We start from the raw sequence: 72089 nt of genomic DNA, 5'->3' as shown, positions 1-72089 counted from the left end.
GGACCCTGAATGATGAGCAGTGGCCAGCCATTGGTGCAGGGAAGACAGGAAAATGATATTATGGGTGAGCCGCAGTCTGCCTAAGGGCAGAAAAGTAGAGAATGGGGCTTTTGTGAGTCACAGAGGGCTCCAAAATGTCGAAGGTGTGTAAAACACGAGAAAAGGAAAAGTGGAAAATCAATTTGGAATGACATTTCCTCATTTATCAGGAACTGGGAAATGATTCTTGGAGAAGTACGTAGTTCTGAAAGATTTTGCTGAAAGTCAAAAATCAGTTTCTTCAAGGGGTTGAGTTCTATAGTAGTTGAAAAATTAACAGGTGGCACTGGTGACAAGAGTCCCTTTGGCAGCAAAATGCTGTAAGATGATGAAGCAAAATGTATTCACCTATTACCTGAGCACTGATTTAAGAACAGCTGGGCATCCTATGGCCGCAGGGAGCGTCTTATGTGCTGAGCGCGGAGTTGCGAATGGAACAGTCACCGACCCCACCACTCCAGGATTTCCCACAGTAGATTGAGAAAGCCTACAGACCAGAAGTTGACAGCAAAACAAACTAACTAACAGATCCTATAATAGGCAGAGTGAGAGCCTACCAAGGGCAAAATTCCTAGAATCTATGAATATGTTGCCTTATGTGGTAAAACAGATTTTGAAGAAATGATAAAGTTGAGGATCATGATTATTATTGATTACATAGGTGGACGCAGTGTAAAGACTTTTATAAGGGAAAGAGGGAGGCAGGGTGTCTAAGCTGTAAAACTATAGGCTACTAGATGTGTGTTGGTTCAAGCCACTGTGCTTATGGTCATTTGTGAGAGTCCATGGCTGTAATGTAGATAGTGAAGTAAGAAAGACAGTAAACACAGAAAATCCATACTATGTTTCGATGGTGACCCGCATGTTCTAGAATGAAGACGACATTTTGAAGGATAATTTGATAGTGAAATACTGAAAGAGGCCTAACCTAACATAAATGTGCACAATTGCCTGAGCCATGTCCTCACAATTGTCTGACTCATTTCCTTGGAGTAAATATGTACGCATGCACGCGTGCACACACCCAGACACACACACTTCATTTGCTTTACTTCTCTAGGGAGTACAGACTAAGACAATATGCGTGTGTATATGAACAAACTAAGCAGACTAGGAGAATTAAAAGTAATTCCTCACCTTTCAAGAAAAAATATCAATAGATAAGTTAAAATAATTTTTTTAAAGAGCGGTGGTGAAGAAATCAGGCAGTGCCTGCCTCTCAGACAGGCTGCCATCTGGAGTTTTGAACGCTGGTCTTAAAACCAGCAGTCATCTCATTGAGGTATCAGTAAGTGCAGACTGAAGAGACAGAGCAGCCCATGTGATCCAAGGATTGTCAATAATAAACCACAAGACCAGAGAAGGGAACTAGATCAGCGTTTAATTAAATACTAAAAATTACCCTACCTCCCTGGTCTTCTAATGCTTTAACATCTGAAGTAGGAAGCTTTATAGAATGCTATCCTCTACCCAAATTGTTGGAAGATCATTTTGCTTGTTCTAATTTTGTTTCAAGATCCAACTGAACATTGGGTATCTTTCTTAGTATTCAGGCTTGTGAATTCTTCGGGGTGGCTTTTGTAGCTCACCGAACAACTTTCCCCAGATGGTGCTGGGTAAGAAAGCATGGGAAGACACTGATTGTACGATATGATTCAGCCGTCAGTGGTTGCCACCCTAACTAAGGACCTACATGAGCTGTAGCAGCAGCAGGAAAGGGATTTCACTACCAGCAAGAACTGGGAGTGTGACATGTCCTGTGGCCCCAGAGGTCCAGAAGAGAGCTTTGCCATCAGAAGTATGATAGATGGACCACAGCAGCAGAACCAAAAGTCAGAGCATTCGACAGAGGAGTGGATTCCCTGACCCACAGAGTAAACAAAGCTGGTCCTTTGGGACAGGTGGCCAGTTTTTCAAAATCAAATTGAGGCTTGCTAGTGGAACGCAAGCCTTTGGTTACTTCAGGGTCCTGGGTTTGCTGACCTAGGAAGCTGGTGCTAAGTACCTTCGAATTGAGGTCCTTTATAAATTCATTAGCAGCCCTAGAAGAGTTTTGTGAACCGCCCTGACTGAACAATTGTATTCTGAGCATTTCTCACTGGAATTCTAGACTTTTAACTTCCATAATAATCTCGTATATTTGTGAGCGTTGTCTTTGAGTTGCTGTGTGACTATTGCAATTACTGAACCAAGAAGAAGAATAGTGTTGTGGGAGATGGGGAAGACAAGGCAGAGGGCTGTGTGAGACAGAACATGCTTTAAAAAAAGAAATAAAAGAAAGGAAGAAATCAATTTCCTACCAAACTCAGCCCAAGAAATGTCAGTACTTTCAGGTCCTTTGTCTGAGGAGGGATTTATAGATGATGAATGTCTTCTATGTTGTGCCCAAGGTGAGAAGAGCATTGGTTGAAACCATTTACCTCTGACATGTTTTCCTATTTCCAATCATGCATTCTCTCGCGCTCTCTCTCACATACATACACATAGATTGCTTTTTTTGTCCCAAGTGTATACAATAATAATAGTTCTAAAACATAAGAATGAATTAGGGAAATGAAATTTCTTTGCTGAAAATCAGGTTAGTCCACAGAAGCAATTTCTGAAGGTCATTTGACTGAATAATTTTCAGATTAATTTAACCAAGAGACCCATGTGTAGATTCTGCTCTGTGTACTGACTGTGGATGACTATTTTTCCAACCCTTAAATTGAAATCCTGATAATCATACGGGAACAAAGATGAATCTTTTAAAGTATTTTATCTGCTCACACACCACCTCTTGCAGTAGGCACCTCCTGAACTGTGACCCCTGAATCTATCTTCTCTCCACAAAATTTGTCGCATTGCTCCGTGACTAAACTTCTTGGAATATTACTCTGTTTGAAAATCATTTCCCTGATCATAAATAATTTTAACTTTTTAATGATCCATGAAGTAATTTATAAATTCCTCATTAAAAATAAGAGTTCTTTGAGAGAAAAATCTGTGTCTTCTTTCTATTTCCCTGGTACTCAGAGAAAGACCTGGCACATAACTTAGAAATGTTGATTCAAAATATATTAAACCAACTTAGAATGAAAGACCGTCCTTGGTTTAAACCTATTTTACTTTCCTAGTAGTCTGTCTTATGATTACTTGTACATGACTCTTCCCTGTTTAATTCCAACTACCTACTCTTCTTGCTTCACGTTTTGCACTTGTTAAAAAACAAACAAACAAAAACCCAGCACAGTCCTTTCAAAAATACTTTGAGTTGGAGGTGTGGTTGCAGGAGAATGCTTAAAGCACCTTATTTGCCTTAAACTTTGGTCATTTCTGGTAGTTTCCTAAGGTTACTTAACAGGAACCCTAGTGGGATAACTCGATAAGCATTATAATACCCATCACCCTGCCCGAGGATTCTCTGGAGCCCCGTGGCCTGACATAGTCAACTGCATGTTGGGCTGCTAGCAGTTTGAAACCACCAGCTCCGCCAAGGGGAAAAAACGAGACTCTCTATGGTTGTAAAGACTTACCGTCTTGGAAACCCACAGGGCCAGTTCTACCCTGTCCTATCGGGAAACTCGGAGTCAGAATTGACTGGATGGCAGTGAGTTTGGAGTTTGAAGCTGTCTCCACAGCTGCTCGGCCGGAGAAAGATGAGGCTGTCTGCCTTGGTAGTGAGGTCCGGATTCGTCCGAATCGACTTGATGGTAGTAAGGTAGAGCTGTAACAAACTAGCACAGAGTGGCTGGTTTTAAATAACAGTTTTACTCCTTCACAACTCTGGAGGAGAGACGTGTGGATTCATGATGTGGTTGGGCCATTGTGTCTCTCCCGAGAAAAATGCTTCCTTGTCTCCCAACTTGTGGTAGCCGCAAATCCTTCCTTCTCTCAGGCAGCTGGCCTGCAGGTTTTGCTTCCATCCACACACAGCTACATCTCCCTGTGATTTCCCTTCCATAAGATGAGGACTCATGTTCATTTTGGATCCTCCTTTCTCCATTATGACCTTAAGGTAACTCACCCACTTTCCACTACAAAGACTTTATTTCCAAATAAGCTCCCATTCACAGTACTGGGGTTCAGGACCTTAAAATATGTCATTTGGGGGCAAACAATTCAATTGTTGACATTACTTATCCAATACGTGTAAGTTGTCACCTATGAAGGTGCTCCTTAGAGACAAGGATGGCGAGACTTGGTCTCACACACTTTGGACATGTGGTCAGGAGAGTCCAGTCTCTGAAAAAGGGTATCAGCTTGGTAAAGCAGAGGGGTAGTGGAAGAGATGAAAATCCTCAAGGAGATGGATGGACACAGTGGCTGCAACACTGGGCTCCGGCACAGGAACGATGGTGAGGATGGCCCAGGGCCAGGCAGTGTCTCATTATGAGGTTTGCTGGGGGTCGGAACCAACTCAAGAGCACCTGACAAGCACCACCTATCAAGATGCTCTGTTACAGATGAATCAGAATGGGCTTAAGTGACTCAACAATTTAAAAAGGTATTTTAGTTAACGAACGGCTTTCAGGTGTGGTTTGATCAGGTCTCTGACCCTGACTCTGCAATGAATGACTAAAGGGGGTGGGGGGGCAGTCAATATCCAGATGGTGCAATGAATGGACTGAGATACATTAATATCTGCCCAGGATGGTTCTCATAGCAATATTACGGTTTTACTTTTATGTCAATTCTGACTCATAGAGACCCTATAGGATACCCTATAGAGTAGATTTGCCCCATAAAGTTTGTAAGCCAATAAATCAGGTGAAAGCAGACGTCCCCATCTTTCTCCCTCTCAGCAGCTAGTGGGTTCCTATCACGAGCCTTTCCGCTAATAAGCACACACTTAACGATTGCACTACGAGGTCGCCTTCCTAACCACATTAGATGCTAATATGACAACCCCGACACAGGCACAAACAGTGGGTAGGAGGCAGTACACTTTTTTAGCCCCTATCTTCAGTTTCTTATGTCTACTGGGGGTAGGGGGAAAGCTGATAACATCAAACCCAAACCAAAGACCCCACTGTCCTCAAGCGGATTCTGACTTATAGCATCCTTATTGGGTAGAGAGGGCTGTTCCCTTTGGGTTTCCAAGGCTGTAGAGCACCAAGGTTATCAGTTCAACCTGTAACTCACTATATCACCAAGACACCTCGGCAGGTAATATTACGGCATTTAAAACATGTTGACAGCCTGACTTTCAAATAACTTCCGTCTGTTTTAGGTTGGCCTTTTCACAGTGCTGTCATTTAACCATTGAGCTGCTAACTTTGAGTCTGCAGTTCAAACCCACAAGCCAATCGATGGGTGAAGGATGTGGCTTCTGTTCCCATGGAGACTGCCAGCATCAGACACCCTCTGGAGCGGGGCTGAGTCAGAAAGCAACTGGATGGCCAGGAGGGGTTTAACACAAAGAAATCTTTTTCTCTACTTGCCACAAGAGGGCAGCAGTTAGAAAATAGTTGTCAGCATCTTTTGTTTTTTAAAAATCTTTTTGTTTTCATTGTTTTTATTATTGTTGAGATTGGTTTTGTTTATCCTAAACAATTCAGGGCTGATAGGAGTCAGAATCAACTCAAAGGCAATGAGTTTTTAATTGAGATAATGTGAGTAATTTTACATTAGTTAGTCTTCATTTTAACATAGTTTCACAGAGTTTGTCCTATCGACAAACTAAGTATTTAGATGTTTGGACATTTTTGTTCCAAATATTCTAAAGTGGAAATCCTTGATCCTCTGTCTCTTGATTGTGAATGCAGCTTAGAAAATACAAGCAGTGCTGGGTTAGGAATGCCTAGACTTACAGACAACTCCTACTTGACCTTTAATGAAATGCACATTTGCCCTCACTTTGAAATGATTCAATCAGCCCTTATTTACAACAGATTCCTCATCACAGTCATCTCCACTCACTCCCTGTGCAGCTTTTGGCTGCACCAGTGAAAGGGCACCAAAGGTTAAATAAGAATTTTATGAACCTGTTCTACTGACCAACAGATCCTTAAAGAGGCTGTTAGGAACAGCCAAGTGAGAGATTTCAATCATGTTAGATGTCGTCTCTCAAAGAGGACAAATTCTATAATCTTGACTGACTTCAGGTCTGGTATCCAGAGAAGGAGAATCACCAATCCTGAATCATGAAAGCAAAACTGGATGTCCCAAGGACCCCATAGGACCCAAATATCTCAATTAGATATGGTTTGATCATGCCAGGTTATTTATTGTCACTACATCTATCCATTTCCCTGCAAAAAAACCTGCAGTCCTGGTGATATTTGCATTGCTCTTCTTCATATTAAAGTATGTTTGTATTTTTTTAGCCAAATTATATACAGTGTATAGAATTCAAAATCAGACAAAATTTTATGGCACTGAAAGCTTATCATTTAATCTCTATTCATATTACAATTTGGGTTTATCCAAGATACAATAGTGAGAAGTGAATAAGAGCAGAGAGAAATATTTGAAATAGGTAGAAATCTTTATAACATTAAAAAAATACAGAGTAGCTACACAAGACATACATTACGTACATGCAAATTTGAGGGTTAAAAATAGACTTACAATACCAATGTGCATCACTTTAAAATTTTCTTCTTTCAATGTTTTAATCATCTCACAGAGAACACAAAAGACAGTTAATGGTAGGCCTCTAAATACAGCACTACAGAGGATTGGGTTATGTACACAGACGTAGCGTTCAGGACAAACTAAATTATGTCTTCTATCTCTGACCCTTAAGAAACTGCATAATGATTATTTCTTGGAAATGCCTCTGGGGCTAACACTGCAGAGTATAGTCAAACAAAAGCCAAACTAAAATCTCTCCACTTAAAAACCCTTGATTAGAAGAAAACTCACAGATGATCCTTAGAGCTTACTTGTATAGCCTAAATTTAAAAGAAGGGTGTAATTATTAGAATGAATGTTGACTTAGGAATTCAAAGTCAAATAAAGCCATACTGGCAAAAAACCTTTTAAAGGCAATTTTTTAATCACTTTAGGAATGTTCACTGTATTTGTCTGTTACAAAAAGTGAGAAAACTGTCTTTAGTTAATTGGGAGGAATGGGGCTGTAATTTTCCTGGAATTCAGATTCCTCGATTCAAACTATCAACCAGAGATCATCTTTGAGCCTTAAAAAGTTAGAAATTGGTCTCCTCAAAGTAGCCTTTTAAGTGAAATAGTAGCCTAACTTAATTTCTAAAGAACATTCGTCCAGACATTGTCCTATTTTTTTCTTTAAGAATTATCTGTGTGTGGTCATTTTTAACAAAAAGAAACTAAAAACTTCAGTCTGGAAGTTTTGCCTTAGGGCCAATAAGTCTCCTCTCCCCACCCCTTTCCTGTGTTAGGCAGGATTCTCTAGAGAAACAAAACAGGACATTTATGAATACATAGATGGAGACAGAGACAGATGTTACATAGGCTTATACAGCAAGAGAAGGAATTTAACAGCTAATTAGTCCACAGAGCAGTACAGAGGGTTCAGTTCAACTCACATCCATGGAACTATGAATATACTGGAAGTCCTTCAACTCTTGGGGTCCAAGGTCAAGGAAGCAGACAGTGGAGTCTTCCCTCAGACAAGGCAAGCAGAGTCTGCTTAAGGCAGCAAACAGCAGGGTGGGTCACCAACAGTCAGTATTTAAGGAGCTTAGGGAAGCAAGATAGGATGGGATATCAAACGCAAACAATGCAAGGTTTCCACCAGCCTCAAGCTCATGTGATGTACACAGCAGCAGCGTGTTAAAGTAGGTCGCAAAGGAGCCTCAAGTTCTAGTGACATGATCCATGGGTTGGTTTGATCCACAGGTAATGTAGCTCACTACCTGGTCAAGCATGCTGCTCCGATAACCAGAGAGAACAGGGCGGGCTTTGCAGAGCCATTTATCTCTTTGCTTCCAACCAAACTGCGACCTGATTAATCCCACATGTTCCTATTGGCCAGGTTGGCACAATAAACCTAACTATCACACCCGCAAAGACAATGCTAGGAAATTGTATAACAACAGCTGTTTTCTCACCTTAATCATTGTTTAGAACGACGCTACCTGAAATCCCGAATAACCACAGCCACTTTATCAATTTTATTCTGGTCTTTTTCTGTAGCAATATAGAATTACTAGTCATAAAATGACATATAACGAGAAATGAAAAATTATTTCTTCTTTGGAATATTTTGATTTGTCAGAATTATTTTCTGGTTTTCAAATCAAGTATTACAAACTTCAGATCAATTTCTAAAATTGGCTTACAAAGTTTATTTTAACACCAGAGAAATGGAGCAATACTAGACTGGGTCCTTCTTCTCCCGCGATCAGTCAGAATAGTGTCTGGAGCTTTAAAGGCTTGTTCTCAAGCAAGCAGCCATATAAGCCAGGAGTCAACTAAATCCACACAGAAGAAGCACACCAGCTTGTGTGGTCCAAAGATGACAATTACAAAATTCGAAGATGGTGAAGAGAAAAGTATCAGAGCTGAAAATATGAACACGCAATTTGGAGAAGGCTAATAGCGGACAGTGGGAGCCCAAAACCCATCTGCAGAGCATCTAGTCAGCCCAAGCCACTGAAGGCAAGAGTCCTGAAGAGCCTTGCTTTCCGAGACCATTGCGGTCTTGATTATGTGGGACTGCACTGGCTACCGGGACAGTTGTCCTCCCCACAGACAAAATCTGAATCAGTACTGGGTGCAAGTATCTCTTGGATATCCCATGACACAAATCTCTACCCTGGTGTTTGGAACGTCGACGGGGGTCTTCTCCCCCTTACTCATCGTTGTATTTTTGCCTTCCTGCTAATATGATCCTGTCCTTACCAGCTGAGTGCAATGTGTCTTGATCTGTTTTCTGTTGGGTTGCCCAGCTGTGAAGCACAGGAGGAATGGATGTGTGATGGTAATAACTGATACAGGGTGTTGTAGGGAATGCAGGGGTGGTGGTGGATGAGGAGAAGGGAAGGGGGGTTTCTGGAGTGAACAGTGAGGGAGGGGGGTCAGGGAGCACTAGAACAAATGATGATTGCGCAGTTCAGTTGGAAGGTGATGTACCCGTGGGAAGCAGGGTTGGGGTTGGGGTGAGAAGAGCTCTAACGTAAATGCGGTGGTGATTGTAGACCTTCACCTTGATGTGAATGAACGGTTCAACCGTATGATATGTCGTTCTGTGCCAATAAAACTGCTGGGGAAAAATAGGAAAGAGTTAGTCTCCAAAAGACCCAAGGGCAGTTTCTTTGCTGCCCTACAGGGTTGCAATCCACTGGAATCCACTAGGTGGCAGTGGTTTTTTGGTTGTTTTTGTTTTTTCAAAACCATAAAAAAAAAAAAAACCATTTTGATGGGAGCTAATACAGACATCGCATCATTCCATAGTTGAACCACACCAAGAAGTATTGTACAATTACTACCAAAATCAGTTTCAAAACATTCTCTTCCTTTTTGAACTCCTTGATATCAGCTCCCCTTTATCCTCACTCCCCCCCCCCGCCGCCACACACACACACACACACACACACATACACACACTGTACCCCCAAGGGACTTTTTTATTTGTTTGAGTTTTTGTGCATTTCATTGGTTATGTTTGTTTTATTTTATTATTTTTTAATCATTTTATTAGGGGCTCATACAGCTCTTATCACAATCCATACATACTTCAATTGTGTAAAGCACATTTGTACATTCATTGCCCTCATCACTCTCAAAACATTTGCTTTCCACTTAAGCCTCTGGAATCAGCTCCTCATTTTCTCCTCCCTCTCTGCTCTCCCCTCCATCATGCACCCTTGATAATTTATAAATTATTATTTTGTCATATCTTGCCCTGTCCGACATCTCCCTTCACCCACTTTTCTGTTGTCCGTCCCCCAGGGAGGAGGTCACATGTAGATCCTTGTAATCAGGTCCCCCTTTCCAACCCACCCTCCCTACACCTTCCCAGTATCACCACTCACACTGCTGGTCCTGAAGGGATTATCCGCTCTGGATTTCCCGTGTTTCCAGTTCCTATCTGTATCAGTATACATCCTCTTGTCTAGCCAGACTTGCAAGGTAGAATTGGGATCATGATACTGGGGAGATGGGGTAGGAAGCATTAGGAACTAGAGGAAAATTTTTGTTTCATTGTTGCTACATCACACCCTGACTGGCTCATCTCCTCCCTGAGACCCCTCTGCAAGGGGATCACCAGTGGCATACAAATGGGCTTTGGGTCTCCACTCCGCACTCCCCTTCATTCACTATGGTAAGATTTTTTTTTTGGTCTGATGATGCCTGATACCTAACTCCTTCAACAACTCATGATCACACAGACTGGTGTGCTTCGTCCATGTGGGCTTTGTTGCTTCTAAGCTAGATGGCCGTTTGTTTACCTTCAAGCCTTTAAGACCCCAGATGCTATATCTTTTGATAGCTGGGCACCATCAACTTTCTTCGCCACATTTTCTTATGCACCCATTTGTCTTCAGCGATCATATCCTGGAGGTGAGCACACAATGATATGATTTTTTGTTCTTTGATGCCTGTTAACTGATCCCTTCGGCACCTCGTGATCACACAGGCTGGTGTGCTTCTTCCATGTGGGCATTGTTGCTTCTGAGCTAGATGGTCGCTTGTTTACCTTCAAGTCTTTAAGACCCCAGATGCTATATCTTTTGATAGCCAGGCACCATCAGCTTGCTGATGCACCCACTTTATCTTCAGTGGTTGTGTTGGGAAGGTGAGCATCATAGAATGTCAATTTAACAGAAGAAAGTATTCATACACTGAGGGAGTACTTGAGTGGAGGCCCAATGTCCTTCTGCTATCTTAATACTAAACCTATACATATATGCACATAGATCTATTTCCCTATCCTCATATATAAATATATTTGCCTATATACATGTCTATATCTAGACCTCTATAAAGGCCCTTTGCCTCCCAGCTCTTTCCTCTATTCCCCCCCCCCCCAGGGACTTTTATTCTACTTGATATCTATGTAGGTTTATCAGTCCTCAGTTTCATATAAAAAAAAAAACAACCCAAAAAAGAGAAACATAACAAAAACTCTAGAGGGCTACCCCTAGTGACAAAATACAACAAAGATAAATACAACATGGGGTGGGGGACCCCAGAAAAATGTTGAAAACCAGATCAGGCCCAACTTGTATCAGAGGGGGGTCTGTGGTCAAGGTTTTAATCATTCAAGGCACGTTTATCATTTTTATTGCACTCTGTGGTAAGCAGTTTATTCCCATCGCTTCATTACAGCTAGAGGGAAAACACTGGAGGCTTATTTCCGATGTAGGTCTCACAAATATATTTGGCCTTCCCCTGTCATCCATCTCCTTCTCAGAACTAGACCTTTGGATTACCAATTTAACCACTCACTCACTCACTGCCCTCTAGTGGATAGATATACCTGCTCACAGAGACCCTGAAGGACGCATAGAACTAGCTTGATGAGCTGCTGCGATATTGAACTTGACCAAGCTTGGGCATTGTAGCCCAACATGTAACCACCAGGACTCTTTACTGCACCTTTAAAGTTCCTAAATTAAAACAATAATAAAGTTCCTAAATTTTAATTTAAAAACCCTAAACAAAATTAAAATCATTGCCTTTCAGTTGATGCGGACTCCTGGCGACCCTATAGCACAGGGTAGAACTGCTCCTATGGGTTTCTGAGACTGAAACTCTTACAGGTGTAGAAAGCCCCATCTTTCCTCCTTAATTTAGAAAGGAGAAGGAAAATAAAAGAAAAATATTAGATTTTGTAAAAATAATTTTATTGGGGGCTCATACAGTCTTATCACAATCCATACCACAATCCATACATACATCAATTGTGTCGAGCACATTTGTACATTCGTTGCCCTCATCACTCAAAACATTTGCTCACCACTTCAATTAAGGGTCATAATTCTTTCTAAATATTAACTTATCCTTCCACTAGAGGGCAACATTTACAAGACATTTAAATGATCCCTTACAATTGAAAAGTTATTTCCTCACACAGGGACACAAATAATTGCATACCTAGTCAACCTGGTCTTGAGTAGAATATTATGTAGATTTCAAATAACACTATGAATAGAAAAAAATGAGGGTTTATTAATACAATTATTTAAACATGCATAAATGAAATGCAATATCAACTCATTGCAACAAAACAAAGAGGGGGAAATTTGACTGTTAAATACACAAGAAGTTGAGAAAACAAGCATGTTTCTATACATCTCTAGCATTTTCTTTTCAGCGCATTGCTAGTCATTTGGTGTAAGAATAGTGTAAAAATCTTAGGATGAAGGGAAACAGAAAAAGTGGTATCAATGTGTAATTAATTTTAAAAATCAGATACTTTTATAATTGGAAGAAATAATACAGATCACTGTGATAAGCCTTTACTTATACAAATGAAAAAGCTGTGTTTTATTAAAGTTAAGTGACTAATTCAAACTTCTGGGATGATCTTTAGCAGAATCAATCCAAGCTTGGGTCACCTGATTCTCTGTACCCTATGCCAAGGTCATGACTATTCAAAACCATGTTGTCTCTTGACAAGGAGCCCTGAAAACAGCATGGCTCCATCTTCAACTCCCCGGACCTACTGCATAAGAGTCTGCATTCTAACAAGATGCAAACTCATGAGAAATATGCTCTAATCCTTGGTGCTTCCTTGTCACTGGTTCATTGGCTTCAAACAATGCTTTTTAAAGCTTATTTTCCTCCTCAATGCAATAGGAATAAAACTACTTTGGCTTAAAGAACAATTAAGAAGAATATATGCTAATGAGATTGTGTGGCACTATGTTAAACAGATTCATTAAATCCAATGAAACTCTCCTTTAGTTAATAATTCCCCTACAGGAAGAGTTACCGCATGCTGCAGTTTTGTTGTTATTGTTATTGATCTTGAGTTAGCCCCATCTCAAGGAGACCCCATGTATAACAGATTCACTGTTGCCCATGCAATGCCGTCTTCACCCATGTTCAAGTCTTGTATTGCAGCCACTGTGTATTTTGAATGTCTCCCAATCCGTGGGAGTCACGCTGTGATCTAAGAGGTCAGCAGTTCATAACCACCTCCCATTCCTCTGGATATTCCTGTAAAGATATTCAGCCTCAGAAACTCACTGGGGCAGTTCTACCCTGTCCTATAGGGTCACTATGAGTTGCCGTTGACACGATGGCAGTGAGGCTTTTTTTGGGGGGAAGGGCTGCTGTCCAACCAGGGGAGTTAATCTTCCACACAATCTTGAATAACATTAAGTTGCAATGCATAGGGTTTTTAGTTAAATGTTTTCAGGAATAACTCACTGGGTCTTTCTCCCTGGTCTGCCTCAGGCTGCAGGTTCCACTCAGACACCACGGTGACCTTGGAAGTGGGTTGGGATAGCTTCCAGTATCATAACTGTACACGAGGTAGCAAAGTATGACAAACTGACAGGATGCAATTTTAGCCACTGTTAAAATCGGATGAAAGATAATTTTTAATAATAAATGTTGGCCAGAGAGGGACAATGACCTTAACTCCCTAGAATAATACCATATTTACTTCTACTAGTATCTCTTTGTATAAAGATCAACCTGATTAATTGAGGATCAAAAACAGTAGCTTGACCAATGTCTGGATTGTGGTACAAGTGTGTGAGTGTAGATCTTCTGTATTAGGGAGCCTTGGTGGTATTGTGGGTGTCTTGGAGAGCTGCTAACCACAAGGTCAGTAGTTCAAGTCGACCAGCAGCTTTGGCGGGAGATAGAGGTGGTTTCTGTTCCTATAAAAATTTGCCTTGGAAACCCAAAGGAGAAGTTACACTCTGTTCTACTTTTATCTTAAAGGTCACGATTGGTCACTATTAGTTGGAAAGAATTGAATAGCAATGGATTTGTTTAGGTTTTACATTTGGGAGTAGCTGTTAGTTTAAGGCATTCTTCAATATTCAGTGACCTTGTAACAATTCTTATAATTTTCCACATAAACCTTTGTCCTCCTTGTTAAATGACTTTTCTGTAAATGTTCCCTCTGGTTAGGATGCTTCTAACCCAATTCCTTTTGGGCTGGAATTATCTATATTGGGCTGTTTCTTTTAAATTTTTTTAGGGTGCCTTCTGGGTAGAGGGCTCAAAAAATTGTGTATCTCTTTCCCTGAAAGTGCCTACTAAAAAGGAGGGTTTTACACAACAAAAAAATCGAGGAGCACTCTTTTAAATTATTAAGGCCAAATAGGACACATCACTTCCTAAAAATTCTTTTCCTCCCAGGTTGGGTTATTTAAGTTTTTTTATTTCACCCATAAGCATTTCCAATTGTATTTATGTATCTATTTTCCAAGTAGCTTGTAAGATTGTTAAGCATGCACTTATAGAATTTAGTGCCATTCTTGGTATTTGATGAATAAACTTAGAATGAATAATTAAACATCGACATTTGATTCACTCACTGATACTGAGTCAATTCTGACTCATGGTGACCCTAAAGGACATGGGATTCTGAGACTGTCATTCTGTATGGGAGTGCTTTGCTTCATTATTCTCCCTTGGAGGGGGCTGGTGGTTTCAAACTGCTAACATTTTGCTTAGCAGCCTAACACACAACCCACTATTACTAACAGAGCTGCTATCCTGACTCGGACACTCACCTTATCGGCTATCAACAGAATATAGTAGCGCCGAATGACGCTTATAGCAATCAAGGTGAATGCACCTGCTTTACTCTAGAAACAATGCTCTGTGCTCCATTTATACTGCTTGGTGTCCCTTAAGTATGGAATGATCGTGCAGATTTGGCAATCAGGAATCCTGATGGTTTAGATCTCTAGTCATTTGGGATGAAACGTAAGCAGGAGTGCTTACCAGAATCATTAATATATCACCACGATCATAGCTTCACAGATCTTTATTACCGGTATTAATGCATTTGAAAATAGCTTTCCAGAATCTCTAAAGTTATGGATATTTCTAAGTGTATTAAATGAAATGAATGAAACACTATGTCCTTTGGTAAACACATAGAAGAATAAGGTTCTAATCAGCTTGAATGTTATGTGTGCAAGGAGATTCTTTTCTCAGAAGTGATCCCTTTGGTGAATAGATGTTATGTGGACCCATTCCAATATTTTAAAAAATCTAGTTCTCTTTTTACTGGTGACACACATTTTCATATATAGTTATCAAAATCAGAGAAAGACATCGCCCATGTCTTCTTTATCATAATCCAACATGGAATATGATTGGAGGACAATCAAGTTTAATAAAATTTAATAAAGGCAGATTGTTTTAGCTACTTTGAATGATTTCCTTAAGCTTTCCAGTCAGCTTATTCCTTGTTTCATTTGGCCAATTCGGGGATCATTCGTGAGTGATTCTGTGCTTAGATTCACACTTCTGAGATTCGGTTCCACAACCCTGAAGTAAAATCTCACCCCCTTATTGGTTTCAATGAAACCTAAAGGGAGTTGACCTTGAAAATGTGGTTCAAGGCCAATCTGTTTTATAAGCATTTGCCGGATTGCACTGAAGATGCTTGTGATTCATGTGAAGTCTGTTAATAATTAATAGCAAGCTGGCATGGTTTTCTCCTTTGTTTAATGAAATAGATCCATTGATACTGTAGTTATATCTATGGAACCAAATGTCCGAAGCAGACGCTTATCTAAGATGTTGCAGTAAGGAAAGATGGTGGAAAGAAAACCCATCAGCCATTCATTCATTTAAACTAAAATTTTGGAAATATAGTCAATGCCAATTTTCAGAAAAAGACAATTTGTTGATAAGGACAAGCCCAGACATAAATTTTATCATTATATTAATATTTCCGCAGTGTACTGTTGAGTGAAAAAAATGAACATTTTCAAGAAATTTATGCTAACTTCTCTCTCTCTCTCTCTCTCTTTCTCTCTCTCTCTCTCTCTCTCTCTCTCTCTCTCTCTCTCTCTCTCTCTTTCTCTCTCTCTTTCCCTCTCCCTCTCTCCCTCCCTCCTTTCCTGTCTGTCTGTCTCCTATTCTCCCCTTCCCCTTCTTTTATATATAGGGTTAAAATACAACACCTGAGCCACATTATGCATTTTCTCACAATTCAATCGTTGTATATTCAAGGGAGACCCTGGTGTCATTTAAGACAGAGGTAAACATAAGTCAAATACAGTGTAGTCTTCCTTCCCTGCAACGCGGTTAGAGCTGGAGACAGCATGCAGGGAGAGACGTGAGAAACGAAGTCGCTTCTCAATTTTTAATGAAGCCTTCTTCCTTTGTAGCGTCAAATGCACCATTCTCCCGGAAAACTCTAGACATGATGACATCTTGCCACTTGGTTTCCATAGCATCCATTCTTGAAGAGTCCCCGAATGTCCCTGGGTCAGGGCTATTCGCCCAATTCCCCTAGAAAGTTGGCAGCCGACAGCTAGAGCATCCTTCCGCCTTTCCTGAAACTCACTTCTGTCCTTGGTGCTGAACCATTTTGCCGAGACCCGCCCAGAAGGGCTCGGTCAGCGCGCTGGAAAAAAATTAAAATAAACAACAACAACAAAAATACCTTGGCGGCGGCTGCTAAAATCGGTGCATCTGTTGTTTACTCACGTTCTCAAAGAACAGCAAGCTTTCTCCATCTTAATTCGACTCTACTGCAGAGCAGAGGTGCGCCAGCGGGAAGCCCAGCGTGGCCAGAGAGAAGCACTAATAGCAGCTTAGGTCACCGGAGACCTGGCACGCTCCCATGAGTTTTGGAAGTGCTCTGGCTCCTTACAGCACAAACACCATTTTCAAAGTACTCTTCTGGAGACTCTGCCCGTACCCCAGGGCCTTGTGAGATTTCCATCCACTCCTTTTCAAAACCAGAAGATTCTGACAGTAATAAGCTCTTCAAAACTAGGAATTTACTTTCTTTTCCTTACAGGGGATTGATTTCCAGGACAAGGACTTGTCTGCACCCGCCCAAATACCATGGCACTGCGCGCGCCCTTTGCCACCGGATCCTCCCCTTCCAATGAGACTTTCTGATTGTGTCTACCAACTCTCCTATTAGGAAACCCGTGGGTTGCCGGCAGCTCTTCTCCTCTCGAATTCTCGTTCCCTTCTCACTCTCCCTCCCCTCTCTCGCTCGCTCTCTCCCGGAGGCACGACGTACCAGTTTGCTGAGAAGAAAAAGCCGACAACCACCTTAAGAGATTAAGACAACATGCAAACCCCTCGCTTTTCATAGTGAAAACTACTTAAATCTGGCTGCAGCTCTCACCAGTTTTTACCAGAATGGAGTCGGTAAAACAAAGGATTTTGACCCCGGGAAAAGAGGGGCTAAAGAATTTTGCTGGGAAATCCCTCGGCCAGATCTACAGGTAAGTGAGAAAGCAAAACCGTGCCTGCCTGGGGCTCAGCTTGAAAAACATCCGCAGAGCTGGTTCTGGAAAACCTTGGTTGCTTAGAGAGATTGTAATATGATCAGACAATCTTTTGTTGCTCATTGCTGAGCCAGGCTGCTCTGGAAACCTGTTTATTAATTCAAGAATGTTGCACTAAATGAACCTGTCTGCTGTGTGCATGTGTGAATTTTTTGTTGTGGTACCTGCAGATTCTTAGCCATTTCCACCCTGGGATGCTTTAAAATTGAGAAATGGCCAATGCCTGGTCAAAAAAAATGCTTCTTTTTATTATCCAGGGTTAAATTCCTTGAATGTTGATAAATGGAAGGACAAAAAGAGTCTCTAGAAATTAAGAATCCAAAGAGTAATGGCAAAAAAAAAAATTAAGCTCAGCTTTATGAAAGCCCTTGAATAGAAAATCCCCCAGTGGAAGCTTCCTTCCACACTAAGGGAAGGGGAATCGAAATATATCAATAATTGATACTTGAAGCAGTGCCTCTCTTTGAGCCTGACACAATGTGTATGCATTAGAATGGCTTGTCCTCTCCCACAGCCGTGTTTGGTTATATGGAAAATGCTACCATGGTGGTAACAAGCATAACCACCAAAATAGGTTTGAACTTAGCAGAGAGGAGGCAAAACCCAACAATTCAAAAACTCGTTTATCTTCTCTGCAGCCACAGTACTAATGTGCTATAAATGTATCAACTTTAAAAGCTTTTGTCTATGTTGCATAAAGACACTTTTTTCTTGAAACTGTACAAAAATCACAAAGAGGGGACAGAGAAGAAAGGACAGGTGGATTCCAAGAGGCCACTAATTGTCACATTTGGGAAACTGAAGCCTTGAAATGTGTACAGAATGCAAAGAGTGGACCACAGTGCCCTTCCGGTTTCAGACCTGTTTGGTCTGGGTGGGCTTCAGGTAGAGGAGAGCATGCTCCTATGCGGCAGTGGGTTCCGCAACGGCCCTGCAGTCCCGGCAGCTGCCCCAAAGGGACTGTTCTTTCCCAGCCGGACTGCTTTCAGGTGTGGAGTTTAGCTTTGTCTGTATGCGCATATGAAGTCAATGTCAAAGAAAAAGGGGGGCAAAGTCACATTCGTTTATTTTTCCCCTCCCCCCAAAATGCCAGTTTCTAACATCAGGGTTGGGATTTAGGAAAAAGAATGAAACTAACCTCAAATATCTTCCTAAACTCTTTTCCAGTGGGTAATTCGGAGAATTCGAAATTCAGGTATCCTCTTTTCCGTTGCGGGAAATTACCAGACCTCATATCCTGAACTCTACATTCTTGAAGTTGATCTAAATATTCCCTTGTGTGTGTGTGTGTGTGTGTTTAAACAACTGTGTGCACAGATCATTGAAATAAGCACATAAAATAAATAATATGGTTGGGAATACCTGCAAATTATCAACGGAAAGGTTCTTTGTTTAAATCCAGAGACTAGCAATTCTAGGTATCCACGGAGATGTTGCCTCTCATATTCTTTTTCAATAGAAATTTCAGGAGTATACTGTGAACTAGAAGACCACTATGACCTTTAAAGGAAACCATTCCAGCACTCGTTCCTCCTCTCCCTTCCCCCGAGGGCAAGGACCCAAAGGAATGGAAAGCCTCTGAAATACAACGCGAATTTTAACTAAGAACGTCTACCGAGATCTCCGACCGCAACGTGGACTGTGGGTCCAGAGTTGCAAATACAAAAGAGCGGCAATTTACGACTTTGGAAGTCGGCCTGGCATTTCTCTGTGTTTGTAGCAGAGAGTAATGACGCCAGAGAGGGAATAATTAATTATTCATGTTCCAGCAGTAGGAAGCTTAGGTGTCGGCCATATGTTGCGGAGGCCTTTGTTTCAAACTCGAGTTAAAAAATGAAAATCTTTTTTAACAGTAAGATTTGTAAGGAGAGCCAGCTTCGACCTGGCACCTGGGCCTGGAGGAAGGGGAGTGGTGTAGTACACAGAGCACCTTCGCAGACCTTCTCTGCGTGGGCGCCGGCCAGCGGAGGCCTTCCTCCCCCGGGACCCACGCTCAGCTGGGAGGCGGGATCCCGGCGGCTAGCGACAACCTGGGAAGCTTCTACCTGCGGGGAAAGGAACCCAGGGGCCGCGGGCGCCAGGCGGGGCTAGGTCCGCCCTCCAAGGGGCAGCGCGCCCCTGCCTGGGGAGCCCACCCACCACACCTACAATCCCGGGAGTTGATCGCTCCACTAGTCCTGGCTGGAGGCGTTTGCGCAGTCTTAGGAGCACTCACTATAGACTCCCCCGCCTACCCACCCCCTTCCAGGAAAGTTAGCCCCTGGCCTAGGGTCAAGTGTATGTAAATCAAGGTGGGGCTGGGCTGGTTTGAGTCCTGTGGAGGGGAGGGGGATCCGCAAAATGCCACCGAGCCTGGATGGCGTTTAAACCAAGTATCGACCCCCACCCTAATCCCCTCAAAGCGAGTGCTCTCTCCACCAGCGGACCCTTGACTGGGGGCGGCTGCGGGGTGGGGGTGGGCGCAGAAGGGGGCTAGCACTGGGTGCCAGACCCATGATATCCTTGCCTCCATCCCGCTCTGCCACACAGGGTGCTGGAGAAGAAGCAAGACACTGGGGAGACCATCGAGCTGACTGAGGATGGAAAGGCCCTGGAGGCGCCCGAGAAGAAGGCGCCACTGTGCGACTGCACTTGCTTCGGCCTGCCGAGGCGCTACATCATCGCCATCATGAGCGGCCTGGGCTTCTGCATTTCCTTCGGCATCCGCTGCAATCTGGGCGTGGCCATTGTGGACATGGTCAACAACAGCACCATCCACCGCGGAGGCAAAGTCATCAAGGAGGTGCGCAGCTCCTCAGATCGCTCCTGGCCCGCCACTGGGCCCCACAAAGCTATGTCAACCCCGTTTTCCCCAAGGCAAGGCTAAGGAAGGCCTGGGTGCTCCCCCAGTGCTCATTTAGTGGGGTACCGCCTGGATTCCCTGCGAGGTGATGGCCACCTCCCCCTCTGCTCCTGGAGCAAGTCTCTCTACTCTCGGCGCTCTCCTTTAGTCACTGGCAAAGGAGAGATCTGCAGAGGGTCCAGGTCATTCGATTGTTGTGAACTGCCGACTTCATTACCACTAGCCCGGCCATGGAATTGGTGCCTAATAACGGTCGCTAAATTATATTTTCCTTTTATTCCGGAAGGGGGCTGCATATTTTTTCCTTATCTCCTCCAATTCCTTGTCAAGGATGTTTAAAAACATGAAAACAGAAATCCAATCAATTGTGCTCAGGGCAGCTTTCTAGCTAAGAGACCTTTACAAAACGTCCGGTTAGTGGGCAGAGAAGCACCACAAGCCAAGCCACAGCGCCCCCCCCCCCCAGGGGGAATCCAGCCCTAGTAACCTGGAGGTGCAGGGAGAGGGTTGAGGCCTAGGGAGGGAGAGTCCTGTCAAGGTCAAAGAAGCCCAAGGGCTCCACTCTCAGTTTAGGGACCCACAAGACCATAAAACAGGCGCAGACAAGCTTGTTAGGGATGGTCCTGAAGAAGATTGCAGGCATCATTGGGCCCTAGGGAGATTGAAGACTTCGAATTAGGTTTAGTTTCAAAATTGCATTCGACAGGATGCAAAGTATCCCTAGGTCCTGGCACCTCTTCATCCCCTGAGGTGGATATTTTGCCCCAGTTCAATTTGAAGCTCAATACTTGGGTCAGGGTCAGAGTGAGGGACCTATTCCGTAACTGGTATTTGTTTCCCACAGAATGGACACCAGCTCCTTCCCCCTGTTTCACCGAATGGCAGCTCACACTCCCCCACCCCACCCCCACTCCAGTTACAAGGACACCCTAGCTACAATCTCAGCCCCCGCCCCCTTTCCCTAGGCATCTAGGATGTGGGCATCCAATGTTGGATTGCATTCTCCACGATTCCAGGTGTCTGCAGGCTCCCAGGCTCAGTGTGGGTTAAAGGGTCCTGGGGCCAGCTTGTCACTCCCTGCTGTATCAGGAAATCACTGGTTGGAATCCAAATGTCTGAGGTGGGGGTTGGGACCTTCTGAAACCAGGGATGGCAGATCTCTGGCTCAAAGTTCCTGCGGATTCCACACGCCGATCTCAGCTACCAGGAAGTCTTCACAGAAGTCTGGCTGGCTGGTGGTCCCAAAAATTAATGACAAAATATTTCGTTCGTGAGCACCCTGTTCCAGTTAAAAGAGGCATTTATTCTCCCTAAGAGGATATAGATTCGTTTTCTTAAGAAACAAAATTCAATCCACTTCGTGGATACAGGGAATGCTCCCCCCCCCCCCCCCCCCCCCCGCACTCCAGGTATGGGGGGATTGGGTAGAGGGCTTGATGAGGGAGCACGAGTGTCTATGCCAAGCAGCACTGATTTTCTCGCCCTGGCCGGTTTGTGTCTTCCTCTCCTAGAAAGCCAAATTCAACTGGGACCCAGAAACCGTGGGGATGATCCACGGCTCCTTCTTCTGGGGCTACATCATCACCCAGATTCCTGGTGGTTACATCGCTTCTCGGCTGGCGGCCAACAGGTAACTTAGGGTCTGGGCGAGGTTCAGACCTTCCTGGGGGCAGCGGAGGTGAGGCGGGATGATAATTCTGGGACAAGAGGGTTCTGCGGTGTGGTCTCCTAGTATTCTCCACCCACCAGCGGTGCCCTCTTCCCCAAAGAATTTCGGTTACGCCCTGCAGGGCGCCGGTTGTGGAATCTCGGCGGGGGCCCAAGCTTTTCGAGAAATGGTCCATGCACACTGGGACTCCTAGAAAACCGAAGCTGGAAGGGGCGTGGGCTCCGAGGGGGGGGGCAGGGAGCACCCAGAAAGCTAGACCACAAAGATATGAAGGGCATCTCCTGCTGCGCTCTCGGGGACCCTCAGACTCCCAGGGGCGCTGACCTCTGGGCCGTGGTTGTCCACAGCCAGCCCTGGGATCTCAGGCGCCTGGGGGTGATTCCACTTGTTAATGAGTCAGGGGAGGGGTAGGGGGAGGCGCTGAGTTTCGGGCTGCGGCCTCGGTATCTTTTGCCTGCACGCAGCTGAGGTCCTAGTGCCTGGACTACCAGCATCCCAGCTCCCGACCCATTGGCAACCCCATCAGCGCTGAGGGGGAGGGTGGAGGGTAGACGTTCAGCCTGGCCACCAGTAAGTGAAAGTCAACTTCGTTTTAATCAATGTCCGTATTTTGATGGACAAAACTGAATGCTCAAGAAGTCACAAATAAGACAAGTATACGTCCGTCCTACCCACCCCCGCCCTTAGTGCTCATCGTCCCTTCCTGCCTTTATTCAAACCTTGAACCTGTGACTTCATCCTCAATGCGCTTCCCGTTTTCCAAGGAAGAGTAGAACCAGACACCTCTCTGGTCACAGGCACATCTCTGCCTGGTTCACGGGACTCTCCCCACCTCTCTGAAACCCCCCAGGCTCCGGACCAAGGCTTTTTATCACCTCCAGCATCATTCACTAGAAAAACAAATGGTGTCTCCTCAGTCATTTCCAAGGCTTGGGGAGGGATTTTTGGAAATGGAGTTTGTTTGGGCTTTTGTAGTTGTGTTGTTGTTAGGAGGCCTGGCGTTAATTCCTACTCAGAGGAATTCTGTGTGTGACACCTTGAACACAAGGGTGCCCCAGCCTTCCTCATGATAGTTGCTGCTTGTGAGCCGCCCATTGTTGTAGCCACTGACAATCCCATTTCCTTGCCACCCTCCCTCTCCTCCTGCCCCAAGTGTGATGTCCTTCTCCAGGGACTTCCTCCCAAATCACATGGAAGGCATGTGATCCTTGGCAGCCTCCATTCTAAAACACATTCCAGCTATACATCTTCCAAGACAGATTTGTTCTTTAGAAAGGCCATTCATCTACTATTCCTACGATTCCACCACAAGTCAGAGGCATTGTTTCTTTTGTCTTTCTTAGCCACTGGCCAGAGTTTGCAGGTATGGAAGGTGATTGAAAATAGCTTAGCCCTGGTCTGGTGCACCCCATTATTATTATTAGGGAGGGGGTGTTTGCAGAGCCCGTCAAGAAATCAAGAGAAGAATGCAGGAGATTATGGAGAACTGTGACTTTGAATATTTCTCTTAGAACAGAGGTGATGGCCACTCAGCCTCAGCGAGTGATGGGATATAATTAATTTTTTTTAAAAAGGAATTGGATGAGGTTTATTTAGTATGTGGAGAAGGCAGTTTTGTGGGTGAGTAAAGCAACGAAAAATTTATATTAAAAATGTAAAGAAACATTCTTTTAAAAAATTAAAAAAATAAAGTGTGGGCATCAGAAAAATCACACATAAAAAAGAAACATTCTTACATGTTTTTGATAATGATGCGCATGCTACTTTTTTTGGATTTAACATACCTAATGCAGAGTGTCTTGAAGCTCATTCCTAATTCCAGAGAAAATGATTTTCTAAAACAAATAAATCTACTTCATGAAGATAACTCAAATTTACACTCATAAAACAACTGTATTTCAGGGGGAAACTTCACTCACAAGAACAAACAAACAAACAAATGACACAGGGAACCCAAGATGATATGAAATGAAAATGTAATGGCTGAACTACTTCAGTCTTGGCTGGCGCAGTGATACTAGAATTGATCCAAACTTACAAAATCTGGTGAAGCAGAATGATAACCAGAATGGGAAAAAAAAAAACGGGTTGAAGCTCTGTAGCAGAAGACTCAGAAGCAGAGGAATAAGGAGCCCTTTCACCAGCCTGATCTAGGAGACAGAATGCTTCCCTGGACTGTGTAGAGCAGACACATATTCCAAGTGGTGCACTTTCCCCACATCTTTGAGTAGGGCACTGTTGTATCAGACTCTGCCAGTCAAGAGATTGGGTGGCTGTGCAATGCATAGTTTTCCTTGTTTTCTGAGAGGGTGATTATGTTTCTACCTGGCTGTGGCCCTGTTCTTTTGCCCATTCCACTTAGCATTCTGCTTTACCCACATTTTACAAGTTCCAGTTTGTCCTCGTTTCACATCATGAGTCATGAATCAAGAAGAGCGGTTTCAAGCTCTGGTTCAGTCACAGTCAAAACCTTCAGCTTGCCAAATGTTAAAATGCTAACATTTTCCTGCCAGGGGAAAACACAGTGGGTGCCCAAGCTTTCCCTCAGTGTAACAGGAGGTGCTCAATAAACAGGTTTTCCTAGTTACAAAAAATAATAAAAAAAGGCAAGCTCATTTCTATAATTTGTGTTGGGATTAGTAATGAAAACACTGATCTTAAGGTTCTAATTATTTAATAGATTTCCCTTCAAGGAAAAACTTCTGATTTTAGAGTTATTTCTTATATTCAAATTCACCTTAACTTTAAATTGGTATTAAAGGAAAGATTAGTATTTCCCATATCTTATGTTTTACATGATTTAAGAAAATTAAGTGAAATTTTATTAACATATTAAAAATATTGAGCATAGCTTTATTGCATCTTAATATTTTAGCATATTTGTTTTTCCACACAATAATATATTACATAGTTCAACAAATATTTTAAAATTCGGCATCACATTAGCTTTTGTGGTTTAAAAGGATTACATAGTAAATGTACGTGAGAGGGCTATACCAATCTTAAAAAAGTTATCTAAAGACAATTGCTAACCCCAGAAAAGCTACTTCGAATTTTAACATAAAGTTTGAGCATTTTTCAGAATTAACTTGAAAGATGTAAATTTCCTATATTATTAAGGTAGTTTTCCAAAACATCACACGCAACACAGCAAGAACATTGTTTTTAATCTAAAAGCATAGTACTTCAAGCCTTGTACTCAAACGTGTTTCTTCCTATTGATCATCTAATAGTAGAACAAGATTTCCCTTGAGGGAAGCACTGGGGACTGAGTCCCTCCCCCCAGGAGTTAAAGAAGCTAAGAAGTTCAAATGTTTGCCCTGGAATCATTGTTGTGTGTGGAACTGGAGTAGAGGAACTGAGACGCATGGAGACTGTTTCTCCAGAGAGAAGGGCTCCTGGTTACACCTCCTGGCAAATTTCTGAATGAAAAACAAGCAAAATGATTTGACTTCTCTGTCTTATTGATTAAAGCAAAAAATAGCCTCACTCTTGGTCACAATACAAATTCCCAGTCCTTTTTCCTGGCCCCAATCTAAGTATTCTTGTTTTCCTGCACATGACAGGAGGAGCTAGGGGACCAAGGGAGGACATGGATTCTTTCCCAAAGGAGAGCCATTGCATCATTTCCACCCCATCCCCCTCTCCTTTGACCTTTTTAAAAAGAGCGCTTGCACACTGTGGCCAGGACTATTTCCTTCCTTACATGAAGAACCTTAGGATAGGAGGTCAACAGACTGCAGCGACGTTTGCTCTGTGCTGTTTCAGATGAAAACATAGTTAATATGGTAGCACAAAGGTGGTAGGGGCAGAGTAAGTTTTCCTTTAATAATACAGGGGATAGGATGGCTGGAAGATGCTTCAAAATAAAACTGCTAAGAAATAGGTTTATCCTAATTGAAAGAACTGTGACAAGGATGGGCAAATATCTAATGGAAGTAAACAACAGACAAAGGGCACATGAACAAATAAGGTCAGGTGTGTTAAAAAAAATTTGGACAATATTAAGGGCTTTTAATCATAAACCTGTAATCACAAAACTATTCATGCTGGTAGGTCCATGGAAATATCCTATTGAAAATGCTCACCCCCGCTGTCCTGATTTCCAGCCCTGCTTTAAGTTCTTGCATAGAACATATCATTAGTTCCTTTATCAATAGGGCACTGATTTATCTGCTTGCTTATTATCAGCCTTTCTCCAAGAAATTTTCAATCTAACGAAGGCTGGAAGTTTTGCCCATATATATTTGTTTTTCTATCCACTGCTATACCTCCAATATCTTCAAGAGCGCTATCTGTCAAATGTGCACGATAAACCCTACAGCACAGTGTTTGTGGCTTTTAAAAAGCAGTAAGGCAGAGTGGTTGTGCTGATGCCACACTGCCTGGGTCACTCCCGAGTGTGCTACTAAATAGCTGAATTATACAAACATTACCTAATCTCCCCGAGCCTCAATTTATACTTCTGGAAAAGGGGACTAATAAAGGCAACCACCTAATATGATAATATTACAACTAAATGTGATACGATATGGAAAGTGCTGTGAAGTACCTGGCAGTAAGCTACTGCTGGCTTTTATCATTTATTATGGATATGATCTTAAATTTAAAATATATATGCCCTGTAACTCTTCAGCATTACTTTAATTGAATTCTATCATAAGTATGTTAAATGTAAGTAGACTGCTGCAGTTGCATAAAAAATCCTTCCTCCCCTGTCACATTTCTATCCTTTAAAATTAATTTTCCATAGCTTTATGTGCCACTCAAATGAGTTCCATGGAAAATGTTACAAAACTGATGATTCGTTTTAGGAAAAAATATTTATACAGATTTCTCGATGTTGCTAACAATTCACTACATGCAACCTGCTATTTTCTTCCTGATGCTAAAAATGTACTTAGAAATGTCCAGTTAAGCTGGGCTTACTTCTTTGTGGAATGTTGCAGATTATTTACCAGTATCCGTATATTTCTGTGAAGAGAGGTCAGTTCCTGGTACAGCATTTTACCTGACCAAGTATTTCTTGAGTTTGGTACATGACCTTTCTTTCTTTTTTTTTTTTAACATTTTATTAGGGGCTCATACAACTCTTATCACAATCCATACATATACATACATCAATTGTATCAAGCACATCTGTACATTCTTTGCCCTAATCATTTTCTTTTTTTTTAAATTTTAACAATTTATTAGGGGCTCATACAATTCTTATCACAGTTCATACATATACATACATCAATTGTATAAAGCACATATGTACATTCTTTGCCCTAATCATTTTCTTTTTTTCTTTTTTTTAAATTTTAACAATTTATTAGGGGCTCATACAACTCTTATCACCATCCATACATATACATACATCAATTGTATAAAGCACATCCATACATTCCCTGCCCCAACCTTTCTTAATGGTATCAATGCCTATATTTGAATAAAGGGTTGAGGTTGTCACATGTAGTTGTAACTCTTGGTGAATGCTTTATAACACAACATAACAAAACATATTCTATGTGGACAGGACAGGGCTCGTCTAATCAAATCCTCCTATTTTACCGATGAGAAAACAAGATAGGGAGATGATTATGTCCCCAAGGTCACAAAAAGATGGAGAATAGATCTCAGGTGTCCAGTATTCCGTCACCACAAATACTGCCATGCTGAAGTTTAGCATCTTGGCCTGATAGTTTGTGCTACGTTGAGAAGCAGTAGGTTGAACCATCTGTTCTCTGGAGAAACTACAATCTATCTATCTTGTCCCAAAGCCAGGGTAGAAATCCACGAATTAGAGAGGGGAGTCTTTAGCAGACCCAAGGGATCCCTAGATTTTGTGTCAGGAAGAACATACAGTATTGGTGTCTTTGTACTGACTGTTCAGCTATTTGGCCCAAGCACAGGTAATTGTTAGTTTCTCTGCTGAAGGCAAAACCAAAATCTTATGCTGATTTTGGAAAATCACGTGATTTTCTATACTTGAAAACATGTACTTTGGAGCTTCTCCCCACAGCCCTGTACCTTGGCAATGTCGACATCTAGAAAACTGCAGACATTTGAGCCTGACTAGGGGTAAGGTGAACCTGTTGTCAGCTAAGAGAGAGAGAGAGAGAGAGCCATCTGTCACTGGGATTTTGACACAATTGGGTCCGACTTGACACATACTACAGATCAGTTGAATTAGAGAAAAATTCACCTTTAAAATGAGCAAATCGCATGGATTTTAAAACTATTTGCTAATGTGGGTTTGCACTGATAGAAATGAAAAGATCATGTAATCTGACATGGCTTGCCTGATTAGGAAATATCCTCTTCTGAGAATAATTTGAAGAAAGAGGAACAAAATCATAAACAGAAAACCTTGAGGTGTTTTAAGCCCAACAATACGTCTCTTCTCCTGTCACATGTAAAACAATAGGATTCTATCTTAATTTTTATTGGAATAAGTATTGGAAAAGATGTCGTAAACCCCATCTCTGAAAACTCTATCTATCTACCTACCTATCTATCTATCTATCTATCTATCTATCTATCTATCTATCTATCTATCTATCCATCCATCAACTACCTATCAATCATCGTTTTTCTATTATTGATTGATTGATTGGCTGTGGTTAGGTACCACTGAGTTGGTTCCCACGCAGAGAGATCCCATACACAACAGAACAAGACACTGCAGGGCCCTGCACCATCCTCACAAAGGTTTTTGTCCTGGATATATTTCCTCTCTACTTACATATACATTACAGCATCCATTGAAAGGAGTGTTAAGTGTTCCCGCTAGAACATTGGCGTGTCTGTGTGTGTGTGTGTGTGTGTGTGTGTGTGTGTGTGTGTGTGTGTGTGTGAGAGAGAGAGAGAGAGAGAGAGAGAGAGAGATTCAGAATCTGAATGTAAGCCTGCTGCAATGGACTGCTGTCTTGCACCTTATCTTCTGGGCCAGAGGTGACTTTTCTCTCTGGGTCCTCTGGCTGCCCATCAAATAGCTCCCAGCCTTTCCGCTGTGGGGCCTATAGACTGGATATCTGGGGCAATGCGGAGGAGGTCTTTCTTTTCCTGACAAAGAAAATGCCCGGCCCCACCAGCTGAATAGATGGGTAGGGTTGAGGGGAAGGCTGGGGGACATGTCCCCAAGGACCGGCACGTGGCACGTGTTTCCTTCACTGACCTCCCTTCCCCCACGTGGAGCTCTGAGCTCTGATTTCTCCCTAGACTGCTAGGCTGCGGCTTCCTTCACCAGCAGCCTCCTCTGCTGCAATGCGGAGGCTGCTCGGTGTTGGGGGAGGGGGGTAGGGACGGGGGGGGGGGCGGAGGGGGAGGTCATTTGAGGGAGGAGTCAGTCTGGTGGGCAGCTGGTGGAGCGGGTCTCCCACCGCCATATGCCCCAGTCGGGGCCGTCTCATTTCTCTGTCATGAGTGATGAAGTCATTTTTACAACTTAATGATGTACCAAGGGACCCAGAGGGCTGACTTGAGCCTGTGTATTCCTTTTTTAATATGGGAGTGGGGCATCAGATGTGGCCAAGGGGGGCGGCGAGGCCCTGATTTGATTACATTAAACAGATTAAACAGCCTGCATCAGTCAGTGGTCACAGACCCTCCGGATAAGGATTAGTCCCACACCTGGGGTGCAGAACACAAGTCCCCTGCTCAGTGACAAGCCACTGCCCAAATGGAAATTGATTGATTCTGGAAAAAATGCGAATTCTCCGTAGAAGTGATGAGTCACTGGTGTTCCTAATACTTCTTCCGGATAGATCCGTGCGGGGTGGATTTGTTCGGAGAGGGTGTTTGAGGAGCCCCCCAGGGTTGGGATGGGGGTTGGACTGCTCCAGAAAGGTTGCCTATTCAAACCTCTCAGCTGCTCTGAAGGGGAGAGGTGAGGCTGTGTGCGCCTTTAAAGATTTGGTCTCAGATCCCCTGTACAGGGTAGAATGATCTAATCTTATGTCTCTCAAAGCTGACAGTATTTTAGTGATGCGCACACACATTTCTTTTTCTGAAAACTCAGAATGATAGCTTTTCATATCACTAAGCATCCTGAGATGTGAATGACAGAAGAAAAACGAACACTCGCATCACTTACCTTTTCACTAGAAAACAACCTTAATTTTTTGCATGGCATTTGCTGCAGAGGAAACCGTGAGGAAAACAATGACTTTAGGTAGCTTTCAACTAGTTTATCATGTTAAATATATATCTTAATGAGTAAATCACCCTTGATTTATTTCCCAGAGATTATAATGATGTTCCTTGAAAAAAAAAATGAGAACAACTTCTCACTCATTAATTCTTAAGGGAGCGAAGTTTAAATGTTTACATAGTCATTGTCACCTTTCTTTCCATCAGCTTAATTACTGTTAGTCTATCTCTGCCTTATGTTCCTGCCAGGGTTTGAGCTTGCACATTACAAAGAAGATAATAAACCTCCAAACTCACCCAGTGAGTTTCCAAGACTGTAACTGTTTACAGGAGTAGAAAGTCCGGGCTTTCTTCCAAGGTGGTTTTGAACTGCTGACCATGCAGATCACAACCAAACACATAACCACTATATCACTAGGGCTCCTAAGGAAGATAATGCAGAACACAAATTAACTATATACAATTAATAACTAGTGGTTTGCTTATTTGTTCAGAAAGGGTGATGTTTGAGTTTAGTTTAACTGCTGAGAATGTGTGTTGATTGCTTTTATATTTTATTGATGTCTTATTTTAATATATAATACTGGCATATTACCTCATATTATAGAGCATCTGAGTTGAGAATTCAAGACGTCTAAATGATCAAAATAATTTATATGTATTTTAAGGAAATTCTGTTATTAATATAAGCCTAATTCTTTTCTTTATTTTTCTAGTCATACCTTATTCCCTATTTTAAAAAGAAGTGATTACTTCTTGAATAAGCTTCTTTATTGAAATGGATTATTAACTAAAAAAGAAGAAATACTATGAATCCCCAGTCAAGGATTCATTTTATAAACAGATCATTGTAAATCAGGTTGAATGGAGACTTAAATGTTCTAATGATTATCAATAATTTATAGATATTCTCAGATAATTTACATTGACATGCTACGAAACTTAATGTTCACTTGATGAGAACCAATTGAAAATGTATCTGAAAAACAAAAAACACCCAAACCCCATAATAGAATATCAAAAAGGATTATAAGAATAAATCTAAACCACACCAATAGTTTCTTTTGCCCTAAAGAAATTAAGGAGTAATCTTGCTATATGGTGAAGCATTCTCCTTCTTCTTCACACACACACACACACACACACACACAATTGTCTAGAAATTTGACTTTCAGATTAAAGAGAGAAAGAGAAAACCAGCTTGACTGAGCCAAATCACAGAAGAGATCAATCATCTCACCAGGTTGAGGGAATGAGTTATGATCAGTAGAGCTCCAAGGCCATGCAGATCTAACCACTTTGTGCTTTCTACACCTGCATAGTAGGCTCTTTGATTGTAGGAGGGAAAGAGAGAGGGTGTGGATTCGCAGTCATCTTCATAATTATATTAGTTTTCCATTTCAGGAGGCTGATCAAAGTTATGTACCAAGAAATTCAGAAAAATTCTTGGAAAAATTCCCTCTTTCCATTCCATTTGTCTATGAATGAGTTGAAGTGCACTTGTACATATCTTTGAATGAGTCATGTCTTACTTCCAACAACCTTGGAAAGTAGGCATACTCATATTTGCGTAAACAATCAAGAAACTGAATACAGTAAAGCAGATTTTTTTCCCAAAATCAGGTAAGAAGCAGAGATGATGTATGAGCTCCAGTATGTACAAATGATTTCAAATTATGTGCTTCTTTACTAAGTACTTTCCTCCTATTGAGTATTTTCGGTGTTTTTTTTAAAACAATTTATTGGGGTGGTGTTTTAAAATATATATTTTTCCAATAGAGTTTTTAAAATGAGTTTATTGCTTATTGCTGATCTAGATCCACAGAAAAGGTCAAATCCATGGTTGTGGAATCATTTTAAAGATGTATTTATTGGCATGGTTGTGATTGATAATGAAGTCTTTTCATAATATAAATTTTAAAGGCCTCTAATTGTAGAAATTATTTTTAGGGAAGTAAATATCATAATATTTACTAATATGTATGAAAGTTGAGAATAGTGCTAGGGATAATAATATACACATGTATCTTTTCCTTGTTTATAATCATTTTTGTGTTATATGTCAGAATAGCAAAGACATGTATTTTGGGGGAGGCAGTGTTAGTGCAATGACATTGATGACTGTGAAAGAAGTACAATACAATAAACACAAAATATACAGATTGATAAATGTTGAGATTCTTTAAGAGGACAATAAGAGGGGGTCTTTCCAAAGTTTGTTGAAAGCGAATTACCTTTCAATTACAGTTTTCCACGAATTTTTGAAGTACCCTCTAATATATTTTACTTCTGAAGCATTCTCATCTAATTTTAATTTGAAAGTAGAATTTCAAAGACACGTTTTACCTTTCAGAGGCCAATAAGCATGGTAGAGCCGAGTAGAGCCACTCCTCTGAGTTTCCAAGATTGTAGCTCTTTACAGAGGTAGAAAGCCTCATCTTTCTCCTGTGGATTAACTGGTGGATTTGGAGTGCTAACCTTGTGCTTAATAGTCCAGTGTGTGACCTGCTAAGTTACCAGGGCTCTTCTAGATAAAAATAGCTCACATTTACACATTTATAAGCCATTTACTATTAATCAGTTCCTAACTGAGTTATTTCATCTTCTAAATAATTCCTTGGAGCATGGAAATGTATTATTTCCATTGTGCAGATGGAAAAAGTAAGAATTTGGGGCATAACTTGCCCAGATCATAGCTAGTAAGATTTAGACTTAGAATTTGAATTCTCACAGTGTAACCATAGAGCTGGATTTTTAACTCATACCATGATACCTGCTTGTTCTCAAATGAGATAAAGCAGCTGGTCAGTGGGGGCATAGAGACCAGAGAACCTCTCTATGGTTTCTGATCAGTGATCAGATTGTCAATGTGTGTTTTTGGAAGGATAATCTCCCTTTCAGCAGGAGTTCCCATGCTCCCTTTGCTACTCTCCTACCCTCTGTAGTCAAAGGCGAGCCCCTATTTCAATATGTCCAGCTGAGTTTAGTCTAAGTCTTCCTTCCAGACCTGGCCCGTGTTTGGTGTCTTCGGGGAGCAAAAAGAGCCTTAGTTGCATAATGGGATACACTTTGATTGCTAACTGAAAGGTCATCAGTTTGATCCCATCGGGGGCTCCTAGATAAGGGTTTCAGTCCCTATAAAGATTTATTTATTTACAGTCTCAGAAACCAAAAGGGGTACTTTACTCTGTTTGGGTACCTATGAATCAGAATCAACTCCATGGCAATAGGCAGATCTGGGTTTGGTGGGGGAGAGTCACAGAGTCCTCTGGCAGCACCTCCTATGAAGAAGGATCTGTCTGCTTCTGTAGGTAAATCAGCGGAGAAATCCTGTGGGGCAGGTCTTTGTTGGAGGGGGTTGAACTACTCATCTCCAAAATGGGATCAACAGAATCAGCAGCATGTGGGTGGGAACTCATTAGAATTGCAACATTTGGGGCCCCACTCAGATGAAATCAGTACTTGGGCACCAATCAACTTTGTATAATGTAAGACACTCTTCTCTCCACGCAGGTAATGCTTAACCGTGTCCAAATCTGGAAACCACTGTGCTAAATGACATTATTGAGCTTTGCCCTACTCAATTTAATCACCTCTTTGGTTTTTTACTGAAATCCAGATTTCTCTTCACAAAACCTTAATAAAATCATTCTTTTTTCTTTAAAAATATTTATTGTGAAGGGGGTGAGGGTTTGCAGAACAGAACAACAATTTCACATTCAACAATTCACTCATATTCTGTCTTGTCATATACCTGTGCGTCACTCATCACACTTCCTCTCTGTTTTCTGTTTCCATCCCTCCTCCTTTCCTAACCAATGAACGACAACGTCCTTGGGCAAACACTGCATTTAAATCTTGAGTGGTGGGTTATTTTGACAAGGGAGTGAGTTCAGTTCAGATCCACATGGTGGTTAGGGACGAATATCTTGGATCCTACCAGTCTCTTCTGTTTTCAAAAATAGTTGTATTGGCATCTTCTTGCCATATCATGCTATTTAATTGCTCACTTATATTAAGATTTGTGCAATCATCACCACAGTCAATTTTAGAACATTTTCTTCTCCTCATTTCTCATACTCATATCCTCATTTCTCCCCAAATGCCCCTGTGCTGCCCCCAGGCAATTATCAATCCAGTTACTGTCTCTATAAATCTACTCAGCCTGGATTCCATACACAGCCAAACATACAAACACACAGACAAGAAGCAAGCAAGCAAATAAGCAAGCACAACCCAACATCAGTGATCAGCCATAATGCAGAAAACCTCAGTTGAAAAGAAAGCAGAACGTATTGGGTGACCATGAATTCTCCCAGAGGACCCCCCCCCCCCAACTTCCTCTAACTGTAGTGGCCTGAGGTGACCTGTCAAGATGGTTTGCTACTCACTCGACCCAGAAACCCCTACAAAATCCTGCAAATGAAGAGGGTCGAACCTCCGGGTCCACTTCACGAACACCCGTGAAACTGCCCAGGCCATCAAAGGCATGCAACTCCGGAAAGCCACCAAATACTTGAAAGACGTCACTCTGCAGAAGCAATGTGTGCCTTTCCGACGGTACAATGGTGGTGTTGGCAGGTGTGCCCAGGCCAAACAGTGGGGTTGGACCCAGGGTCAGTGGCCCAAAAAGAGTGCTGAATTTGTGCTTCACATGCTTAAAAATGCAGAAAGTAATGCCGAACTTAAGGGTTTAGAAGTGGATTCTCTGGTCTTTGAGCACATCCAGGTGAACACAGCCCCCAAGATGCGCCGCCGGATGTACAGAGCCCATGGTCGGATCAACCCATGCATGAGCTCCCCCTGCCACACTGACATGGTCCTGACTGAGAAGGAACAGATCGTCCCCAGGCTGGAAGAGGAGGTTGCACAGAAGAAAACGATTTCCCAGAAGAAACTGAAGAAGCAAAAACTCATGGCTCGGGAATAAATTAAGTTTAAAATAATAAAAGTTAAAGCACTAAAAAAAAGAAATCAGAACATATTAAATACTGAGACAGCTTTAAATGGGTCGAATGGGAGATATTATTATCCAAATACTGAGGTATTAAATTTTTCTAATTATTATTCAATACTTGTATTGGGGGCTCATACATCTCATCACAATCCATCCATCCATCCATTGCATCAGGCACATTTGCACGTATGCTGCCATCATTATTTTCAAAGCATTTTCTTTCTACTTGAGCCCTTGATATCAGCTCCTCATTTCTCCCCTTCTTCCCCTGCCCTCCCCCCCCATGAACCCTTGATAAGTTATCGATTATTATTTTTATATTTTACATCAGCCTCTGTTACTTTTTACCCACTTTTCCATTGTTTTTCTCCAACAGAATCATTCTTAAATGACTGTCAGAATTTCTCTACTTTCTTCAAAAACCGGAAGGATTGGGGGAAAAAACTGCACCCCTGCTTTCACTCCTCAGTGTTGCTTCCGTTCCTTTCAAGGTTTTGTTATTTCACACACTCCTGTTGGCAGCGCTATGCGGGCCAGTTCCGCTAATCGTGCAATTCTAGCAGTGCTAATTCTGCTGTGGGAAAATAATAAAGCTTAGTGTTTAAGCACTCAAGGACCGACAATATAAAACACAATTTTGTTACAACCAATGTAATCTTGACGAGTTCATTGGGCTTTATCCTAATATTGTTGATTACAGTAGGAGAAGCGAGTGACATATATTAGACAGTTTGCTACTATTTCTACTGGAGCAGCTCACATGTGAACAGAACAAGGGTATCCTGCATGGTTTAAAATCGGGAAAGGAGTGAGTCAGGGTTGCATCCTCCCGCCATTGTATTCAATCTGTGTGCTGAGAATCATCAGAGAAGCTGGATCATATGAAGAAGAATGTGCCATCAGGATTGGAGAAAGGCTTATTAATAACCTATGATATAGAGATGAAACAATCTTGCCTGCTGAAAGTGAATTCTTGGGGTGCTTGATGAGAAGGAGCAATGATGGCAGCCTTCAGTGTGTGCTGTGACTGGGGAAAGAAGACCAGGATCCTCACAACTGGACCGATAGGTAACATCATGACACACGGAGAAAGGGGTGAAGCTGTCAAGGACTTCTTGCCTGGATTCACCGTCAATACTCATGGAAGCGGCAGTCATGAGATCCAAAGATGCGTTGCTTTCAGTAAATCTACTGTGCAAAACTTCTTTAGAGTGTGGCAGAGTAAAGACGTTACTTTGAGGACTCAGGTGCCCCTGACTCAAGCCATGATATTTTCCATCGCCTCCTATGCATATAAAAGTTGCGCGTTGCATAAGGAAGACCAAAGAGAAAGTGATGCATTTGAATTATGGTGCTGGAGAAGAATACTGACAGGACTATGGACTGCTAACAGGACAAAACATTCTGTCTTGGGAGGAGTAGGCCAGCGTGCTTCTCAAAGGCAAGGATGGAAGATGTTGTTTCCATACTTTGGGTACTTTGTCAGGAGAGACCAATCGCTGGAGAGGGATGTCATGCTGGGTCAAGTGGATGGACATAGATGAAGAGGAGGTCCCTCAGCGAGAGGCTGGACACAGTGCCTGCAACAGTAAGCTCGGGTGCAGGAACAGTGGTGGGGATAGTGGAGGACCATGCAGTGTTTCATTCTGTTGTTCAGAGAGTCACTAGCTATGGGTCAGAACCAATTCGACACACATTGACAATAGCAACCACTCACGCAGATGGTGCCAGGCAGGCAGGAGAGTAAGCTACTTAGGGCATCCTTCATTTAGGTCCACGGTATGCCCGCCCCGAGTTGTCTGAGGAAGTTCTGCACAGCTGCCCACCAGGGTTGTACTGTTTTATAGTCCCTCCAGCAGTGTGAGGATTTCCATCTTTGGCACTCCTACCATTTGTTGTTTGCTACTTTTTAGAACGTTGCTATCAATACTAGGTTGAGGTGCTTTGACTTGCATCTCTTGGATGGTGCTTGATAATGGGCATTTTTTTCATGCGTGTTTGGCTGCTGGAAGGTCTTCTTTTGTGAGCTGTCTGGTCATGTCTTCTGCCCACCTTTTAAAAATTAGGTTATTCATCCGATTGATTTTCTTCTTAACTAAGTTGAATAAAATCAGTGCGTTTTCAAGATACAGTGAAAACTAGTATAAAAAAGGATGATTAAAGGAATTAAGGAACGTCAAATAATATAACAGACAAGATAGGATAATTAGAAATACAATTTAGGGCATGAGCTAAAAGTAAATATTTAAACAGTTATTTTTTTTCATGGACTTCAAGTAGCATTGTGCCGGTTATTAGTTATAGTTAGAATCCTGAGATCACTAACCACACTAATCTCAGATTATTTATATTTCAGAAGTAATTGTATTAGCAAAACCACTGCCTTTGAAATCAGACAGAACTAGATTTAATGTAGCAATTCTCTACTTGGAGTTGTTATCAGTAAGTTCTTTCATTTTTCTCCATTTTAGTTTCTTCTGACGTAAAATGGGGTACATAAATAATAACCACATCATTGGTTTGTTGGGTGACTCTCTATTGAAAACATATGAAATGTGACCTTGGTGTCTCGCAAACTGAATAAGCACTCACTGAGTCAATGTGTTTGTGTTAGGGACATAGGTCACCGGTGCCTCAGGGGTAGAATTCCTGCATTCCATGTGGGAAAGCTGGGATTGAGGCTTGGTCAATGCACCTAACACACAGTCACCAACTGTCTCTTGGTGGAGAATTACATGTTTCTATAACGCTAACCCTATTTAAAATGTTGAAAAGCAAGGATGCTACTTTGACCAAAGTCATGATATTTTCAATCACATCACGTATGTGTGAAAGGTGGACGTTGAATAAAGAAGACCAATAAGAACCGATGCATTTGAATTTTGGTGCTGATGAAGAATATGCAAAGTACCATGGACTGTCAAAAGAACCAACAGATCTATCCTGGAAGAAACGCAGCCAATTCTTAGAAGCAAGGATGATGAGACTTTCTCTTCTCCTTTGGACATGTCAGGGAAAAGGACATCATACTTGATAAAGTGGAGGGGCAGCAGCGAAGAGGAAGATCCCTCCACACGATTTATTGACACCGTGGCTACAACCATTGACACCAATGCAATGCAACAGTCCTCAGGATAGCCCAGGACCAGGAAGTACTTTCCGCTGTTTTACATAGCAGGACTCAGTTGAAACCAACTCAATGGCCCGACGACGACGACAACAACAACAACAACAACAACAACAACAACAACAACGTCATGTTAAACAGGATCCAATGAAGCTTCAGACATAAACAGATTTGGAAGAAAGGCTTGGTGATCTACTAAAACAACAAACAAAAACAGTCAATGAAAACTCTCTGAATTACAGCCCTCCCGTTATGCATGATTTTGCTTTGATTGGGTGGTTGCCCAACAGCTGGAAGCAACACTGGATACTCAAATATATTATGATGATCTCAGCTTTACTGAGGGGTGAGTTTTCAATATCTAGATGTATTTTTTGGTTCTCTCTTCAGCTTATCTAAAACCCTAAGTATTTAAAAAGTTCTCAAACCAGGGGAAAAAGTTTTTACTGAAAATTATGTTCATAAAAATAAAATATTTTCATTATTCCTGTAATTAATTTTAAGAAAACATATTAAGTAAACTTGAATGACAAGTGTAAGGTGTTTGTTCTCAAACCATGGTATGCAAAATTATCATCTGGGTTGCTTATCAAAACACAGACCCAGCAAGCGGCAATCTGAAACAGTTCTGATTTAGAATGCTTTGGGTGACTGCTAAGCAAAAGGTATGTCGTGTTAACCCACCAGCTGATTAGTCTTCTTCCATAAAGATTACAGCTATGGAAATCCTATGGGGCAGTTTGCTAGTATCAGAACCAAAGGAAAAGAACACATATTGGTGAAGCTATAGAGAAATGAGAACCCTCATTTACTGCTAGTGGGATTGTAAAATGATGTAGCCATTGTGTAAACCAGTTTGACACTTTCACAAAAGTTAAAACATATGCTCGATATGTTGTTTACTCTACGAAAAATGTTACCATATGACCCAGAAACTTCACTCCTGGATATGTACCTGAAAGACTCACAAGCTGGGCCTCAAAGGATACTTGAACACTGGTGTTTACAATACTAGTATTATTTGCATGAGCTAAAACTGGAAACAACCCAAATGTCCATGAACAGATGTGTTTTGCAGCTGTTTGCTGGATGAGCTTGAACACATGCTAAATAAAATCATTCAGACACATAAGAGACAAATATTATATAATACCAGTTATATGAAATATCTAGACCAGGCAAATCATTGAGACCAAAGTTCCTAAGTGGTTAGTCAGGACAGGTGGAAATGGAAAATTTGCATAAGAGGTACTGACTTTCTTTCAGAGAAAATATGAAAATAGATCACGGTGATGGGTGCACGGTGATGGTGAATGCAACCTCACTGTCACTGAAGTGCACATGTGAAAAGGTTGAATGTACATCCATTGAAGAAGGCATATGGCACTACCTAACGAAAGCTCGGAATAGAAATCTCACATGACCCAGCAATACCTCTGCTGGGTATATGCCCCAAAGAAGTAAGACTCACAAAAAGAACAGACTTACGCTCTCCCATGTTCAATGCAGCACAGTTCACAGTCGCAAGGAACTCGAAACAGCCCAAATGCCCATCAGTAGCAAAACAGATGAAGAAACTCGGGTCCCAAGCAGCGATGAAACCACGAGGCACCTCATCACATGAACAGACCAAGAAACCATTATGCTGAGTAAAGTCAATCAATCACAAAAGACAGATATTGTACAAGACTATTAATATAAGGATAAATCCAAAGGCAACAGAAGCCATCTGCTCTCAGCGCATGAAATCTTCAAATTCAGTCTCTTAAGTAAAGAGTTGGTGTGCCTGTTGAATGCCCAGGCTCCATCCGCCACCCCTTATTGGTACAAGTTTGAAATCATTTCATCAGAAGAGTCTTCTCCTCAAATAGGATCAGTTTCACATATTGTGGGGAGAGAAAGAAAACCATTAGCACTGCGCCTGGTCACCAGGTCACTCTTACAAGGGTACTCCCTCCTACTATCGTGGAATCTATTCCAACTCATAGTGACCCTATAGGGAAGGTAGAATTGCTCCTGTGAGTTTCTGAGATAGAAACCCTTCATAGGATTAGAAACTCTTGTCTTTCCCATAAGAAGTGGCTGGTGGTTTAGACACTGTGAAGGAACTCAAGTCTTTAAACCATTATATTGAAATGTTCCCCTTGAAAGAACCAGCAGCACTTTTATGAGGCAACCAACTCAACTGAATTCAAAGCTCTATGTGTGACTTGGGGTACATGCCCAGAATGCAGAGTTTAGCTTGTTAGAGATAGTGTGTCTCAAAGTACCTCTACAAGAGTCCTAAAAGTTCCTGTTCATGGTATCCGTGTGTGTATAAATATCATCTGTGTAAACATCATTGAAAATCTTGCTTTCTGCTCTATGTTGGAGTGGAATTTTCACTCAACGACGGAGAAAGTCATCCGCACCATATTTCTAGCAAGTTCTTAAATTTATGTGTGCATGACCATTGCTCGAGGTGTACTTCAAATGTCTTCCTCCATAATTCACCCCCCCCAATGAAATAAAATCTGAAGCACATCTATTAAAGATTACTTATTTGTGTTCTTCACGACAAAGGGACCTCGTGTTTCATAAGACAGGAGTTCAATAAGTACAAGGAAACCTCGTAGTCAGTATTATACAAGTGTGTGCTGTGTTATCTAATTATGAAGTTTCTTGGGGTATTTATTCCACTCATCAGCTTCTGGGGAAGTTGCAGCTAGTTAAATAATGTGAAGCATATTGATTAATTCATGGATTCATTATTCTTTCATAAACTCTTTAGTGAATGTTACTAAGAGTTGGCACTGTGCCTTGGGCTCAGTAGGTCTAACAGGATATAACAGTGTGAATAAAAAATAGTCTACATTGTAGATAGATATAGACCCAAATCGTACACAAGGACTCATTCAATATTTATTATTTGTTATAGGTCTTATGAAGAAAACAGATGAATTGGAAATGTATTTTATTTCTTGTGTATCCAATAATATAGAATTTTAAGGTAGTCCAAATCAACAATTTGAAATGACTAACCAATCAAATTCAGAACACATTTTATACTTGTAGCAATACAGTCTATCTTAAAATTGCTGTAAACTGACATAATCAGGTCTCTATATACCAGATGTTAAATCGTGTTAGCGATGTTATCATATGTGACTCCCTTTCTGTTTCAGGGTCTTTGGAGCTGCTATACTTCTCACCTCCACCTTGAATATGCTAATCCCTTCAGCAGCCAGGGTGCATTATGGGTGTGTCATCTTCGTTAGAATCTTGCAGGGACTTGTTGAGGTATGGAACTACAGTAAGATATTATTCTGAAACAGTCATATTAATGATGTTGTACAATTATGATCTTTATAAATGTATCTATCTATCTATAATTATTAGGCTATATATACATAACACTAAAATAGGGAAGGACTAATTTTGGTGGATTTTATTGTTGTTGTGGTTTTAAATTTTCTTTACTCCTTTTTGCTCTAGTCAAAGAGAGACCAATATTCATATCTTAGATAATAATGTGTAAACTTTTAAGACCCCAGTTGCTAGTCACCAAAAGTCCTGGTGGCTTTTGTTGACTTAGATATAACCCCATCCCCAGAGACTGGTTCTAAGTTCCTAAGCTTAATGGCTTATTCCTTTAATGTGTATATTTAGATTTAGCAGAGGTGTAGTAAGTTTTTAGTCCATTGTTTTCTGGTGGTAGCCCTGAATTAATATGTTTTTGGAGTTTTATAATTGAGGCTTTGTTGATTTGGGATCAAACTATTTTTATCACTGATATATTTCAACAACTATATCCTCTTTCTTCCCGTGCTGATCAGTTTTTACTCCATCAGCCTACAGGTATTAAAAGAACACCAGGTAAAGCTTTGAGTGAGGCGTAGCTTCTTTTTCATAGAGCTGGTAGGCAGATCAGAGAGAGTGCTTAGGCAGTGAAGACTGCATCTTCACGGGGCCCACTACTTGTGTCCCAGAAAGCAAGAGAAGGCAATAGGATACAAAAATAGGCAAAGGGCTGATTGCTTTGATGGTCTTAAGGTCCAGACTAATCATGCTCCAAGGATCTACATGCCACCTACCCCTGGAGTCAGCCTTTTTATTTGGAAATCACCAAGTTTAACACTTAATGAAAAGGCATCCTAACTATCTCAAATTATTCAGAATTAAAGAGGATTTGAGCATTCTTGAGTTTTTGCTGTCATCAAGAAGAAAATGGAGATGGAAGGAAGAGCTAATGAGTGAGAAAAATTTGAATTAGTCCCCTAAAATAAGCTGTCCTAGCTGTCCTGTGCTGAAAACTTGCTAGATGGTATTCCCAGGAGGTACTGAGGGCCCATGGACAAGAGCTTTCCTGACGACCTTGTGCTCATCCGATGGGAAACAGCATCAGAGGAAGAACTGTATGGATTTTCTAGTAACTCGTAAACCCGAATGGCCGTAAATGCCTTTCTCTCCTCACAGGGGGTAACCTACCCAGCCTGCCATGGGATATGGAGCAAGTGGGCCCCTCCTCTAGAGAGAAGTCGATTGGCTACCACCTCCTTTTGTGGTGAGTACCGGGTGAAGATGTGGCGATGGGTAAAAGTTTAGGAGAAACGACTAAGAATTGACTGTGTGGTCAAGTTCACTGATGTGTGTGTGTGAAGAACAGTTTTTGGTCACCATGCTCATTTGTTTCATTTTACTGGTGACCACGAGTTTTCTATATCTACTTGTGTCAATTTTGGTACAGTGTGTGTATTTAGAAATCCATTCATTAAATCATTATATTCATCAATGGTTTACATAATACTCATGTCATCTTAGAATACTCTTATTATTTTTAATAGTGGCATCTGCTTGTGTAGTCCTGTGTTCCTGTGTATAGATGTACATTGTTGAATAATGGAATAATAATGTTACGTATCATTTCTAGTTTGTGTTCTTAACCTGGTTCAAAAGTCATCGATGAGTTTTGGTTGCATGAATTTCCTATCAAACTTTAATTTGTACATACGTTGTGGAATTTTGGTGGTTCTGTTTTGTTTTCCAGAGGGGGCGTTTCATTATATTTTTCATCCATAGCTTTCTTAAGACTTTCAAAAAATTATTGAAAGATGTTTAAAAACACTTATCCATTTGTGTGTCTTTTTGAGGAATAGGTAGATTGTCTATTGATGTGAATATGCTTGCACCCGAGTGTGCAAATGTTGTACTTGTATGAATCAACCTCGAAGACAAGAGTTCGTCAAGCATTCCCATTGATTCACTTCCCTTCCTTCATCCACGGTGACTGTTGTTTCTGCTTTAGGTTCCTATGCCGGCGCCGTGATTGCCATGCCGTTAGCTGGCATCCTTGTACAGTACACTGGCTGGTCTTCAGTATTTTACGTATATGGTAGGTTGCATTTCTGTCCGATAGTTATGGAAATGTGAGCAGACTAAATGAGAAGTGGTTGCAGGCAAGAATATCAACACTGAATATAATTTGGTGTTTATTCATTTATTTTCTCTAGCTAAGGATTCTTTCCTTACATTATAAATTCAAGGACAATATTTTACTTCTATTTTTTTGCCAAAGAGCTGTGGCACAGCGGTCAAGGTACACAGCCCTTACTTAACGAAGGCACCGGCGGCTCCGGGGAGAACTGTGTGGTGGTCAAGGCAACTATTGCTACTGTCCACGTCACAGCATCGCAAACCCTTTGTGGCGATCCTACTCTCTCCTGTAGTGCTGCTCCATGTTGGAATCGACTGCATGGTCCTGGATGTGACCGGGTCTTGTATTCTTTCCTGAACATCACCAGTTTTTGTTCTTAAAAGTAACTACAATGATGATGGGAACTTTGTGCTGCACAGGACAAATCATCCTTGGTTATAAAAATACTGAAATGATCTCTTCGTCATAAATTGAATGACACCTGATCATAAATCATGTAGCACCTGACTCTTCTTTGCTACAGATTTCCTGGTTAGCCTCCTGGCTCAGCCTCCTCAAGATGGAGTCGGAGAGATAGGAAGCTGGAAGGCAGGGGAAGGGCTGATGCGATGATTCCACTTTGTTATCAGCAGCCAGTTGATGTAGCAGCAAGTCTTGGCTCGTGTGTCCCGAGAATTAACAGGGGGTTAGCACCCAACTTGAAATTAGAAACGATAAAGATGAAACCAAAAAACTGTCAAACCAAACAATCTTCCCAATTCCCTTTTATCCAGAAACTAAAAGCTTTCCACATCACAGTATCTCTGTAGTCTTTTTCTCTATGAAGCATTAAAAAAATAATGAGGGAATGAAAAATGTAGGAGAGCTGGGTTCCAACTGACATGGTCACTGATGAATAGTCTCTAGGCACAGCCATGAAAATCAGAAAGATTGAGGAAGCCAGGCAGTAGGATGTATCTGACTGCTTCCAAACTCACCCTGATTCATTCCTATTTTTAAAAGTTCTCATTGAAGCAAAATGCTATATTTGAAAAATCTCATTAGATATTATCTCTAGCATCGGTTCCTAAACTAACTCAAGAATAATGGATAAGTTTTGGATCCAGTAAGTCTAGAAGTAATTCATTTATCTGTACCTATCCCCCACCCCGCTGCCCCACCCCCCGCCCCAGTAAAGATGCTTCTGAACCATGCTTTTTCATCCATAATTTTCTAAGACTTTCAAATGATTTTCAAAGTAGTTTAAGCACATTTATTTAGAAGGTAAATAGTAAAAATTGGAATTGGCCACTCAGAAGCTCCTCTGATTTATGGTTTAACTTATTACTTAATTGAAGATATGACATGCCTTTAAGAATACCAATTTTTCCAAATTACTCACAAAGACCAATCTCATTATTTCAAGTTACACCTCATGCAATATTTATCATTGAATGGTGCAAAGTCCAAGTGTCAATGTTAGATCATTTTAAAATAACATATTTCTAGGTTTAACAAAAACAGGTCATTGGGACTTATTCAAAATTCATTGGTCATATTTTAAAATTTAGTAAATCCTACATAGTGGGCTTTGAAAGAAAGTCAAGGCCAACTTCTCCCATAAAGATGTACAGCCTCAGAAATCCTGAGGTTTCTGAGGGGGTGCTATGAGTCATCAGAAGGAATGCAATGACAGTGAGTTTGGTTTTTGGTCTGGGATATAGTGAGCTAAACTTTACAAAAGATAATGTGTACAAAACAGTTAGCTCAGTGCCTGACACAGAATGCATCTAGTCAGTGGTAATGGTCCTTGTCACTGAATGATAGGCTCTCTCCTTTACTGAATGCCTAGTTTGTGCCAAGCATGGTGCTGGAGCTCTATGCATTCTCTCCTTTAAACTTGTCTTTACCACAAACCGGTAGAATGGGCATTGCTATGGCACTTACAGTGGGCATTGTAAAAGGCTCAGTTTGAGGTTTGATTGTGTAGCTTATGAATAGCACAGTCAGCTATTTGAAACTGGGAGAGTCACGTAACCGTTACACAACTCCAGACTTTCACATCTGACTGCAATAGCATCTGCTGCCAGGTTTAGTAATTAATAGGTGAATGTCACATCTGAAGCTGTGGTATTAAGGAGTATTTGGTCAAGATTGAGCAAGCAGAAAACAGTATTATAAAGATCAGGGGCATTTAGACTGTTACCCAAGGGAACAAAAGAAGAGCATGAGGAAACAATGACATGTTCAGCTGCAGAGAAATTAGAATAAATCACCAGAAATTCTTTTTTATTACTAATGCTTTTTTGTTATATATATACTTTCATGGTGAAATATTAAAGAATGAAACAGGCCTTGCAAGCATCTTGTTGGTTGGAACTTATACATTTTATCTGTGTGAATATTGACACAGGTAATAGCATGCGCTAAAATACTATATGAGCACATAAAATGTTAGATATTCGTATATTAATTACAGAGGTTCTTTTTCATGTAATATAGTCACTTTGGCTCAGAGAGACTGCTGGATTTTATTCAGTAGCCTATTTCTCAATCTGAGAATATGAAAAGAAGGGAATTAGCATCTTTTCTCTAGACATGCCGATTACTTTCATATATTCAAGCAGACAAAGAAAAAAAGGCTTCCTCTCTATCTTCTCTCTCAGAGTGTAACTCTTTGAGGACAGGAAGTATGCCATTTTGTCATCTAGTCCACACGGAGCAGAGTCCCTGAAATAATAACTGTGCAGTCAATCCTTATTGGATGTATGAATGAGTGTCAAACACCACATCCATTTGAAAACCATTGATTGTTTCTTGTGTACCATACATTTTTTAACAGAGAGAGAAGAGAGACAGGGCTAGTCCTCAGGAAGCTTGAAATCTAGTGGTAAAAAACAAGGAAAGATGGATAAAACTAGTGGGAGGTTCTTAAATCCTCTGCTTTACTGAATGACTTTATGTTAAGAATATTGTAGTTTTATTGCAGGAAAATGATTTCAAAGCTTTCTTTGATGTCCTCCCTTTATGCTCTTACTTACAGGAAGCTTTGGAATGGTCTGGTACATGTTTTGGCTTTTGGTGTCTTATGAGAGTCCTGCAAAGCATCCTACTATTACCGATGAAGAACGTAGGTACATAGAAGAAAGCATTGGAGAGAGTGCAAATCTTTTAGGTGCAATGGAAGTAAGAACTTTATTATGGTGTATATTTCTATTCTTATTCCCCATGCTACCTCCATTCAACCAACCAAATTAGTTTATGAGCTTTATCTCAACAAAATTAATTTGATATCAATCATGATTTTTAAAAATCCACCCATATTCCATGAATTATTTATGAATGTTTACTACTTTCTCTGTCTGTAATTTCTTGTATTATGCTTTATCTTTTGAGAATCTTACAGTTTTCTTTAGATTATAGTGATCAAGTTTTTCTAAAGTCATTTGATATAATTTAAATACATTCAATCAATATTTGTTCATTTTAAAAAACAGGACATTCCAAATCACCAAATGCCATCAAAGGGATATTTTATTGATTGAATATTTTAAATGTGGGTTTTATATATGCATGATTACAAATGTGTTGTAGGAATGGCTCAATCAATAGTCCAACAACAGACAACTGGCACAAAAACATTCTTAGCATAATTTAATGACTATATTAATAAAATGTCAGGTTTTTTTTAGCATTTTTTATCATGAAGTTCAACTATACAAAGATAATGTGAATGCATTTTCTGATTTTAATTTGGTTTCCTAGAATCTGCCTACTGAGAGAGCAGCTGCAATGCTATTTAAACAATGCAAACACTTTAGTCCATATGAAATCAATACACCTAACTATGAACTCATGAATAGTCATAGCACATTATATTAAATAGAGACAAAAATTAGTTCATGAAACTGGTATAGTTAGATCCTGGAATTCAGCAAGCTGATTCGTTACTCAGTGTCTTTGTGCTGTGGGCTTGCGGGACCAGGCCTTGGTTGGCAAAAGTGATGATCCATTATGCTCAGCTTCTACTTTCTTCAAGTTGATTCTCCTCCCCATTTTGAATCCAGCCTCCATTCCCTAGGTGTGGCTTATCTTTGACATCTCATTCTAGAAAAAGATGTCTGATACTCATTATTGCTGAGCTTGGTTTAGTTTTCAATAAGAAAAGAAGTTCATTCAGAAGTTAAACATCAGTAGTTAAGAACAAAGAAACCCCAAATCCTTGCATTCTGCTTGCTGCGCTGGATGGGCTGGCATTGGAATTTCCTTCTTCGTTGTTCCTTCTATGGATGGATGGGGTCATTTCTTTCTTGTAATGGCTATTCAAGAAGTGAGGGGATTGGCAGGATGCTCTGCTGCCCCTACCTGTCGTCGCTGTGTGTTTGTTATTGGTCATGACGTCTCTTCTGAGTCATGCCAACCGTGTTTCAGCAGAGCAGAACCGCTCCGTTGTGTTTTTAAATGGATGGCCAGGTCTGCTTCCCTAAGGTGTCTCTGGTGGGAGCGAACCACCAACCTTTCATGCAGTAGTCTAGAACTTCACTATTTATGGCACCCTGGGACTTACAGCGGCGGCTGGGAAGGGAGATGAAATGTAGGCGTATGTGCAGTGAGTTGCGTACGTCACCATTCTTGTTCAGTCTGCGTGCTGAGCAAATAGTCCTGGGCTCTGAACAATATGCAGAGCAGCGCAGTAAGACTGAAGGAAGGTTTATCAACAACCCGTGAGAGGCAGATCACACAACCTTGCTTGCTGGAAGCCAAGACGACCAGCAGCACTAATGAAGAACACAGACGACAACGTTCAGTACGTGTTCTCGATGGAAAGAAAACCAGGATCCTCCCAACTGGAACAGTCAGTAATATCGCGATAAAGGGACGTTCTCAGTGGTTTCATGCGACGTGGCTTCATCATCCATGCTTGTGGAAGCAGCAGTGCAGAAGTCCGTGATGTAGTCAATTGGGCAAATCTATTGCACAAGACCTCTTTTTAAAGCATTAAAGAGCAAATATGCCGCTTTGTGGACAAGGCCGACCTGACCCAAGCCATGTCCTTTTGGATTGCTCCTCATGTGTATTAAAACTGTAAAAGGAATATAAGAAACACTACAGAAGAATTAGTGCATTTGAACGGATATTGATGACGAATATTGAATATACCATGGACTGCCACAGAAGAACAAAGAAATTGGTTTGGAAGAAGTGCGGCCAGAATGCTCTTAGGAAGCGAGGATGGTTAAAACGTTGCTATTGTGTCCACACCAGCTCCTGGAGCACTCTGCTTGACGAAGGACTGGTGGAAACCCAGACGCTGAACGGAATGGGTTCAAATAGTGGCTGTAACCGTAAACTCAAACAGGAAGGATTTGCAGGGGCACTCAGGAGAAGGTAGTATTTCTTTTCTCCTGCAGTCTTTTTTTGCTTACACACAGTTGCTGTCCGTTGAGACCAACCCAGGGACAACGAACCACGGCAAACGTGCGTTCGGAAGAAGGGTTGGAAGATCTATTTTGAAAAAACCAACTAGGGAAAGCCTCTTGAGCACAGTTCTACCCTGAAAGCACTGGTTTCTGGGCGATGAATCAAGGCCAGGACAACTGTTTGGTTGATTTATATCTCTCCCATAACTGTTGTTTTTTTTTTGGGTCTGGAGTCCATGAGCAATTACACGTGCGGTTCATGTTAATATCTCTTTGATTTATTTTCTTTAAAATCAAAACATTTACATTTAACACACACATAGAAAAAAGGACAGATCATAAATAATTTTCTGATTGTTATAAACTGTGAAAATCAGCACCCAGTGGCATGCTTCCCCAAATGCACCTCTGTGGCTCTTAATGATTGTTCAGGCACCAGATTAGAAACATGGAAATATAATGAGGTGCTTTACCACCAGAAGAATAGAGATGTCTGTTTAGTAGAGCTTATCTTGCCCCGCATAAAAGAAAGCCCTTAACAGGAAAAGTTATTTACTTCTAATATTTTAAGTCACTTCCTAGAAAATCACGATACTATATTAATATCACTATATTAATAATTATAGAATATAATGCAGCCTTTGTATATTCAGCTATTTTGCTTTCTTTGACATAAATGTGTTCATCTGGCACCATTTTCTGGGAGCACATTGAAATGCTGGGGTAATAGGACTTTGAAAATTCATCTATGCAGCTGTGACTAAACATTTTTCTTTCAAGCCACAGTATTCATTTATACACAATTATGACCGGTTTGGGGTTTTATATTGTTTCTCTTTTGAATTATATGTACCTGTGGTGGTACAATATAACTTTATTATATTGTTTTTGAAATGGTCTTTAAAAAAACTTAATTACAGCCATGATTGATACTTGTAATTTTGAGTGCTTACTTCGAAGAACAATGACAACATTTGTTCCAAAAATGCTTTGCCACATCCATGACTAACCTGGATACTTCAAATATTCCAAGTTAGCATTTAAATGAAGTGGTTTTAGTCTACCGTTTCATCCTCATGTGTATTTTTTAATAAATCATTTTATTGGGGACTCATACAGCTCTTATCACAATCCATCCATCCATCCATCCATCCATCCATCCATCCATCCATCCATCCATCCATCCATTGTGTCAATCACATTTGTACATATGCTGCCACCGTCATTTTCAAGACATTGTTTTTCTCCTTGAGCCCTTGATATCAACTCATACTGCCCCCCTTTCCCACCCTCTCCCTCTCATGAACCCTTGATAATTTATAAATTATTCTTCTGTCATATCTCACACTGACTATCTCCCTTCTCCCACTATTTTGTTGTCTATCCCCCTGGGAGGGGGTTATATGTGGATCATTGTGATCAGTTCATCCCCTCTCTCCTGCACCTTCCCTTCCCTTCACTGGTATCGCTGCTCTCATTATTGGTCCTGAGGGGTTAATCTGCCCTGGATTTCCTGTGTTTCTAGCTTTTATCTGTACCAGTGTACATGGACTGGTCTAGCCGGTTTTGTAGAATTGGGGTCATGACAGTGGTGGGGAGGAGGCGGGAGGAAGCATTAAAGAACTAGAGGAAAGTTATATGTTTCCTCAGTACTATACTGCCCCCTGACTGGCTCATCTTGTCCTTGTGACCCTTCTGTAAGGGGATGCCTAATTGTCTACAGATGAACTTTGGGTCTCCTCTCTCCCTCCCCCTCATTCACATCCATAGGATTTTTTTGTCTGGGGTCTTTGATACTTGATACCTGATCCCACTGACACCTCATGATCCACACAGGCTGCTATGCTTCTTCCATGTGGGTTTTGTTGCTTCTCAGTTAGATGGCCACTTATTTATCTTCAAACCTTTAATATCCCAGATGCCATATCGTTTGATAGACAGGCACCATCATCTTTCTTTACCACGTTTACTTATACACCCATTTTGTCTTCAGCAATTGTGTCTGGGAAGATGAGCATCACAGAATGAATGCCAGGTTATTAGAACAAAGTGTTCTTATGTTGAGGGAGTACTTGAATAGAGGCCCAATGTCTGTCTGCTATCTTAATACTTAACAAATATATGTTAAAAATCTATTTTGTTTAAAATAAAGTATTTTAGAATTTGTTCTGATATTGAGAGACAATTTGGACATAGTAGTCTTAAAAAATGCTGGATTTATATTTGGGAATATGCAAGATCTTTAAATATACTAAATAAAATAATTTAAATAGATTTTAATAAAGCAATCATATTTAGGTTGTGGAATTTGAATGTAGCCTAAATTTTATAAATTTCAAATAATTATGAATACAATAAATAACTCATTATAATGGACTCATAGATAGTATGCTAGGTAGCTAACGTCTATCACCTAGCTGGGTTCATTTGTGAGTTTTCTGAACCTTGCTTGTTACCCATTGGCTATCAAGATCATTTATTTATAGATAGAGAATGCAATGCCTGGATAAGTAGGTTCTGGAGTTACTGCTTCATTTTTTATTTGTCATCTCTTTCTCTTCCCAGGTATATTAAATTCTCAGAAAGTTTTGAGCAAAATCTTTTGCATACCTATGAGGTCTCTGATTTGACAGTGAATTTTAGGTGATCACTAAAATAAAACTAAAACAAAATAAAAGCATAAACATAAAATAAAAACAAACACAAAACCAGCACTCTCTTACCCTCATCAAAATAAAAAATAAAACTTAAATTGAGAGACTAGATATCTGTATGTTGCTTTATTAGGAAAATGTAACCTTGTGTAGTCTGAATGCTAGAACAATTTCATCAGAGGAGATGCTGATGAATGGAAGTTTTCAGACGCTGTTGAGTGTTTACATAGCCCGACCTGCAGGGCTGTTAGGATGAATGGTTTGCTACTGTCCTACACCCTCCTCATCTTAGCCGTATGCATCCTGAAGATGCAAATTACTGTTGCATCCACTTAAATAAAACGAAACAAACTTCAATTGATCAGAATGATTCTCTTTTTGGGATTGCAGAAATTCAAGACTCCCTGGAGGAAGTTTTTTACATCTATGCCCGTCTATGCAATAATTGTGGCAAACTTCTGCCGAAGCTGGACTTTTTACTTACTGCTTATTAGTCAGCCAGCATATTTTGAAGAAGTCTTTGGATTTGAAATCAGCAAGGTATGTGTATATAAAAAAAAGGTTATTTAAATAGTGACCGGCTTTTATAATAGTTAATTGAATAAGTTCTTTTCCCCAAGATTTTATCTTCCAAATTTTATGAGTATTCATTCTCCTATTTTCTGCTTATTCAATAAAATATAACTGCAGGGAAACATTTGGGGCAGGGAAATCTATAACACAAAACTAGTCTCTGCCTCTGTGGGAATCACATCCCAATTGGCGTGGACAGCAGTATCACCTTCCTGTAACAATACCATCGTAAGGAAAAAAGTCCATTATAACAAAATTATATTCATATCATTATAAATCTAGCTCTTTCTTCTTCATTTCCAAAGCTCTAAGCAATCTGTCCAGAAAAAAAGGACAGGGAGAGAACAAAATATATCCAGGAGAGGTCTTGCACAGATTTATCCAATTTAGCAAGCATTTATTGAGCATAACATATTAAGCTTTGTGTTACATTCAGAAATAAAATATGCTTCTGTCCTCGATGACTTTAACAGTCTGGTAAGATAGTTAAAAATAAGTTACTAATTATAGTGTAGATTTTTAAATGTAACATTTACATATGCTTATGGAAATATAATACTTTTGAGATATTTAGATAAAGAGAAAATGAAACAAAATACTACTTTGCATAGAAACTTGGAATGGACGAGACACTATCATATCTATGAACAACTTTGTCTGGTTGGCCACCGGCTAGCTGTCATCCTTTCCATTTAACCCATGGAGAATCGGAAACTAGGGAAGGCGTTCAATTTATGGAAGATCGTGCTGATAAGAAATGACATAATCAGAATTAGGCCCAGATCCTTTGATAGATATTTAAATTCTTTGCGCTGTGCCATTCAACTTCATTTAAACCATATATTCATTCAAGCATTTAGAAAATATTTGTCCAATGCCACCTAAGTCCCAGGCCTTTTGCTCGGCCCTAAATACACTGATCGGTAATGGCAATGGCTTTCCCATTTCTCTTGATGTCATTGCATAAATCCAGCTGGGCTCACTGTTCGTATTATGCCTATACTTGAAAGACTATCCATGTCCTGGGACTAAAGAAAATCCAAGTCTAGGAGTAGCTATTCTAAGAGCCCTTTTGTAATCCCTGTTTCTAAGGAAACTGTTTCCTCCATCACTGAGAAGAATGGCTGCTTCAGGCAGGGCTCTTCTCTCTGGAACTAATCAAACATTGCAGGGCACCCTTAGAGAGCTCTCAGAGGTGTCACATGCTCAACAAAGGCTGCCAGAGGTGCCAGTCCATTTCCATAATCTAGGACGAATGCGACACTGAACACTGAGAGGCTATTAATAGCATCAGATATCACAGGGGTGAGAGGGGGGATTGAAGCAGCCTACTGATGTTAATAAAGCTGTTTGGTCATTCTGGCCTTCTGGCTTCAATTAATTGAAAATCCTTGGGTAAAAGCAGTGTCAGTTTACAAGATCTAATTATAATAATCACATGGGTTGATTTAATTCACCTGTTATATTTTTAACTAAAATCTTGGGTAAATACTACACATAGATTTATTTGAGGGGTTTAAATATAGTAAGGAAAATATCTCTCACCTGAACATTTTTAGAGTTAGTGATGAGGGAAGAGAGCATGAGCTTTGGAGTAAAGTTTTTAACCCAAGCTCCACAACACACTAGCAATACACAGTCTTGGGGAAGATCCTGGTTAATCACAGCCTTCATTTTCTTACCTACAAACTAACGGTACTAATACCTTCTTTCAAAGTTTTAGCAAAATTCAAGTGAGATAAAATATGTACAGGAGGGTTCTTTTCTACCTGTGTCAGACTGGGGATCTACAGACAAATCACATCGCTATGGCTTAGTATGCAGTCCAGACTTACTGCCTCCGTTAAAGCAGAATTCTAGAACTCATTACCATTGATTCGATGCTAATTCATATCGACCCTACAGGACAGGGAGGACTGTCTCTGAGTTTCTGAGACTGTATCTCTTTACAGGTGTAGAGAGCCTGTCTTTGTCTCTCAGAGAACCTGGTGGGTTTGAACAGCTGACCTTGGGGAATGCAGCCCAACACATAACCACTACGGTATCAGGGTTCCTTACAGACATATAACCTGTGCTTATTGTCATACGGTTAGCTCCTTAAGAATAGCATATCAAGGAGGAAGCATGTGCTAGAATTAACCAGGAACTGGTTTGAGGTGTCAGATTGTAGGATCCAGGCAAAAAGAAGAGACATTCATTCACTTCCAGATTCATATTTTAGAGAAAAAAACTAGTGTCGCATGGCCACTCTTTGTCCTGGGAACGGGCCAGGTTTCTGAACCTAAGATGGATCATTAGAGAACAAGAAAATCGAGGCGATGACCAAGAGAAGTCCAGAAGAGGGTGAGATAAAGACTCAGAACCTTTATGAAGAAGCAAGCAGTCAGTTATAGATTCAAAATTGAAGTCTATCTTGCAAAACCCGAAGGAGGCCTGGTGGCAGACTGGTGGTTATTCTTTGGGCTGCTGACCACAAGGTCACCAGTCACACCCACCTGCAGACAGTTGAGGCTTTCTTTTCCCCCCAAAATTGACAGGCTGAGAAGCCCACACAGGCCGTTCTAGTCTGTCCTGTAGGGTCACTAGTCACCGGAATTAACTTAACGGCAGCGAGTTGCTCTTTTCTTCCAATACTTGCTGGAGCAAACTGTTGAGCAGCTGTCAATTACATGGTAAGAAGATTTTGAGCATTCTGGTCTTGTGCCAAGTGATCACTCACAATACACCCAAAGCTGAGGATACAGTCGAATACATTTCATGAACTTTTAAATGTCTATTAAGATCACATGTAGAATATGTTTGCATATTGCCTAAGGATGCAGGAGTTTCAATATGCTCAAATGTCAAATCAGTGGGCTAAACTAGCCCCAAATTTATGTCTACTCAGCTTCAATTGTTAGCTCCTTGCATTTCTCATAGAGCTTGGCATGCATCTTTTTGCTAAGGGAATAAATTAATGAAGTAATCAAATGTTTCTTTGAGTAGATAGTGAATAACAGAGAATATTCAATTTAAGGACACCTGAGAAATCACACATTCCTGAATAAATTTTGGCCAGTTACATGACCTTGGGAAAATCAAGTCATCAACCTTTTATTCTGGTGATGCTGTCAGTTAAACATTGGACTGGTAACCTCAAGGTTGGAAGTTCAAACTCACCAATTGCTCCTCAGAAGAAAGAAGAGGCTATTTGCTCCCATGAAGATTTATGGTTGAGAATCTTTGGTTGTTTTGAGTCAGAATTGACTTGATGGCAGTAGGTTTGAGATCTTAGTGTAAATGTCACATGCAGTTCTATGAAAATTCTAACCTGATGCTTTCCAGACTGTTTCGAAGGTTTTCTTCCATACATTAATTACTTTAAAGGTCCCTACTGCAGTGAAGGATGAAGAACCACTTTATTTTATTCACAAAATCAGTGATGTTTGGCCGAATGTTAGTGAGCTTACACCTTTGTTTAGATCATATTTATTGCATTTCTAAGTGCCAGGCTTTCAGCTCCTCCGAGTACATTCACGTATATGGTCTGGTTCGATCTGATCGCTGTCTCTCGTGCCTCACACCGAGAGTAAGAGCTGGGGCTTTGGATTGGGATGGTGCTGTGCCTTCAATTTGGTTCTGACCCACTGCGACCCCATTGCACATGGAATGATTCACTGCTGGATCCTGTACGATCTTTAAAATTGCTCCTATGCCTGAGCCCATAGTTGCCGCCAGTGTGAATCCATCTCCTTGAGAGCCTGCCTCTCTGTCTCTGTCCCTCTCCTTGATGGAGCATGATGTTCTTCTCCAGGGACTGGCCTCTCTCAGAGTAACAGACTCAAAACGTGCCTCTGACAATCACTTACCTTTTCTAAATGTCAGTTTCCTCATCAATAAAATGGAACTATAATAACAGTCATTTCCACGTGGGGATGAAGAGACAAGTAGATTACTCCGAGCTATTTTAGGGCCATTCACTGTTTCAATTAAACTCGCACTATCCCAACTCTATGATCACTATCTGGATATGACTATAAAATTAAACAGAATCATTGTTTCAACCTTTCGCTCATCTATTTGGAAAGACATGAGTGTACACAACAGTAGTTTCCATGTCACATGCCAGGAACACTTCTCCATTGTACACGTTAGTAAGAAAATCCCTACATTGATTCCTATGTTACCAAGTATGCTATATAGTACTAGATGTTTAACATGCATTTTCCTCATATGTCCTGCTATCATGGTTCCTAGAAAAGTGTCTTGCACATAATTAATAATAAAAATAAGAGCATTTGCTGAACAAATGATGGTTAGGCTTTAAAATAGAGCTATTTAGTTGAACATTAACCTAGAGATGATATACTATTGTATGGCCACGTGACCAAGCACTGCTATTTGAAACAGGAAATGGTTAATGGAAGAATTGATCGGGTTTGTCTGTACTCATTGTATATAGAAATTAAAACAATGCTAGAAACCCATAAAATATGTGTATATATATATTTAAGATGAAATGAAATTTTTTACTTTATGATGAATCTAAAAATACAATTGCTTCTTTTTTGTGTGTGCAATGTATGTCTCTGCTCTCTCTTTTCCCCATTCGTTCTTTTTATCCCTCTTTCTCACTGTCTACGCTCACTCTTCTCCACTCTAAGGAACCTGTGCAAATATATGTAAAAATGTAAAATGGACACAAATATGAATCATTTTGTGATAAGATTAAGGATAGTGGATTCATAAACAACATTCTAGACTCAGAAACACAGTAATACATAAGTATTTTCTTCTGGAAAACATAAAGGGGCCAAAGCAAATTGACACTGCTTCTACATTTTATCATATTGTAGCTATTATTTATGGGAGACAGGCATGGCTTTCGATTCCCATAAGGAGTGACAGGCTTGGAAACCTGCAAGGGTAGGTCTGCCTTGTGCTGCAGTGTTGCAGTAAGTTGGCCTTGGCTCAAAGGCAGTGAGCTTGGTTCTTGGCTTTGAGTTCCTGCTTATCCAGTGAGGAGTACACAGTCCTTTGGAGATCGTCTTTTCTTCTTTGTCTGTACGGCATTCATGCTGGATTCGGAAGACCAAGATTATGGAGTGACTCACATCTGAGTGCTTAGTTAGCTGTCTGCCCTCGCTTTCCACCAGGTTGGCATGCTGTCTGCTGTGCCGCATTTGGTCATGACCATCATCGTGCCTATTGGAGGACAGATTGCAGATTTCCTGAGAAGCAAGCAAATTCTTTCAACTACTACAGTGAGAAAGATCATGAATTGTGGTGGTATGTATAAGATGGCACCATGTATAAGTCCATGGTTTTATTACATTAAGCTCTTATTACATAAATGGAAAACATTTTAAGTATGTCATAGTACAGAGTTGCAATTAAAATTGTGCTTTGTTTATTTAAAGTCATTCCCCCAGCTCACTTCAAACTCCTTACTAATTCATAATAACTTATTATTTTTATTCTTTGTAACTCACTTGATCCTTCATTTATCATGGAAACCTTGGGCTGCTTTTGTTGTTTTAATGCTCTCAGAAGACTAATAATCCTAATTGGTAATCATCTCATGTACACATTATGACTAGTAGCATTTGACATACAGTCCCTGCTGTGGAATTGCTACACCAATAGGGATGGCTTTTTCAGTACTCGGGGCTCATATGTAACATGTGTAACATGGACTTCTCAGTTGTTTCCTGTGTTTGTTTGGGCAGGTTTTGGAATGGAAGCAACGCTCCTTCTGGTCGTGGGCTACTCGCACACTCGAGGTGTGGCCATATCCTTCCTGGTCCTGGCTGTGGGGTTCAGCGGATTCGCTATATCTGGTAAGATTTTTATTTTTTACCTGTAGTATCTTCAGTTTTAGCTTATGGTAGAAGATATGCATTTCCTACTTTCTGCTTGGGCATTTTAACTGTTGAAATGTGTTCTCTGCATAGCTGAGTAAGAAAAGGACAAACTAAATGTGGTTTATATGTGGTACTACCCACTCTTCCCTTTGTATTGCCCCAGCAATCCCCCCTCCCCCCCCCCCAAAAAAAAAACAGAAACAAAACTGGCCTGAGAACATTTTCTCTTCTCTGTGGAGGAGAATTATTTAAGCCCTAGTTTAGGTGAATACTGGATGAGAACTTAGACCTCATTCCGTTCTCATCAGATTCCTGAGCTACATCATCGGAATGTCGGTACCGAGCACATGCTCGGGACTTAGTCACTCGTAAGGAGTTGCGGTGAATACAGTAGAGAATATCTGACAGGCACTTATTTCTAAGAGGTTTCGGAGTATCTGAGTGAAAACTTTGTGTGTTTCAGGTTTCAATGTTAACCACTTAGATATCGCTCCAAGATATGCCAGTATCTTAATGGGCATTTCGAATGGTGTTGGTACCTTGTCAGGGATGGTCTGTCCGATCATCGTGGGTGCAATGACAAAGAACAAGGTAAGAGAGCAAATAGATAGTCAGCTGTAGGGGATTCTCTACCGTGATTGGGGAAATCGTTAATACATCTTTGGCAATCTTTCACTGGGGCAGTGACCTCACCTCTAAATAAGGAAGGCGATAGGAATGCAGGAGAAAATATCTCCCTAGCAATTCTTCTCAACATCTTTTAACATTTTTTGGTAAGTTCCTGGTGTGGAGTAGGTCTTCTTACTTTTAGACTAGTAGGAAAGACATGCAGATGTATTCTGAGCCCTAGCTATAGAAGTTTTCTCTACTGATAGAGCGCTCTCAGAACTTTTCTGATCTCTCAGTAGAGACTCCTTTGCAGTTACCAATGGAAATACTGTTTTATAACTTATTTGCTTTATAAAAAGTTTCAAAATCAGAGTTTATAAGATGATAATAAAATGAGTAGGCAAAAGTGATATTTAAGTCGATGGAAATTAAAGGAGAGATTATGATTTTCTAAAAATTAGCAGAGTAAATAGGTATTTGAAAATGTATTTCAAAACTTAACATTGTAAAATTCAATAATGATAATCATGATATCATAGGAAGTTGTTTTTTATTTGCAGTTGGTTCATATAGTCAGATAGTGCTTTATGAAGAAATTGATAGTGATGTTTTCAGTGAAGATGTAAAGCTTTTGACAACATGGAGTTTGCTCTTAAAATGCTCCTTTTCACTCCTGCAGTCACGAGAGGAGTGGCAGTATGTCTTCCTGATCGCGGCTCTCGTCCACTATGGCGGAGTTATATTTTATGCAATATTTGCCTCAGGAGAGAAGCAACCCTGGGCAGACCCCGAAGAAACAAGTGAAGAAAAGTGTGGATTCATTCATGAAGATGAACTTGATGAGGAAACAGGGGACATTACTCAAAATTATATAAATTATGGTACCACTAAGTCCTATGGTGCCACAACACAGGCAAATGGAGGTTGGCCCAATGGATGGGAAAAGAAAGAGGAGTTTGTACAAGAAGAAGTTCAAGACTCATACACCTATAAGGATCCACATGATTATTCATAACAAAACTAACGGATGGATTTATTTTTAGTGTTCGTGATTAAATTAATTGTGATTGCACAAACATTTTGAAAAACGTGGTGTAAACATGTAAACATATCAACCTGGCAAGTCTTGCTATCAAAGTGAAATCAAAACAATCCCATGAAGTTCCCATCAAGTGCAATCTGTAGAAGTTGTGAAACCCATCATTTCCATCCCAGACATCTATTCTTGCATTTGTGATTTAAAGTTTGACTGGTCAAACCTGTACAAGTAAGTAGTTACTCATTGGGTCCATGGGATCTAAAACTCATCACCATTTAATGAAGCACAACTAGCGCAGGTGGCTCATTCCACATCACAAAAGTTTGGAGGCCAAAGCTAATTGATTGTGAAAAATGCACTTATATATTTGCTACACTGTTGCAAGATATCACACAAAAGTCATGCTTAACAAAAAGTAAAACTCTCATGGTTGCTGTCTCAGACATTGGAGACTTTTATGGAGTGTCAATCACCGAGTAGGACTCTGTCTCAATTGGAGAAGTATATCGTGAGCTAGCAACTAGCAAGGTGTCTTGAATAATTACTGAGATTATATGATGTGAGATATTTTGTTGGACTTCTAAAAGGAGTATCGTACAGTGTTTTATATGATACGCTTGGGCACAAATATTTATTTCTGTGAAAAAGTCCTTACCAAGTGAGGGGTATGGCTCACGTTCTTCCATTCATTTACCTAACAGTATAAAGCACTCCACATTTCAATAACATCCACCTTTTCATGTAGCATATCAGATAACTTTTTTGCAAAAAATATATTAAAAATAAATAGAATTCCGTGTATTTTTTATTACAACTTTGTACTGGTTGTAACTTGCATTAGGAAAAAAAGATATATACACCTTTAAGAATCTAATGAAAATTACTAATGAGATATAGCCCTTAAAATGCAATATTAAAAGCAAAGACACTATAAAATCATTTAGATATCTTTCTTCTTTAATAATTAAATGCTATATGAAACTTGTGCCACAGAGCTATATAATATGAAAAGATTAATTTAATAGAGCTGTTATAAGTAGAAAACTTGATTGTTTAAAGTCCCATTTAAAAGATATTTGTTTAAAATATATGAGTAATTATATTAAAGTTATATCTATGAATCATACATATCCATGCACAGAAACATAATAAACAATCTTCACACAAAGCCAAAAATAACATACACCTAATGTTGGGCTCGGGGACTGCAATTTCTACTTTCATAGAGTCATAGAATTTTAGATGGGGAGAGGCATTTTGCTTGTCATTTCTTAATATAACTCAACAGGAATTGCAACATTTGTGTACCAAGCAATAAGTGCAATGCATAAAAGTTCCTGTCTGTATATTACCTTCATTTTGCTTATGGTAGCTGTTTGGGTGATTGGAATGATTCCTTTTTCATTTTAAAAAGTTAACATCAGCTCTCTTTAACGGTCTACAACGATACTAGTGCATTGCCCAATTCAACCCTGAATATTACTGGTGTACTTAGTTGCTCTCTGGATCTCCGATCTGTCCCTTGTATTGTGCTATTGACTGGCGCTCTGCTACTGCAAATATACAACATGACCTTTGTTAAAAACATGCAAGCCATTCTTGACTTTAAGAACAATAAATCTTTTGCGTTGTGTCTCAAAGTGACGTAATGTGGTCATAGCTTTTGTTGTGTTGGATGAAAACGTGTGGACTGTCATTTCTGTTGCTGCAAAAGAAGTGTTAATAAAAGCCTCTATTTACCTTTTTGTAAAAAAGAAATAGATTCATCTGGGCTTATTTGATTTACATGAATTGAGCTTGTAGATATGCCCCAAACAATACCTTCGCTTGGGGAAAACAGCCTGTTTTAGCAACTTGAAATTTAATGGAAGAACACGATATTCTTTAGATTGCACAGAACGTGGTTTTATGTAGATAGTATTAAATCAAGATATAGGTTTCTAAGTCTAGCTCTATCTTTCAACAACAGCTCCCTCATGACTGCTGCTAAGCATAAAGACTATTGTAATAGACAACATGTCACGTCAATGCCTAACACAGATCACACACATGCCCTGTCCTGGACCCTGGAGCAGTGGACAAGCCTGGGCAACACAGATCTACTCTAAGATATGGGCCTGGTCACCTGAAGTAGAATGGACGCGACAGTACCTACAGAGCCCCACCACGACCCTCCATACTAGGAACCTCTATCTCCAGCTCATAATTAAGGAACGAAAGCCCAGCATATTGAAATAACTTTCCCAAGGTAACATACTACCGTGGCATTACATTCGAATGTTTTTGATGAATCATCAGGCAGTGAGCAAGTTTATCCAGATAGCCAATAAACTGTCTGTAGTGGGTTCCACCCTTGGCAGGTACACATAAGGGGGAGCTTACCATTATATAGCACTCACATATGAGACTGGGAGAACTTTACTCTTTCAAGGGATTTATGCAATGATTGCATTGACTCCCATCATTTAACAGATGAGGACACTATTGATCAATAAGGGGAACTCCTAATCCAATCAAGAGAGCACAGACCCTCTTCTGGATCTGGAAAGCAATGGTTATAATTTGCCATGTTTTAGTTTTTTATATTTATGTTATTTTTTCACAAAGCAATTTTATCAAAGGCATCCATTAGATGAATTATTTATTTATTAGGGGCCCTGGTGGCCTATGGGTGACAAGGTGGGCTGCTAACTGCAAAGTACAGAAGCAGTTTGCAACCGCCTGCATTGCACTTCCCTGTCCTCCCCACTCAGTGTACGTGGGAAGAAGAAGGGAGAGAACATGCCTTTCTCTCAATCTTCTCCACAAGGACCCTCAGCCGGGGACCCGACCTAAGTCTTCAGGAGACAATCTTGTCATCTCCACGCACCTTGGTCACTGGAATGAAATTCTCTACAATCACACCCTGCGTAAGAAAGTTGGCCTCTGATTCCTCCGACGATGCTCACTGGCCGAGCTCACGTTCTTGTCTCTTGATCCTGTGAAGTCAACATTTCTTCTCCACATTCTCTTCCCTCCTTCTCACACTACAATCATATTCATCTGGATCAGTTACGTCTACCTAGAAGTTCGCCATTTGCAAAATATATTTTCATACACAACCCTGTTTTTCCTTCCCAGGTGCCTTACAGATAGAAAGGCCCTTTTATTTTCTTTGCAAAAGACTGAGGTCTGAGGATGTAATTAACTTCATAAAGAGTCCCCAAGTAGGGAAAGGGCTAGGATAAGGATCTTTTGTTTTAGTAAGACGGTGTTTTCTGTTAAATCACATTATTGCTCTTCTGACTATAAAAGTAGTACTTGTGTATTGAGGGGTTTAGAGAATCTTCATTAAATAAAGAACAATATTAAACATAATAAAAAACATCTGAAAGTAATCAATATTTTCACCCAAAGTTAATCACTGTTAACATTCTCAGAATTTTCCTATGAAAAATGCACGGCGAACTCATAATACTTTGTGGTCAACACATTTTAAATCATACATGTTCTACTGTAACCTACATATTCCATGAACAGAATATCATGTGAATGCGAGGGTTCCAACAATTGGTATCAAGGTAGAGCCGAAAGATAATGGACTTTTTCCACGAACTTTTTGGAGAGCCCTTGTAGTTTTCTATTTGAATAAGACTTTTGTAGCCTATAATCTATTTAATCAGTACCTTCTTTAGCAACTTTTTATTTACCTTCAATATTTGCACCTTTCAACACCTTTGTATTTTGCATACCTCTAATTTTATCTTGATGCTCATGTGCGTCTTTTAGTATCGTGAAGTCACATATATCCACACCTTTCATCCCCATCATCCTGATGGATACTTAAGTTATTGTCTGTGATGTATCATTTCTGTGTTTGTCTATAGAAGAACTACTGGTGAATGACTTTCCTAGAGTTTATTTAGTAGTTCACTTATTCACACGACAAATGTTTATTAAACACCCTGTGTGCGGTGTTGGAGATGGTGGTGAGGTTCAGACCCTGCTCTGTGCACTCTGTAAGTCCAGGACACTCACTCCTCTCAGTACACTGAGCACATACATTGAAGTCAGGAGACGTTTCTCTCCTTCTGCGATGTCTAGGCTGCAGGTGGTCAGCATAGGGCCAGACTCACACTGAAGCTCCAGTGCCTGCATCTCTGCAGACGGGAAGATGGACGCAAAGTCTAAGCCTATCTTCCCTTTCTCTGCCAATGTTCTTCACCACTGTATCCGCCTCTGGGCTTCCTATGGCCCATACCTTTCTCTCCCTGTTTTCCTTCATCCACAGGCTGGGGCCCCTCATTTCAGCCACAAATAGGCCCTGGGCGTCCGGTCTTTACTACAGTGCTAGAATTAGAAGGGGATTGTGTTGCTTGTTCACTCGGGTCTCATAAAAGGCCTCAACGCTGATTTTCTGCTTCACTTCTGTCAAAGACACATTCTTTTTGAAGGTGAGTACAATTCTATACATCTAAAATCAAGCGTCTCCAAGCCTTTCCCTGCACTCAGCGAGGCAGCAGACATAGCATAATCTGTCCCTATCATCCCACCCCCTATCCAGATTCAACACCTTTCACTTTTATTAAAGCACTTTGGAGGATGTGTTTCATTGCTTTGCCCAACACACATTAGAGAAAGATGCTTGAGATGTGATGGGTTTGCGGAGCTTTCCAGCTACATGAGTGCCCTGTGAACAACGAGGTAGGACAAGACTTGGCGTCTTCATGTTCTCTTCTTTGTCTCCGACTCTAAGATGCCGGGACACATTGTCTTCTTGTTCAATTGTCCCTTTGAGTTCGCTTTTCTCACTCAGGTTTGATTTCTGTCTTTCAAGGTTTGCTTGTTGCTTGCTTGCTTCTTTGGGTGTGATTTTTCTTTTATTACACTATAAAGGAGGCGGTGAACGAGAGTTCCAGGAAGCAGCCTCTTGGGTAAACCCAAACCGAACTCAATGCCATGGCAGCAATGTTGACTCACAGCTACCCTGTAGGGTGGGGTAGAAGTGTCTGTGTGAGTTTCTGAGACTGTAACTCTTCGCAGGAGTAGAAAGCCCTGTCTTTCCCCCTCACAGCTGCCAGTGGTTTCAAGCTGCGGCTTTGCCGCGAGCAACCCGACGTGTGACCACAATACCATGGCTCCTTAGGCTGTTATGCAGGGCTTCTGAGAGATGACTCAAAGCGAGCCGCTGTTCTCCAGAGTTTTCTTGTTTTCACCCATTTGCTCTGCACAATAATACCATGGGGCAGACTCTACGGTTATCACCTTTAGTTCACCAGGAAGCATAGGCACAGAGAAGCCAAATCATTTACCAAGGCCCAACAGCAAGAGGTGGGGAAGTCAGGATGGAAAGTCCCCAGCTGTCTAGCTCCAGCGTCTATGCTCCCAAACAGTCCAATCTACAGCATCTAAACAGCGGTCGGACTCAGAGAGGCCCCTCTGGTCCCTAGCTCTTTCCTCTGCAGTGTGACATGCTGCTAGCTAGTTTGTACCTAATTTGATGATTAAATCAAATCACACAAGCATATCACCCTGAGTATTAGTTTATATTTAACAAATAATTTCCTTTTTCTCCTTCCCTCATGGTTCTAAGCAAATATGAGGTATAAGCACTTCAAATATTGCTTCAATGTCAGGTTTACAGCACAGGGTCAGTTTGGGAACCATCCTGAGATATTTTTATTTTTTCACACAACTAAATTATGCAGGTTGGTTTGCAGTACTAAATGGATGCAGAATTTTCTTGAAGTCTTATTCTATGAATTCTATGTGATAAAATGAAGCATAAGACAATAGACAAGATGATATGTGCATCTATGAAATATAAAACTCTGTATGCTGTGTAGAAACAGTCTAAAGACAGACTGGAAGGATGAAACAATGTATTGTTTTTGCATCTTCGTGGGAAAGGAATAAAGAGCACTTGGCAAACGTATAAAAGAGATTTCAAATTTGTCATTTAAAAAATTTTAATGCAGAGCAAAAGCAAATATAAGATATTACTAGTGTTTGCTTTTTCTGGGTCACGGGGGTTTTATTGCAGTTTTCATGGCACTCTCCCATATTTCAAACCACAAAACCAATCTAATCAAATAAGATCTATTTCCCCAGAGAACACGAGTCTTCTTTTTGTTCTTTTTAATCCCCGAGTTCTCCAATGAAGACATTGTCATATCTTTGAAAACATTTTGCAATTTACAGAAACCATTGAATTTAATACAAGAGCCTAGGGGAAATGTTTTCATTTTAAAATGTCTAGGAAAAGGTAGAACTATACACATTTATGAGCAGGTTATGAGTCAAAATGAAGTTCTACCTGAAACCTCAAAACGTGCAGAAGAATGGATGTCACGGAGGAAAGCCACCTTTCGGACTAATCCCATCAGTCTGTTGAGTGCTTCATGAAGACTTAAACAAAGGGAGACATGTCTATTTTTCTAAGTGCAGGTTGGAAATCGATATGTCACCATAATCCCCAAAGCATGCTAGCTTTCCCAGTTTCAGTTGTAATGAGAGAGAAAAACCAGAGTTATTTAAGTTTTAAACCTGCCATCACCTCTCTCTACAGTCCAAGGTAAATCATGTATGGGCTCTGGGCTTCAGTTCCTTCTCTGTGAGATAAAGAAAGTGGCTGGCCTAAATGGTTATTAAAGATTCTTCCAGCAATAAAAGGTTCTGACTTTATTCTTTGCGACAAATTATTGAGTTCCTCAAGTCATCTGGAAGAAGTATTCTAATTGCTCCCAGAACTCAGATTATTTTTGTTTATTTTCTGTCTACATTCATAAATGCGTTGTATCTGTTACCCACCCATGTTTCCTAGTCAATAATTCAGTCAGTCAAGCAGCATTGTGCAATCTTTATCACAAGAAGTTCCAAGACATTTTCTTCCTTCTTGTTCTTGATCTCAACTCCCCATTACCACCCCCACCACCCTGCTGTACCCGCGGTGAACTCGCATTCTAGTTATTGTCTCTGTAGATTCACTCATGCTGTGTTTCGTATACCAAAAAACATAGAGAAATACAAAACAGCGAGTTATAACAAAGTAAAATAAAAGAGATAAATCCCAATTTGAAAAACAAGCAAACACACAAAAGAGAATATTAAAAACCAGGTCAAGCTCAAAGTGTATCAAAGGGGAAATTAAATGACAAAGTTTAAACCATTCCAGTCAGATTTATCATTTTAATCTATTATAATTGTCTATACTATACTTCCTCTGTGATAACTAGGCTATCCCCGTCCCTCAACTGTGGTCAGAAGGAAGTCACCAGAAGCTTATTCCATATGTAGATCTTGCTTTGGGGGGCTTCCGCTATCACCCATAGTTTTCTGCAATCCTGCATTTCACAATTTAAGATCTGACACCATTCTCTCCTTCAGATTTGAACGATATCATTTACAATCCTTAGATCACGGATATTGGTGTGCTTCTTCCATATGGGCTTAGTTGAAGACTCACATAGATGGATGACACTATTTTTTCTCGTAGCCAAGCACCATCTATTTCCTTTACCACATACCACCCTTTGATGTAGCACCCATATCTTCCACGTTTCAAGTAGGGCCAAGTGGTAAGAACTAATTGTTCTTAGTTTAGAGCTAGGATTAAGCGTGAGTCTATGTTTTCTATCTGTCTCTGGTTTACCTTAGAGACATCTTTGTTATTTTATGGTAGAGAAGCTTATCAATCATCTCCCTAGAGTATAAGGTTCTTCTGGTTATAGTATCATTGATTTTGCCCATGATAAATGTATTTAAAACACAACTGAAAAGGGAAGATTAAACAAATGTAGGATTGATCACTCATTTTAATAGCTAATGAAATAGACAGCATTGAAGAGCCCCCCGCCCCTCCATCCTGGGGGGCTCTTTCTATGACAAGTCTCAGCTCCTGACTCTTATGATCTAAAAGATCTCAAGAATTGAGTTTCCTGAGGCCATTTATTAAGTAAACATTCTGCAGTTGGGATACTTTCATGGAAAATCACTGGTCTAAGTTCTAATCATAGGTCACCTTGTACTGGTCTCATACAGTATATTACATAGTTGTACCACTGGAGCAGACTCTGGGAATGCATGTTCAAATGCCTTCATCGTATACATGGCTAGTGTGAGATAGGAGTGATGAAGTAACGGACGCAAGTTTGCCCAGATGGTCAGTCACAAATCAGGAACTACAGACACTGCATATTGGCACTTTCTAATCATTCTTCTGAAATAATTGAAAAGCATATTTTCATTGTTTGTCAAGCAAAAAGTGTTTAATGAGCACCTATGTGTTTCAGATAAATACTTGTCTCCTTGCTGTACTTTAGTGGCTTGTGTGTCACGGTACAGGGAGAACATAGACCACCAATAGTTCAATTACCAACAGGGTCACTCATGGGAAACACGTTTCTGTGGAGCGTCCAGAATATGGTCTGGAGCCCGGGTGGAGGAGTGGTGTGCTTTGGACTGGTCAGCAGTTCAGAACTTCTCAGGAGAAACACAAGGCTGTCTATACCCATAAAGAGTTACCATCTTGGAAACCTGCATGTGTAGGGCTATCCTACTCTGGAGGGTTATCATTAGCTGATTGAAATCAATGCAATGGCAGCGAGTCCAGACTAAGACTAGGAAGACACACATGGTGAACTAAAAAAAAAATTTATAAAGGCCAGCTAAGAATTTATGAAGAACAGTAGAACCTTGTCTGATATAAGTGTTTGAAGATGAGCCCTTCTGTCGACAGGCACACAAGAAGGACTGTGGAAGAGCTACTTCCTAGAATTGTAGTGGTGCTTGATGTCTTCAAGTCCATTGCTGCGCATGCTGATCCTTATGTGCAACAGAACCAAGCACTTCCTGATTCTGTGCCTTCCTTACAGTTGATGTTAAAATCAATCCAGTTGTTGCAACCAGGATGTCAATCCATGTCCTTCAGAGTCACGCTTTTATTTTTGGCTGCCCTTCTACTCTACCAAGCATTTTGTCCTTCTTCAGGGACTAGATAATCCCGATAACATGCCCAAAGTACATGAGACAAAGTCTTGCTATCATTGCTTCCAATGATTTTCTGGGTGTACTTTTTTTAAAAGATCATTTTACTGGGTGCTCATACAGCTCTTAAAACAACCCATACATCAGCTGTATTAAGCATATTTGTATAGATGTTGGAATCATTATTTTCTAAACATTTACTTTGTATTGAGCCTTAGGATCAGCTCCTCTTTTTCCCTCCTTTCCCCTACTTGTTACCCCTTGATAAATTATAAATTTGTTCATATTTTATTCCAACTGCTGTCTCCCTTCCCCTATGGTTTCTGTTGTTCGTCCCCCTGAGGGGGTGGGGGTCATTGTCTTCTCCCAAGATAGATTTGTTTGTTCTTCTGGTAGTCTATAGTACTTTCTATATTCTTCCACAGAACCATAATTCAAATGCATCCATTTTTCTTTGGTCTTCTGTATTCAATGTCCAACGTTCACATGCATCTGAAGTGAATGAAAATACCATGACTTGGGTCAGGTTCAAGTTAGTCCTCAAAGTGACATCTCTATCTTTCACACTTTCAAGAGATCTTGTGAAGAAGACCCCTCAATGCAATACGTCCTTTGATTCCTCTACTGCTGTTTCCGTGAGTACTGATTGTAACTTTTAACAAAATGAAATCCTTGAAAACACCGATCTCATCTCCATTTATTGAAAACATAGATTGCTCCAGTTCTGAGGACTTTGATTCTCTTTACCTTGTGTTACACTCTCTACTGTCAGGCGGAGTCTTTGGTTTTCATCGGCAAGTGCTCTAAGCCATCCTGGCTTCAGCACCCTGGGTTGTGTCATCTGCATATTGAAGGTTGTTAACAAGCCTTCCTCCAGTCCTGATGCCATGTTCTTTTTTTGTACATACTCTCTAATTCTCGGCTCAGCATACAGAATGAATAAGTATGGTGAGAGAATACAACCCTGACACACACTTTCCCTGATTTCAAACTACACAGTAGGACCTTGTTCTGTTTGAATGACTGCTTTTCCTCCCTGTACTAGTGACACATAAGCACAAGGAATTACTCTGGAAGAATCATTCTTCTCAATGCTACCCATAGTTTGTTTTATGATCCACACAGTCAGTTCAATGCCTTTGCCTAGTCAGTAAAACACAGGTATCTTTTTCTTCTCTGCTCTCAGCTAAGAGCCATACGCTGTTCACAATGATAATCCGCTGGCCGTGTCCTCCTCTGACTCTGGCTTGAACTTCTGGCAGTTCCTTCGCGTTATACTGCTGCAACCATTGTTGAATGATCTTCAGCAAAATTTTGTTTGCATGTGATATTGACATTTTCCAACAATTTCTGCATTCTGTTGGGTCACTTTTCTTTGGCAAGGGGTAACGGTGTAGGTGTTTTCCGGTCGATTGGCCAGGTAGCTGTCATCCAAGTTTCTGGGCATAAGCGAGTAAGTTCGTCCAGGGCTCCATCAGCGTCAAAGCAGTTCTTTTGGCATCTGTCAGTTCCTGGAGCCGTGTTTTTGGCTCATGCCATCAGTGCAGCTTGGACTTTTTTCTTCAATGCCACAGGTTCTAGATCACATGCTGCCTCTTGAAATAGTTCAATGTTAACTAGGTTCTGCTACAGTGACTCTGTGTATTCTTTCCATCTTCTTTAGACACTTGCTGCATCATTCAATATTTTGCCCATAGACTTTCAATTTTGCAGCTTCAGATTGAAATGTTTCCTTCAGTTTATCAGCCTGAACTATGCTGAATGTTTTTTTTAACTTTTGCCTTTCTAACTAAACATTTATGAACATTTCATTATCATACTTGGTTTTCTCAAGTTGCCCTGTGAGGTCTTCTGTTCAGGTCTTTTGCTTCATCATTTCGTCCACTTGCTTGAGCTTATCTACCTACAAGAGCAAGTGTCAGAGTCTCTTCTGACCTCTATTTTGATCTTTCTTTCCTTTTAAGTGAGCTTTTGATTTCTTCATGTATGATGTTCCTGAGGTCACTCCTCAGCTCATTAAATCTGCTCTGGACTGTTCTCTACATTCAAGTGTTTGACTTTGGATCGCTTCATTTTTTGAGCTTCAATCTGCACTTACAGCTGAGCAACTGATGGTCTATTCGAACGTAGGTCCCTCTCCTCCTCTTAGCTGCTGGTATTAAGCTCCTCCATTGTCTTTTTCTACAGCTGCAGTCACTTTGATTCCTGTGTGCCCCATCAGGCAGCGTCCACCTGTGAAATCTCTCTGTTGTTGAAAAAGATATTTACAATTACTTAGCCATTGACCTGGGAAACTTGGATCATGCAATCTTCAGCTTTGTTTCTATCACCAAGGTCAGATATCCCAACTATGGTTCTCCCTCTTAGTTCCCACCTTTCACGTTTCTATGGCCAATATTTATGAGTGCGTCTTGATCTGTTTTGAGCTAGCTCATACTGAATGCACAGGGAGGGTTCTTTACTTTTCTCTGTTACTGTCTTTAGTTGGCATGCGCATTTGAATACCAGTTATAAGGACAGGATTTCCTTGTATGTGTACAGATATTATCCTCTCTCACACACATTGTATTTCAAGAAAGATCTTAAAACGTTCTGTTTGACAAAGAAAGGAATGCCATTGCTTTTGAATTTGTCATTTTCATCAAAGCAAACCATATCATTGGCCAGTTTTGAATTTCCACTCATTTTTATGCTTTCCATTTCATTTTTGACTTCTCATGTTCCCAGATTTCATACATTTCATGTTCATATCATTAATCATATCATATATCATATATTAATATGCTCATTAATAGACTGTCCCAACAACAAATGAAGATGCCTAAAGCTTTTATCCATCCATCTCGTTACAATCCATTTTACTCTGTGAAGAATGCCATTGCTCAGTCCTACTTTGAGTGCTTCTCTGATCATCCAAAGACCTAACTCTCCACACATCAGGGAATCTTCTGATAGAGAAAAATCCCAAACCAAATCCACAGCCATTGAGTTGAGTCTGAGTAATAACCTTGTATAGGGTTGCTGAGATGTAAAATTTTGTGGGAGCAGAGAGCTTCATCTTTGATAGATGCTACGAAAGAGAAGTATATATGTTTTTAGAAGTCAAATTGGGATACCTTAGCCTCTGGGTTAAGAAATTGTCAGGGAGATTTTCATGTGGCAGTGAGTACTAAAAAGCGAATATGATTTTTTCTGACAGAAAGAGACAGAAAATGAATTTCAAGAAGAGGCAGTAGTATATAAAAAGACCCAAAGGTAGAAAACAGTGGAGTAAGTAATTATTTTAGTTTTTCAGTGTTAACAGTATAAAACAGTCAGTAACTGGAACTAGGCCATGGTCAAGTGTTCCACAGAAAGTGAGGGAATGGGAGATGGCTGTGCCCTGGGATCAGTGTATCTTTCCAGATATCAAGACAAAACCTTCTATATGCATTGTTCCCATATCCACCCCCTCAGAGCTCG

The 72089-nt window shown here is 40.6% G+C and overlaps 1 protein-coding gene across 1 annotated transcript; it reads left to right on the top strand.

The window, feature by feature from the left end:
* Positions 1-17253: 17253 nt before the first annotated feature.
* SLC17A6 (solute carrier family 17 member 6) lies at positions 17254-59639 on the top strand. Its single transcript, XM_075548405.1, has 12 exons — positions 17254-17339; positions 19932-20184; positions 21756-21874; positions 41298-41412; positions 42589-42676; positions 43418-43504; positions 46569-46711; positions 51990-52139; positions 57308-57440; positions 57881-57991; positions 58479-58606; positions 59304-59639. Exons 1-12 carry the CDS (start codon positions 17254-17256, stop codon positions 59637-59639), a joined length of 1749 nt encoding a protein of 582 aa, XP_075404520.1.
* The last annotated feature ends 12450 nt before the right edge of the window (positions 59640-72089 follow it).

This window comes from Tenrec ecaudatus, chromosome 4, assembly GCF_050624435.1.
Source record: "Tenrec ecaudatus isolate mTenEca1 chromosome 4, mTenEca1.hap1, whole genome shotgun sequence".
Lineage (NCBI taxonomy): Eukaryota > Metazoa > Chordata > Mammalia > Afrosoricida > Tenrecidae > Tenrec > Tenrec ecaudatus.
Note: the sequence above shows the minus strand (reverse complement) of the source record. Positions and strands in the feature narration are given on the sequence as shown.

Excerpts from the sequence above, each read along its gene's own strand:
- SLC17A6 (XM_075548405.1), top strand. The coding sequence starts at position 17,254 with ATGGAGTCGGTAAAACAAAGGATTTTGACCCCGGGAAAAGAGGGGCTA. Across the intron at positions 41,413-42,588 it reads TCTTGCAGGGACTTGTTGAG|GGGGTAACCTACCCAGCCTG; the intron begins GTATGGAACTAC and ends CTCTCCTCACAG. Across the intron at positions 43,505-46,568 it reads TTCAGTATTTTACGTATATG|GAAGCTTTGGAATGGTCTGG; the intron begins GTAGGTTGCATT and ends TCTTACTTACAG.